At 26.6% G+C, this 72,089-nt stretch overlaps 2 protein-coding genes across 3 annotated transcripts; one reads left to right on the top strand and one right to left on the bottom strand.

The window, feature by feature from the left end:
• Positions 1-29,828: 29,828 nt before the first annotated feature.
• On the top strand, positions 29,829-50,703 carry LOC145842927 (uncharacterized). 2 transcript variants are annotated; one of them, XM_082950410.1, is made up of 19 exons: positions 29,829-30,008; positions 33,542-33,621; positions 33,937-34,056; positions 34,919-35,054; positions 35,627-35,806; positions 36,179-36,285; positions 37,027-37,237; positions 39,284-39,421; positions 40,516-40,610; positions 41,214-41,374; positions 41,881-42,010; positions 42,748-42,854; positions 43,139-43,299; positions 43,638-43,848; positions 44,443-44,606; positions 45,256-45,337; positions 46,066-46,224; positions 49,949-50,055; positions 50,440-50,703. In XM_082950410.1, exons 1-19 carry the CDS (start codon positions 29,847-29,849, stop codon positions 50,503-50,505), a joined length of 2,577 nt encoding a protein of 858 aa, XP_082806536.1. In that variant the 5' UTR covers positions 29,829-29,846; the 3' UTR covers positions 50,506-50,703. The 2 variants fall into 2 exon arrangements, with proteins under 2 accessions (XP_082806536.1, XP_082806532.1); XM_082950406.1 differs by having other exon boundaries at positions 40,513-40,610.
• Positions 50,704-58,324: 7,621 nt separating this feature from the next.
• LOC145841218 (uncharacterized) lies at positions 58,325-59,359 on the bottom strand. Its single transcript, XM_082948589.1, has 2 exons — positions 59,294-59,359; positions 58,325-58,864 (listed from the first exon to the last, which is right to left on the bottom strand). The coding sequence occupies exons 1-2, from the start codon at positions 59,357-59,359 to the stop codon at positions 58,325-58,327; spliced, it is 606 nt and encodes a 201-aa protein (XP_082804715.1).
• Positions 59,360-72,089: the final 12,730 nt, after the last annotated feature.

Below are 72,089 nucleotides of genomic sequence, written 5' to 3'. Positions count from 1 at the left end.
ATCATCCAAAAATATATAATAGGACAAACTATCATAGATAAAAGAAGTATACTTTAATAAGTCAACTTGAATTGATTCCTTTGTTAAATCTGTTCTATGTGATAAAACGGCAGTTGTATACTTGTGATTATTTTAAAGTAACAGCTAGGGTTCTCAACTTGCATCCTAAAAGGGAATTACATATTCTTGATTTAAAAGTGTTTTGATTTATGCATAAGTCCAGTTTAATTTTTAAATAGATTAAGTGTTTGATAACCAAATACAAAAACTTTAATTTCTAATTTGATTTAATATATAATTTATAATGAACCTATTAACAGACTTATTTTTTATAGTGTTAAAAAAAAACTTTTGATTGAGATACAATAAAGTTTAATTCAATACCTAATTTAAAGAATAGAAGGATAAATAATTAACTAAATTTAATTGCTATTATTAAAAGAAAAGCAGTTTGTCGAAAAACAAATAAATATATTGATTTACTGTTTCTAATTTTGTTCGAAAGTAACCCTTTATATTAACTTACCCGTTTTAATTAGATTTAAAAAAAGTAACTAAATAACTTTCCTTACTTATAATTTAAAAACATCATACTTGGTAGCTAACTCGCATTTAGTAGCAAACTAAAATTTTTAAACAGTTGTAACTTTTTAATTATCAAGAATAAATTGAAATAAAAATTTGAAACTGTCCACCAGGGAACGGGTCTTAATTGCACGAAGACAAAATTGCACGAAGACAAAATTGCACGAGGGCACAAAATTACCCGAAGACTATTTTGCACCAAGGGTCAATTTTGCACGAGCTAAATGTTTGCACGAGAATAAATAAAACGAGAAAAAAGAAACAAAAAAAAAACCTAAAAAAATAATAAAAATTACTGACTGAAGTAAAAGTTAAGTAAGGGTAAAGTTTGGGGGTAACAGTGATAGTAAAACTAAAAATATAAGAAAATCTCATTAAATTATCATTAAAAAAAAGAATAAAAAAGTTACCGACCGAGGGTAAGGGTTAAAAGTAACAGGAGTAAATTACAACGAGTAAAATGTTAATTTTTACAAAATAGATAACATAGAAAATTCTTAAATTAACAATTTTAAAATAATTTAAAGTAAAAGTAACCCTAATTGCATTTTTAATGACTAACTGTTTTATATTTACTACCATAGTAAATAACATGATTCTTATTGTTATATTTATAATTATAATTATAATGTATTTATAACTGTTGTTATTAATTAATTCGCACTTCCGTCCGTTATCTACTGTTTAATGTTTTATTTTAAATAGTGGTTATGTATATAACTAGTCTTAAAAATATAATTAACAATTTCTGATAGCTGTTGAAATGTCTAGATAATTTTTCTTTATTTAGACATTGTTACAGATATTTTAGAGCTGCCATAAATTTTATCTACTATACAACCCATTCTTTAAAAAGTTGGATTTATTTATGATATTTATTGCAGCTACATATTGTTCATTCATTGAAAATATAATTACCATAAAGCTTCACGTTATATACTCAAACTTTACGTAGAACTGATATAATTTAATTAAAGTAGATTTTTTTAACGAACTATAGTACGTTAGTTTGGAGTTTTTGCGAGAAAAAAAAAACAAACCGCTTAAGTAAGTTTGTTTCAAAAACGCACATAATTATTTTCAGTAACTACAGACTGATCAGAAAAAAACTGTTCAGGCAAGTTATAAAGTAGCAAAATTAATTACTAAAAAAAGATACCGTTGAGAGTTGAAAACTTATTTGAATAGTTTGTGTTTGCGTTAGTAAAATATTTTTGATTATTTCTTCAATATCAACAAGAAGTCGTGTTTAGGAAATTTCTGAACATTATAAAGCCGCATAAACCAAATTAGGATTTAATTCAATCTATTAAGATGCGAAAACTGATACAACAGATATTGCTAATTTTAGAACTTTTATTACAGGTGGTTTTATTAATTTTGACATCTTAGAAAAATTTCTAGGTTTAGTTCCAATAAAATGCACAACAATAGGTAAAGACTTTTTATAGCAAAGGTGCAATGCACCAATATAAAGTTTTTAAAAGTACAACTTTTTGCTTCTATGTAATTAAGTAAAAGGTAACAAAATGTGTCCTAAATATTATAGAAAATTTTTAAAGATACTGTTAAGATACTTTTAATATTTTTTAAATAAAAATATTTATATGGTTGATTTTTTATGTAAAATTGAAATTTCACTACTTTACATCTTAAAAATATTTAAAGTTCCAGTTTTTTCGATAATTTTCAAATTCAGGGCTTTTTCAGATTTTTCAAGTACAAATTGTCGAATTCCAAGTTTTACCGGGATTTTTTTGGCACCACTAATTGTTCACATTTATATGTATACAATCAGTATAAATAATAATTCAAATTATATCAGCTTAAGACTTAAAATTTGCATATGTTTTAATTAAAACCAACAGTGTGCATTGAACAAAACATACATCATCAATTTAATTTACGAATCTTTAAAGCAAAAAAGTCAGTCCGAGTGACCAAAACTAGCATGATATTTTAGCATACAAAAAGCAAGTTAAAAACTGAAATATTACTAAATTAGCCTGAGATTTGAAGTCTTCAAATAGTCAAAGTCTGAGTGTGTGGCAATTTTTATTTGTTTACTTGATCGAATTTGAACTATTTTGATTAAAAATGTACAAACTTTATAAATTACCATTTCTCAATCTAGTTTGTATTTAATAGGCAGTTCCAAAAAACAGTAACTGTTTATATTAGTATGCAACGCATAAAAATTAACTTATTTTGCCAAAAAACATGGTTTGAAAAACTAAAAAGTATACCTAAGAAAAACTTTTTTAATTTATGCCATATATTTGTGTCTGTACACACTTAGATATTACATGTAGAAATAATAGTATTAGTAAATTATGCATAAACTAAATTTTATCTCGTTAAGTATTAAATAAAAAGTGTTTTAAAATATGAGCATTTTTGTTCATTGGTGTGCATAAGAATTAATTTAAAAAGCAAAGAAAACTTCTAAAAAATCAAAGGTGTCAAAATCAAAATTAAATAAACTTTTTTTTTTTATTATCATTATTTTCATTTTCATTATTATTATCATTATTATTAACATTATTATTATTATTATTTTTATTATGTTATTTTAAATGTTTCTGTGTAAGCTAGAATATAACATTTAAAAATAAAACATCTGTAATAGAAACTTAGGTATAAAAAACGTGTACAAAAAACTAAACTGTAAAGAAATGACTTTTCAGTTAATTACTGTGCATTACTTTTGTTCAAAACGGAAAATATTTGCATTCAGTTTTTTACCAAGTAGGTATTATATTACTATCTTACTAATTCAAAGCACTTTTTACATTCTGCTTCAGAAAATAATTTGCTATTGTAAGATAAAGATTATAATAAAATTGAAAAAAAAACCTGGTAGAATGCTAACCTGTCGTTTTCACATTTTAAGCTAAATCAGTAAAGTCTTTTAATTGTCTTAAAATGTTATACAGGAACTTAAAACTAAATTTATCAAAAAAATTTAACTTACAGTATATATTTGCTCAGCGGGCCAAATTTACATGCTCGCGGGCCGCAAAACTTTCTTTCGCGGGCCGCATTCCATTAAAAATAAAAACGTGCTCGCGGGCCTTAGATTTACCCTTCGCGGGCCGCACTTTGCCGACCCCTGATTTATAACATCTTTCACAAGGTTCGACTGTCACAGGTTCGGCAGTGGTTTATGAGTAAGTGTCATTTACATTTTTGTTTAAACATTTAAAACAAATAAAGACTAACAAATATCTATACGCTTTAATGTGCAGTGAAACAATATAAACAAATTAAAATCGTTTAGCAGGTTTTGAAGACTTCTTGTAGTTCACTCTAAATGTGCTGTAACAGATGGTTGCTCGTACAATTTGATAGTTCAGGACAAAGGTGCAGTTTTGAAAACGTTCGTGTAAGAAAATAAAAATAAAATGAGTTACCTCGACGTATTTAGTACTAAACTTTATTTCACTTTTAGAACTTATTTTTTAGGAACGTACTTAACTGTAGTAAGGAGTAAAAATTAAATTTTGAGAAGATTAAATTGTATACTATTTATAAGTAAAAAAAAATGTCTTCATGTTTAAAAATTATGCTTTCATTTAAAATTTTTTTGAACTAAAATTAGAAACTAAATTTCAAACACGTTTTCTAAAAAAAACAAGTGCGTACGCAATGAAAAGAGCATACGTAAAAGTGTGTACTCCAGAGTAAGATCAATGTACTTAATCGTTAATTAATAATTTACTTATGATGATAAATTGATATTTAAAAAAGTTTTACTTAGCTTTGATAATTTTATTTTTATTGTTCAACTTGTTATTTAGTAACGTAGTTAATTGTAGTTTAAAAAAAAATAAAACTTTTTTAAAACTAAATTGTAAACTACTATATTAAGTAGAAAAATATGATGCCTTCAAAAAATTTATCTACATGTTTAAAAGCTATGTTTGTTTTACAAATAAATATACGAACAAATAGAAAGGCATTGGCAAGCAGTTTACATTTTTATTTTCATAAACAAAACACAATAACAAACAAAAACAAAACAGGTCCCTACCAAATAAGTGCGTACTGAAAAGCAGAAGATGAACTGTTTATTATTCTAACTCAAAAACAATTAAGTAGGCCGGAAATAAATTAGCGAGACTGATAAAAGTTTCGAGGTATTCATGTTCAAACAACCCTTTAACGGCTAAACTTTTTCTGCTATCCTCGACAACTTGAACTTTTTTCATGTCCAAATTATTGTAGTTATTACCGTCTTGAGTGGCAGACACAAACACAAACAGCAACTTTTTTACTGTGCCATCTACCTCAAAATAACTGAAGTCTTCTTTATTGCGATAATTTATATATGTTGCAGCGAAATATAACTTCGCACCTTTTATACCTGCGGATTTCTTGGCTCCTGGATAACCGCTTGTCAAAACGCTTTTTACTTATTCTTTTTCCACTACGTTTAGGTAGAGGTACTTATGTGCCAACCTAACTGATTCGTTTTTGTCAGTAGGGTTGACTCTGTACAGCTGTTTGATTTTAAATGCGTTTGCAGAACTGAATGAACATGAAATAAAGTTGTAATCGTCACTGCTTTTTTGCACAAGTTCTGTACTAAATTTTCTTTTTTCGTCACTATTCAATTCGAAAATGCTGCTAAATTGAAAAGAAAGCTGATTAATGATTAAGCTGGTTTCTTTTTCTAATCGAGAATTTAACCTCTCAATTTTTGCATAATGATTTCTTTCAATTTCTTTTTTCAGCTCTTTTGCTATCATATCAAAAGAAAACTCTGAAACTTCATCTTGAATACTGCTTCTTTTTTGATAAAAATCGCCATTCTTAAAGTATCTGCCCAATTTTAAACCGCCGTTGTAAAACGTTCCATTAACAATTTCAGCCACATGTGTTTTTAGTTCAATCTCGATTAGATAAACGGGAACTACTAAACTGTGATGAGCCAACACTATTTTTTGTTCAGTATTATGAAAACTACCGTGCAAAATTTTTCTATGTCGACTGTCAAACAAGTGCGGTGCAGAATCTTCATTGTTAGTCGAACAGTCAAAAACTCGCACGGATGGATCTGAATTTTGATATTTTTGAAAAGATTTTATGTCTTGAAGAGCTTGTGACCGTTTCTCTGAAACTTCCACAGCGTTAACAAAAAAGTATCTGATTCTTTTGGTCATGTTACTTTCCGTGGCAAAACTCTCGGCGTAGATGCACGCTTCGCTGAAGCCGCCAGTCAGATACACTCCGGGCCCGAAAAGCCCTTTTTCAGAAGGATTGAACCCGGTCTTTAGGATTCCTTCAACGTTCTGTGCTTTCGTCCCATGAAGCAAAAGAGTTTTCGGAGCGCTATCTAAACAACCCGATCCTGTTGAAGCGTTTTCAGCTGTCACTACTCTGTACATCTTCAAACTTTTAGCTTCGTTGTTACTGTTCAGTTCGAAGCCGGAGTTGCCCGAAGCACCCTTGATTTTAATCGAATTTTCAAGGAGCTCATAGTCCGGATCATCGGTCTTCAGCAGGTCGAGTTTGTATTTGAATCCTGGAAGAGCCGATTTTTTTAAATTGGCCACATCGTACCCACACAACTTTAATGACTTTGCAAGCACCTTTCCGTTTTCGAAATCTTCCGTTTCGTTCTTTATTTCGCCTTCTCTCTTTGCAATGAGACCCCGTAAAAAACTGCTGCAGTTAGGATGACTTTGTATAAAAAGTTCCACTTTATCTTTCAACGGTTGCATTGCTTATTTAATACTGTTTATACAATTGACTGAGAAGTTACTTGTGCTAATTTTTCCAAGAAGTTTAGCACACAAAATTTGACTACAGAACTAGTTACAAACTGATAGGTAAGAAATATCACTAATAAATCTAAAAAGTTTATTATTAAAAAAAAAGTTTCATAATGAAATAAGTATTTTTTCTTTTACAATATTTTACAGTTAATTTAAAAAAAAAACATTCTACGGTTTTTAAATTAATTTTAGTAAAATTAAGCGTATTTACTATTTTCTATTGAAAGATATTAACAGTTTTATATTGCACAAAAGCATTTGACTAGTGACTTTTTGTTATTTTACGAAACCTTATATCAATCTTGAACCTATATGAGTTAATTACTTTTTATTTACTTAAAATTAACAAACTAAATCGTTAAACCTCCATCATTAAATGAAAAATTCTTACTTAAAAAGATGTAGAGTATAAGATTTCAATGAGTTAACAAATTTAAAAAGCGTTTTGTTATATAAAGTTAAAAGTTGTTGTACATAAACAAAAAGTTTCAAAAGTAACTTTAATACTGATTAGTAATAAATTAAGTTTTTTAGTTTTAAGCTCAAATGAAATGTACATACCAAAGGCATATTTGTATAACATGAAGTAAAAAAATACTTATAAAAAAATACTTATAAAAAACATATCACTAAACTTAATTGTTTCTTTTTTTACCTAATACAACTCATACTAACTATACACTACATACAAGGTTGTATATATCAGAAATACATATATATATGTTGCTTATATATGTAAAACCTTATTCGAAGTTAAAATATTGGAAATGTGAAATCAATAATTCTATAAAACTTAATTATTTTATTAACATTTTGGTACAGTTTGAACTTTTAAATAAAACTTTAGTTTTAGTTGAAAATATTACTAAAAAAAAATATAAATTGAAAATATTTTTAAAAACAGTGTATATCTTTTTTTTCTGTTTAGTTTTGTTCAAAAAACTAGAGCCTAATTTATTATAGAGCTATCTATGGTTTGCATATAAGCCCAAAAACAATCGTAGCAAAATAAATCACCTAATCGAAACAATTTTAAACAACTACCTAGTAGCATTAAACATTTAGCAAGTCTACTAATATTATTTAGCTGTTTCTAAGCTGATCTCAACTATTTTTGTTTTTTAACTTTAGATTGATAATCACTCTTTTTATTTATAACATCTTTGTACAATAAATTCAAATTTTTCTATATTTTTTATCAAAAAAGAGCTTTGATACTTTTGATGCTCACTGAGCTACTTGCGCATCTTTTTTTATGTGAAATCGACTTTGTCACAGGTTCAGCAGTTTTAAAAGACGCCAGATTGACAGTAGTTTTGGGGCAATCTTGATTTTTAGTTTATCACTCGTTCTGCGACCGTGGTTTATGAGTAAGTGTCATTTACATTTTTGTTTAAACATTTAAAACAAATAAAGACTAACAAATATCTATACGCTTTAATGTGCAGTGAAACAATATAAACAAATTAAAATCGTTTAGCAGGTTTTGAAGACTTCTTGTAGTTCACTCTAAATGTGCTGTAACAGATGGTTGCTCGTACAATTTGATAGTTCAGGACAAAGGTGCAGTTTTGAAAACGTTCGTGTAAGAAAATAAAAATAAAATGAGTTACCTCGACGTATTTAGTACTAAACTTTATTTCACTTTTAGAACTTATTTTTTAGGAACGTACTTAACTGTAGTAAGGAGTAAAAATTAAATTTTGAGAAGATTAAATTGTATACTATTTATAAGTAAAAAAAAATGTCTTCATGTTTAAAAATTATGCTTTCATTTAAAATTTTTTTGAACTAAAATTAGAAACTAAATTTCAAATACGTTTTCTAAAAAAATCAAGTGCGTACTCAATGAAAAGAGCATACGTAAAAGTGTGTACTCCAGAGTAAGATCACTGTACTCAATCGTTTCAATTAATAATTTACTTATGATGATAAGTTGATATTTGAAAAGATTTTTTCTTAGTTTTGTTAATCTTTTTTATTTTTCAACTTGTTATTTAGTAACGTAGTTAATTGTAGTATTAAATAAAACTAAAACTTTTTTTAAATTAAATTGTATACTAATTTTAAGAAGAAAGATATGATGCCTTCAAAAAATTTATCTACATGTTTAAAAGCTATGTTTGTTTTACAAATAAATCTACGCACAATTAGAAATAGAAAGGCATTGGCAAACAGTTTACATTTTTATTGCTAAAAACAAAACACAATAATAAACAAAAACAAAACAGGTCCCTACCAAATAAGTGCGTACTGATAAACGAAAGATGAACTGTTAATTATTCTAACTCAAAAACAATTAAGTAGGCTGGAAATAAATTAGCGAGACTGATAAAAGTTTCGAGGTATTCATGTTCAAAAAACCCTTTAACGGCTAAACTTTTTCTGCTATCCTCGACAACTTGAACTTTTTTCATGTCCAAATTATTGTAGTTATTACCGTCTTGAGTGGCAGACACAAACACAAACAGCAACTTTTTTACTGTGCCATCTACCTCAAAATAACTGAAGTCTTCTTTATTGCGATAATTTATATATGTTGCAGCGAAATATAACTTCGCACCTTTTATACCTGCGGATTTCTTGGCTCCTGGATAACCGCTTGTCAAAACGCTTTTTACTTGATCTTTTTCCACTAAGTTTAGGTAAAGGTACTTACGTGCCAACCTAACTGATTCGTTTTTGTCAGTAGGGTTGACTCTGTACAGCTGTTTGATTTTAAATGCGTTCGCAGAACTGAATGAACATGAAATAAAGTTGTAGTCATCACTGCCTTTTTGCACAAGCTCTGTACTGAATTTTCTTTTTTCGTCACTTTTCAATTCGAAAATGCTGTTAAATTGAAAAGAAAGCTGATTAATGATATTGTTGGTATCTTCTTCTAATCGAGAATTTAACCTGTCAATTTTTGCATAATAATTTCTTTTAACTTCTTTTTCCAGCTCTTTTGCTATCATATCAAAAGAAAACTCTGAAATTTTTTTTTGAATACTGCTTCTTTTTTGATAAAAATCGCCTTCCTTAAAGTATCTGCCCAACTTTAAACCACCGTTGTAAAACGTTCCATTAACAATTTCGGCCACATGTGTTTTTAGTTCAATCTCGATTAGATAAGCGGGAACCACTAAACTGTGATGAGCCAACACTATTTTTTGTTCAGTATTATGAAAACTACCGTGCAAAATTTTTCTATGTTTACTATCAAACAAGTCTGGTGCAGAATCTTCATTGTTGGTCAAACAGTCGAAAACTTGCACGGATGGATCTGAGTTTTGATACTTTTGAAAAGATTTTATGTCTTGAAGAAGAGCTTGTGAACCTTTCTCTGAAACTTCCACAGCGTTGACAAAAAAGTATCTGATTCTTTTGGTCATGTTACTTTCTGTGGCAAAACTCTCGGCGTAGATGCACGCTTCGCTGAAGCTGCCAGTCAGATATACTCCGGGCCCGAAAAGCCCCTTTTCAGAAGGATTGAACCCGGTCTTCAGGATTCCTTCCACGTTTCGTGCTTTCGTCCCGTGAAGCAAAAGAGTTTTCGAAGCGCTATCTGAACCACCCGATCCTGTTGAAGTGTTTTCAGCTGCCACTACTCGGTATATCTTCAAACTTTTAGCTTCGTTGTTACTGTTCGGTTCGAAGCTGGAGTTGCCTGAAGCATCCTTGATTTTAATCGAATTTTCAAGGAGCTCATAGTCTGGATCGTCGGTCTTCAGCAGGTCGAGTTTGTATTTGAATCCTGGAAGAACTGATTTTTTTAAATTGGCCACATCGTACCCACACAACTTTATTGACTTTTCAAGCACCTTTCCGTTTTCGAAATCTTCTGTTTCATTCTATATTTCGCCTTCTCTCTTTTCAATGAGACCACGTAAAAAACTGCTGCAGTTAGGATGACTTTCTATAAAAAGTTCCACTTTATCTTTCAACGGTTGCATTGCTTATTTAATACTGTTTATACAATTCACTGAAAAGTTACTTGTGTTAATTTTTCTAAAACATTTAGCACATAAAGTTTGACTACAGAACTAGTTACAAACTGATAGGTAAGAAACATCACTAATAAATCTAAAAAGTTTATTATCAAAAAAAAAAAGTTTAATGTTGAATTAGTATTTTTTTTCTTTTACAATATTTTGAAGTTAATTAGAAAACAAGTAAAAATTACTGTTACACCGATAAACAAATGATTAGGAAGATAAAATTAACTATTTTTATTAATTTTATAGCAAATTTAATTTTTAACTTAAACACGTTAATTTTAAGTGAGATTGTTGATTGTCAAAGAAAATATAAGAGCTCTTTTTTTTTCTTAATTTTAAAATTAAATTAAAGTGGATCAATGCTGCACATAACTAACGATATTTTTATGAAAATTTATTGTTTTATATATATATATATATTACATATTATTTATAATCATGTTACATAGAAATTTTGTTAATTTTTTGTTGACTTTTAACTCATTTAATATTTTCTTCATATTGTTTTCAGAACAAAAGCTTACTTTGCTTGATTAAAAAAGTAAAGTTTAAGTTGATTACTTATTTGAAAACTAAACAGAAAACTTTATCTTATATTTTCAAAATATTATTTAAACCACGTTTTACTAATTTTATATATGTGCATAATTATGATAACTATGCTTTTAGTATACCAATTTATTTATAACTTTGCTATTATTTTAAAGTGGTAAATAAAAATACTACTAGTAAAACAGATAACATTTATAATTAGGTAAGCACATTATCAAGTAAAAAATATTAAAACGTGGAATTTGAAACTTATGATTTCTTGATCAACCTAAAAAAAAAACTCAAAAAATCTGTTTCTCAACATGTGAACTACTTTTTGACTACTATTTTTTTAAATCATCCTTCAAAAGCTATTTATTTATTTCATTTCAAACTATAATGCAGGACAGGAGAGAGGGTCTAGATTTTTTAACTAGCACATATACTTTACTTACCTAGTAAAGAAGCATAAGCAACTTAAAAAAGCTCTATAAATAAAACGTTTACTTGTAACATTATTGCCGATCTTCAAAGAAAATAATCAGCCAAAATGACCGAAAACTAGCCTTGGTTTATAATAACAATCACAGTAAGTAGCAGTAACCGAATACTAAAAACAAATAGTTGTAATCTATTTTTAATTCTAGTTAAATCAATCATTTTTTTTTACTTGACATGGTCGCCAGTTATAATACTTTTGAATTAAATGGATTTATTTTCGAACAAAATTTTTTTATACGGACGCTTTCAAAGTGAAAAGGATAATGACCCGATTAGCTTCATTTTATTTGAATATTTTGTGTTAAAATATAGTTTTAATTACAAAAACCTTTCTTGTTTAAGGTCTTAATTAGTTCTAATTTATATATGTTTAATACCATTAGGTAAACCAATTAAGATTATAAAATTACTTATCACGTTTAATCAAGGCTGCTATTTTTCAAAGCGAAAGCGGACGGCTTTATTGCTTTTAATTTTTGTTAAATATGTTAAAGAAAAAATATAGTCAATTTTAGTCAAATACTAATAAAAAAGTAAATAACAAAAACAACAAGCTTTTTTTATAAAACAAAATCATAAGTTGTACTAAATGTATGAAATTTACTAAATTTTTATTTAGACGGAATTTTTACTAAAATATCAAATAATCTTGAGTTTAGAAATAGTCTCAAAAGGCATAAACAAGCATGAGTAGGCCTGTAATTACTTTAATCGTTTTTTCTGCGTTTAATTTGAAAAAAAAATATTCTACGGCTTTTTAATTAATTTTAGTAATATTTACGTATTTACTATTTTCTATTGAAAGATATTAACAGTTTTATATTGCACATAAGCGTTTAACTAGTGGCTTTTTGTTATTTTTCGAAACCTTTTATCAATCTTGAACCTATATGAATTAATTATTTTTTGTTTACTTAAATTTAACAAACTAAATCATTAAACTTGTATTATAAAATGAAAAATTCTTACTTTAAAACATGTAAAGTATAAGATTTCAATAAGTTAACAAATTTACAAAGCGGTGTTTTGTAATATGAAGTTAAAGTTGTTGTACATAAACAAAAAGTTTCAAAAGTAACTTTTATACTGATTAGTAAAAGATTAAGTTTTTTAGTATTTTGGCTCAAATGAAATGCACATACCCAAGGCATAAATGTATAATATGAAGTAAAAAATACTTGTAAAAAATACTTATAAATAAACATATCACAGAACTTAATTATTTCTTTTTTTACCTTATACTAACTATACACTACATACAAGGTTGTATATATCATAAATTGTTTTTTTTTTTCTTCTGAAGCATAAATTGTAAAACATTGTTATAATATTTTTCCATATAATTAGTAAAACAAACTTTAGCTTTTAAGGAGTTCGTACCTAAACTAAAAATTATAAAGCAGAACCAAATTTAAATTAAGTTGTAGTAAAACTTCTAAATAGCTAAACGATTAGAATAAATAAACAGCTATTTGAAAAAATGTTATGACTATATATATTTAGTAACTAATCTGATTTTTTTAAATCTTTTCGATACTGTTAAAAAGTTAAATAGTATTTGCTCCATTACTCTTTAATAAAACTTGTTGATGTAGCTGGATTCATTTTTAGATTTTTCTAAATAATATATTAACGTAATTCTTAACGTTAGCTTGATTTAGATATTCACACGATAGCAACATTACAAGTTAATAAACAAACATGTACATACAAACACTGAAACATAGTGCAGTGTTAGTTTATTGATAAAATAAACATTTCACATAACGAACGAAACAAGTAAATAGTGAACAGAAATACCAATAATCACACATCAGAAATTAAACAAACATTCAGTCATCTTCATCAGTGTCCATTCAGATCGAATCATCAGGATTGAAGCAATGGACGCGGAGTTTTGATGGATCGTTCGGACATCTACTCACTTTTCTAATAATCTTACTGTAACGAGTTTTGAACTTGTTTGCTTTTTTTTTAAACTCAATGTTTGCACTACACTGACAAGGTACCTTTTTGTTAGACTGTTCATTTGCATTAGATTTCTTTTGCGAACTTTTTGGGATACCTGGACTGCTTTCAAGCGGAGGAAAGTCACGGAACGAATAATCAAACAACTTATCATCTTCACGAGCAGCCTCAGCGTTGGTAGAGGTTTTCAACTTTAATTCTTTCTTGCTTTCAGATACTTTTGGCAATCCAGGTGCCTCGCTTTGGAGAAGCTCAGACAACTGGTCTACCATCAATGAGTCCCAACTTTGAAGATTAGAATAACGGTTCGTGGGACAAAGTAGAAACTTTGCCAGGCTCTGGTTATTAATGATCACTTTACCGTTGGAGTCAACATCGAAAGACAATGTATTTTGCTTTGCATTTTTGCCTCTTACTTTCAAAAGTCTAGGTACCGGTTTGGAGTTGCTACTCTTACTGGCGTTCTTCTCTTGTTTAGGTAAACCAGCTGGTTTTGTTTGCTTTGAAGAGGCTTTTATCGGTCTATTTTCAGAAGATTTATTCAGCGAGCTACTCTTAATTTTCCAATCTTCCAATGGAGGAAATTCTAGCAAAGACTTTTTCAATTCCGGGCAACCAGCCGCTTGCTTCCTAAAACAACGAGCTGCAGTTGAATTTTCGTTGCCTGAGAATTCACCCGAATCTGCAAATTGCCCTTTCATTTTTGCTGGTTCGATATTCTTCGAAGGGGTATCAAACCGTTTCACTTGCGAAGTCTTGCTTTCAACATCGTTAGATTTTCCAGTATAACGAGAAGAATTTGTTTCAAAATCGCTCACTTTTTCAATCAGGTCGGGAAGAGTCTTGATCAATCCAGAATTCTTTTTGTTGAGAAGCTTAGATGCCTCACGTTGCATCAGTCGGTCCCATTTTCGAAGATTTGCATAACTGTTCATAGGATTAAGTAAGAAATCAATAAGATCCCGTTCATAAATAACCATTAGTCCATCGGAGTCAACACCGAAAGAAAATGTCTTTTGATAAATACCTTCAATTCTCTTTTTTGACGATCCAGGCTCCGGTTCGGCGTTTTTGTTCTTACTGACATTCATTTCTCGATCAGGTGTTGATGTTAAAGTGTTCAAAACCATAGATGTGGAAGCAGTGGGATCTACAATACTTGTGTCAGATAGATCTAAATAGTTCTTAGGACGTTCTTCTGATTTAGAACTAATTGTTTCTTCTTTTAATACATTTTGATCTATTATGGACTCACCTGCAGAATTAATAGTGTCGATAAAACACTCACACTTCTTAATGTTGCTTTTTTGGACAGGGTTATCTGCTTTCAGATATTTTACTTTAGGAATTGTTCTACTTAGCACTTTACCTACAGGGTAATCCATCAAGCCATTAAATTTTTGCAAACCAACTTCTTTCCCAAACTTGAGAATGCACAAATTTTTGAGATCGTTATCTAACTCTTCGCTCTTCATAGCTGGACTTGTCACCTCACTGATACTTGCCAATGTACTGCTTGTCATAGGGTTGTCACTGCACTGCTCAATGCTTTTAGACAATTAAAGAAAACTAACAAACTGTAGAAGGTCAAATTAAACTATAGTTTTTTCGTTATTCTAATTTAAATTTTTGTTTATCTACTTAAAGAAGTTTATTTTAATTTTTTTTTTCAGTAAAAACCTAATTATCTTTTTTTGACACATATAATATCGGTAAACGTGGGCTTTAAATAAAACACAAATGCTGAAATTTTACTGCATTTGAAGCTATTTGAAAAAATGTGTATCTAGTAACCTTAATTTTCTAGTTTTGTATGTGATGTTATTAATACTAAAAGTGAAACATTTTTTATGAAATAATATTTAAGTTCTCATTAATTGTTCGAAAATTAAAAATTAAAATAATAATAATTTAAATACTTAAGTACAATTAACAAATCAGGTATATTACTTGTCATATTTACCACTTATTTTTTAAATTCAATTAAGTATTGAGTACAATTCTGTGTTAATTACAAATTTAAAAAAGTTCAAGTCTTAAGTATAAACATTTTAATAATTTAATTTTGCATTCTTTTATACACAACATAAAAGAAATCACCACTGAAATTTAATTTTAATTGTTAATTGAGAGGCATGTAAACTAAAACATAAAATTATGATACTGAGACTTGAGAGTTTATAAATAAGTTTTGTTCTAATTATCTTTTAATGATTAATTTAGTTTACAATCATAACTACGATAGTTATAAATGTTAATCTTTATTTTATTAGTCTGTAGTTTTGTTAATATGTCATTTGACTATTTATTTTACAAATTTTATTTTACGTTTACGGTTTTTTTAACTAAAATTATATTTTTACTTTTTAAACTAAATTAGATAGTTATAAAACAAATTACTTTACTAAACTAACTTATTATATAAAAAGCAAATCAAGTTTTTTCTAGTGAGACAAAAGTAAAACTTTTTAATAATTCAAGGCTTTACTGTATTTTCATATATTATAATTTGATTTGTTTATTATTTTAATACTAGAAATGATCGAGAAAAATTTATTTCATGTTGTAAAGTGTACTTTGTTATACGAATCTTTTTGTTAACCTGACAAAAACACTATAATATAATACTAATTTATAATTAAAACTTTTAATCTAAAACCAATCGCTTTCAAATAAAAATAAAACTCTTCAAATAGTTTTAAAGCTATTTAAGTTTGTATAATGTTAGTAAATTGTCATTTTAGACTAAAAAAGAATTATTTTTTCCGTAAAGGAAAAAACGTTTGAACTTATTATGCTATAACTTTATTTTTCATAAACATACCTTTTTTTGTAAAATATTTATAAAACTAAATATTTATTAAACCATTACTTAAAATGTTCTTATGATTTTTAATTAATAAGCCGGTTTATAAAAATAACATTGAACGAATATGATTAACTTATATGTGTTATTTAAGAAGTTTTATATAGTTTAAGAAAAAAGTAAATTAAGTCAAACTGAAAACAATAAAATAAGTTAGTTTATTAAACAATGTTAAACTATAGATAAACTTTGCGTTTTTGTAAATATTTAACAATAAAAGCATTGTACTGTTTAATATTTTGCTTAAATATAAATAAGAAACGTTTGTAACTTATTCAGTTTTTAAAATAACTGTAAAGTTATTATTAAGATATACCCCTTGTTACTTGAATATGTTTAATAATGGTCAACTACATATACTGATTTTTTACTTTCATACTACTTTTTTTTCTCCAACTTATTAAAATATAATAAACCAATTAATTTTACTTTGTATAGCTGAATCTAAGTTTATAGATGAAGTCTTATCTATTTTGTTTTATAAACGGTAAAAAAAACGATCAAAAATTTTTGTCTAAAAATGGGATGTACGAAAAAACCTTTTGGTTATTGAGTCGTACACCACTTTTATACAATTTGTACAACTTTTATAGTATTAATTGAGTTTTGAATCAAAATTTAAACCAACCGAGGCGTAGAACGTTTTACGAAAAGTACTGAAAAATTTCCAATCAATAGTTTAACAAAACATTTAAAAAGTTACTACTTAAGTTTTGAAGTTTTAATTTATTATAAAAATACGCAAGTTTTTTACATTTACAAGTTAGCTGCAAATTTTGAAATTTTTTATACACTGTATAATAAAGTTTAAAAAAGCTAAAAAAGAAAACAATAACAAGCTTTAGAATAATTTGCTGACTCAGAAAATATGCAAATCAGACTGATCTTTGAGTATATTGTATAATATACAGTATATACTCAAAGATCAGTCTGATTTGCATATTTTCTGAGTCAGCAAATTATTCTAAAGCTTGTTATTGTTAGTTTTTCATTAAACCTTATTATTAACCTACTTTACCAAAAAATTTTAAATATTAATCAATTAATAAACTTAAAAAATTAAAATAAAAAATATATTGAAATAAATCTTCCTGTTTTGCTGACTCAGTAAATGTCGAATCAGACTGAGTTTTAAGTAAACTGGCCAAGCTTTTGTTACTTTTACAGTTATATAGGTAGTCGGAAATATTTTTTTTTATAGTTTTTATATGTTAATCAAATATATTTACTAACAAATTAATTATTAAACGAAAAAAAATGCGCTCAAAGATTTGGTCCTAGGACCTGGTGCACGAAAAAACCTTTCGGTTATCGAGTCATAGGGTCCGATTGTACATGTTCCGGAATTCCCAGTTTTTTGCTGACTTTCGACTTTCAACTTTAAAACTTTTAACAAATTGTTCTTATTAACAACAAAATAATATAAACAAAAATAAAAAACAAGAAGTATTAACTAGTTATCCTAGTAACAACAGGGTGATATAATGAAAAATTAAAAAATAAACACTAATCAAACATATTTAAATGTGAGATTGACCCTCATACTATTTATCTTCTATACAAGATTATACATTTATATTTTTAAGCTATGATTAAATAGAAAATTTTATCATAGCTTTGTTTATTTTCAGATTTTGTTTAGAATTAAAAATGGCCAACAACTTCATTAAATTTATTATTGAAATTAAAGAAAAGTTTACAGAAGGTATTTCAAATAATGATTTTGAATAATTATTGTTAAAAAAAAAAAGAATCTTTTCTTTTTATTATAAAAATAGTTAAAAATCTTGAAAATACACTTCATTTAGATTTTACTAAAGATTATTAATTTTTCCCTCACCAGGACTGAACAAATATTTTACCTAGTACACATGGTCAGGGTTGCAACTTGGTCAGGGAATCAGGAAAAGTCAGGAAAAATTTTAAAAAATGACAAAAGTCAGGAAAAGTCAGGAAAAAATGGGGGGTTTTAAAAAAAAGTCAGAAATTTGATACAATTTAAAAAAAGTCAGATTTTGTCAGTTTAAATTTACAAAATTCCTTGTTTTCCAAAGCCTTCAAATGGTAAAAAATTAATTAAATATCCTTTAAAGTCAGAAAAAAGTTCCAAAATTTTCCTAAAATTTACAAAAATATTTAATTTTATTTCTAATGCCTTCATCTAGTATAAATTAGTAAAAAATCCTTTATAAAACTGCAAAAATTTTCTATTAACATATTGAACAAGTACCCTACATGAACAAGCAGATTTTGTAAGCTTTTTAGTATTGATGATCTGTAGCAAGGACACTTCCATAGTGAAACTGTGATATATCTAGCATAATTTTAGAATCTAAGTTTTTTTTTTAAGTAAATTATTAAGTTCTTTATAACTAAACAGTTAGTTTAGTATTTTATGTAACAAGTTAATGTGTATACTTTACCTCTTTATAATTTTTTCAAAGGTTTTTAAATTTATAAAATAAGTTATAAGAGAGGTATATGCCAAGATTAAGTTTACTTATTATTTGTATTCTTTGTATAGTAACTGAAGTTTTTAAAGTAAATAAGACTATAATCTTTTGTTACAAATTTTATACTAAATGATAAGAGGAAATATTTTATACAACAGATATTTAGTTTATTTTTTTATGTCTTTTTTTACAGTTACTTAAGTATATTCTTTTTTAGTTGATTTTTAATTTAAGGATTTTATATTAAATAGTTTAAAAGGTTTCAACTGTAAAAATATGTTATTGTTTTAAGATTTTAGTTGTGAAAGTTTGTTATTAATTCAAAGTTTAAATTGTAAAAGTTCCTTATATGTCATTTGTTTATTTAGATACATTTATGCTAGGAAATGATAAAAAATTGTGTCTTTTTTCAGAAAATCTGTGTTTATAAGGTAATGATACAAGTATTTTGTTGATAGAGCTGTTTATTACAAACATCAATCATACACAGAAGGTTTAAGTGATGTACTGGAAGTTTGATGATAGAATTCAGCAAAAAACTGTTGTTTTTAACCTGTATTAAAATTAGATCGAAAGCTTTATATAGTTTATATAATAGACTCATAGAATTAAAAAAATATTATCAAATATTTTATAAATTTTCCAATAAACTAATTTAAGGGCATAGGGGGACTACAATTTTTTTTTCAAATTTTGTCTTTTTTTGTTTATAATCAGATAATATACTTTTTACACTTTACCGCTTGTTGGATTAAAAATAGCTAAGAAGATATAAGGGACCTAAGTGAGATTCAGAGTAGTTTTTTATAAATTTTAAACAACTTGTTAGAAACAGACTTATATATTTTTTTTTAATAATAAATAATATTTTTTTAAATAATTTCTATCATAACATTTTTAATGCTATTTTGTTTTAAACAAAGAAGGTTAAAAATTTAAATTATGAGCTAAAATCACTGATAAAATTTTAAACTAGTAATAGGTTGACTTATTTTATGATTATTAGTGTTTTTTATCTTAATAATATTGTTATTTATATATTTTTACTATTTATTTGTATTTTTCAAAAAGTAAAAAGTTATTTACTATTTTCAGTGTTTATTGTGGTTGTTTACATTATTATTTTGGTATAGTTAAACTCATATATTTATATATTTTTCAAGTTTGTAAAAAAAAGATAAAAATGATATATTTGTTTTATACTATACTTTAGTTTAAGCATTTTTTTATGAAAACAGCTTTATTTTACTTTTTTTTAAGTATTGCAGCTTTATTTTTTATATATTTTTTTTTAATGTTATAGTTTAACTTACTTTTAATTATTTTCGAATAATTTAAAATAAGTTGGTAGTAGAGTCGAAATTCTTAAACACACATAAAAAAATAAAAACATCAAACATTTTTATTTTATTTTTTTTTTTCTTTTTCAGAAAAACATTAAATGTTGGTTGTAAAGTTTAATAATCTCATTTTCATCGAGCTCTTCGTTTTAGAGTTTAAATTTCTTTTTCATTTTTAGCTCATTTTAATTTTTATTAAGTTTGGGTATGCAACTCGATGACCGAGAGGTATTTTTGCTATCCAGGTCATTAAACCAAAAAAATTATTGATCAAATTTTAACCAAGTTTGTTTTAAAATACATTTCATGATATTTTAAATTATATTGCTTTTAAAATGAAGGACGAGATAGGTTTTCAATGAATTTGTTTTATTTATGAGAAAATTGTTCTTAAAATTTTAAATTCCAAAGTTGTATCCGAATTATTTTACAAAAATTGTTATATCTCAAAAGTAATTAGTTATTAGTTTTGTAAAAACTATCTTATAGTATATAACTTAAGCTTTGATATGTAAGGCTTATTTATTTATTTAAAATGTTAGAACCCCTTATGCCCTTAACATTTAAAAAGTTTAATAATTTATATTTGCTAGTTACTTCTTTCAAAATTTATGTTATAAATTTTTCATGTTAATAAAAAACTAGCTTTTGAAAAAAGAAAGACAAAATTTTAATCTTTTACAATGTAAATCGTTCGATAACCATTGATCTTGGTGTCAAAATTCCAAAAAATAACCGGTTAGGACTATTTAAAAATTAAATGCTTTTCTTTCTATCAAGCTGCAAGCTATAAATTAAAAATTTTAATCATTATACAATTATTACGGCCAAAATGAAACCTAAACTTTTCTTTTTATTATTATATTAAAATTAACTTTATATAAAGTTGTTTATTTAAAAAATGTGAAATATAGTTAAAAAGTGTAAACGTTCAGTATATTTCAAGTATTATATTGATTTTAAAAATAATTAAAACAAATTTTACAAATTCTATAAAAAAATACTAAAAACTTGTAGTTTTATGATAATTTATCTGTTCAATAGTTAGCCTGGCTTGTATTTTTATATGCTTAAGTTGACTAGGCTATTTATTTCATAAACTATACAGTTTTAGTTATAGAAAATAAGTAAAATAATAATAAAAGTCTAAGATTTAGTAAATTTTAGACTGTATATTAAATTTTAAGATTTTTGTTTAAATTACTACAAACTTTATTTATTAGCTTTATAATTAAAAATAAATTTAATCTTAAATCTTAAGTTCTTACTATAAAAAAGTTTTTAATGATGAAAATCGATTTTGTAACGTAAATACCAATAATTTTCTTCTAAATTTTGTACTATAACCGAAATTTTAATTTCTAAACGTTAGTTTATATCTTTAATAAAAATTTTAAGTCTATGTTATAACATTTGCTTTAAAAAAATATCGTTGATTTAAAATTTGTTTGTCAATTGCAATTTTACTTTAAAACTAAAATATAATTTTTACTCATCCTTATTATCTGATCAAACTATTAATATATAATTTTGTTTAGTTATATATATATTTTTTTAAATTAAGTTAAACTTATTTTAAAAATTTAACCCTAAAAAAATAGTAATATTTTTGTATCATAGTATTAACTTGATATAGATGAAATATGCAAACTGAGTGTACTATAGGTTTGTATATTTACCCTTTCGAATTTTTTTTTTTCTCGGTCGATAAGCGGTTTTCAGATTAGATTTTGCAATATTATGATAAAAATTGCAATAGATTATAATTATTTTTTGTCTCTGATTGTTCAGTTATAATTTACTATTTAAACATTTGAAGTTTTGTCACTGATTTGAATTTTTTGAGCTTGTTTTGTCCCTGATATTAAATTTTAATCAACTAATGATAGTAGGGGATTTCCGGAATTTCTACAAAATGACTCCGAGTCATACACCAAGATACAGTTTAAAGTCATGTCCGGGGCAAAATTTATATACATTTTAAAAGTCATAATTGTAACTAGGAGTATAGAAGACAAAAATTAAATATTTGTTTTTGACTTCTTTTATCTAGCACCATTACCACTACTATTTTTATCGGTTAAGGACTGTTGTTCAATGTTAAACTTTAATAACATTATGATTGTTGAACTTTGAAGTTTTTTAGATCATCTATCAAATCCCATGAATTTTCTTAGTGAACAAACAACAGTGGAAATTATGTTTATTTATATCTGTTTACTAATTTTTAAGACAATTCTGATTTGTGTAATAGATTTGTCATTGAATATCAAACTATTCATAAGTTTAAAAAATACTTGTTGTATGTTTTTTAAGTTTATCTGGCCTTTATTTTAAAATTTTATGTAATAAAATGTTTACTCAACAACATATACTAAATTAATCAAAATGGTTATGTTGTAGAGTTTTTAGATAAAAGTTTTCATGAAAGTTAAAGAAAATGTAAAGTTTAAAGTTTTTTTTGAAACTAAATTGAATTACATTTTCTTGTTTTAACAAGGAATCTTTATCTCTATCAGATTTTTCAATCAGCTATTTGCTAAAAATCCTAGACACTCACCACTGTTGAAATCACTCACCACTGTTGAAATTTAAGTTCACTTATGGGTTTATGTGAGTATGTATTTGCTGTGTTATATTGAATTGTTTTGTAAAAACAAATTATAAGTATATTGTGCTTTTTTGTTTTATAGGTTTACTAAAAATCTTAACATAAAGTTATTATTCGCTCTTTGGTTATCATTGGTTGTATGTAGTTTTTGTTGTTGCTCTTTTAAAAAAAAAGTTAAAAATAAATTGTTTTTAATATCAAAAACTTAAAGAGAAAATGGTTTACATGCTTTCCATGCTCAATATTGTAGAGTGGAGATAAAAATGTGTTCAATATTTTATAGTTTAAGTTTATAACTTTACTAAATTATAAAAACATTTAAGAATAATCTGTTATTTTCATAAAGTTTTTTATGTTTTTACTGGTTAAAAGTTTTATTTCTTTAGAAATTATTATTTATTTATTTTAAAAGTTTTAATAGCTCAATTGAAACTGTTTTTTTTTTGTTTTTTGACATAAACATTTTATTTATTAATCTTGTTATGGCAAAGTTTTCAAAATTTTGCAAGGAAAATTTTCAAAAGTTAGAGGTTAGTTATTATATCAAAAAACATAGGAGATAGACATTTGGTGAAGTTTTTTTTTTGCTTTTTTAGAGGGCATAGGGAGGGAGAGTGTAATGGCACAATTTACTTTTTGATCTTTTTTAAAAGCTGTTTTACTCTACTAAATATATTGAGGCCAAAGGGGGGTAAAACACTTTTTTTTTTACAGGGTTGCCACACACTCAGGGAACTCAGGGAATTCAGGGAATCTCAGGGAATTTTCAAACTGTAGAAAATCTCAGGGAAACTCAGGGAATCTCAGGGAAACTCAGGGAATTTTGGCATTTTTCTTTTAACTTAGGGAAACTCAGGGAAGTTTTGGTTTTATCTCTAAATTTCAGGGAAGTTTTTGAAAATCTCAGGGAAATTTTTTTCTAGATCTAGGATGAGGTTTTTAATCTAGTTTCAATATTTTGTTCAAGAGTAGTAATTTTTATTATTTAAGTGGTTATTTAGAATTTTTTAGCCTTGCGGCTAGTTCTTCAATATTGTTAGTATTAACATTGTAGTTTTTTTAAGTTTTAAATTTATATTTACTTAAGTAAAATCAAACAGTTTAGAGAAATGAAAGTTGTTGTTAACTATTCATTGAATAGTTCTAAAACTTTTTATTTTTAGTTACTTATGTAGTTTAAAAAACACTATGTTGTACTATTAGTTCTTATTTTTTAAATAATTAAGTTATTTGTTATTTGCATACTTAAATTGCATACTTAAAAAAACAGTATTAAGATTTTTTTTTAGGTAATGTGAAATTGTTTTAAAATCAAAATTATGTTTTCAGTTATTTAAAATAGATTGTGTATGAACATCTAAAAGCCATGAAAAAATTTTAATTTTAGATTATTTTGTATCAGTTGTTAGGTATTAAGTTGTACTTTGATATGAGATATTTCTTTAGCTATTTCTTTAAACTTTCTTTTTGCAGGTTTTTTTACAATAATGTTAAGCTTTTAAGTTTTATTTACTGCATTCAGAACAGTTGCTAGGAAAGACATACAAGTCATAATTAAGTTATTATGTATGCATTTAAGTGAGTTCTTCATGTGAAATTATTATTATAGTATAATTAAATTTTGTCAATTATAATGTCAAACAAATTAAACTTTATTCTTTTATGTAGAAAGTTAACTAACAAGTTTACACAAAGTTGTGCAAAAATTTAGTTTTTAATTTGTAATTGGTTTAAACCTTTTAAGATTGAGTTTTTGAAAACAGTTTTTTTCATAAATTTAATGCAGAAGCATACACATACAACCTTCCTTTTATCATTAAAGAAGAAAAATGAGAATGAAGTATTAATAATTTGTGTTAGAAGAAAAATTTTTTTTTTAAGATTTTAAAAATACTCAGGGAAACTCAGGGAAATTTAAGGTTACTCAGGGAAATTTTTGGTCACTCAGGGAAGATTTTTTGGCTCAAAGAGTGGCAACCCTGTTTTTACAAAAATTAACTTTGGCTTTTATATGAAAGCTTTAAGTACAAACTACAAGCCAGTTTTTATAGAAATCAAAAATATCATTTAACTTTTGAGTTATTTAATTTTTGTGAAAAGTTTCTGATACAAATTTATGAACTGCAAATTTTTTGTGGTCAGTTTTCTCTGAAATTTTAAAATTTGCTAAAAATCTATCTTCTCCTTCATTTTTCAAGCAATCTTCTTCAAATTTTCAGGGAATTTTTCTTATATTAAAAGAAAAAAATGTCACTTATGAATTTAAATTATTAAAAAAAAAATTTATTGCAAAAGTTAAAAAAAACTTTTTTTTTTTCAAAAACAAAAGTTTTTACAAAAATATTCTAAAAGTCCAAAGTAACGTTTTTTTATTATTGTATGAAAATTAGACTGTGAGAGTTTGAAGAAGGTTGCTTTAGTAATGTAGGAGAATATAGATTTTAAATAAAATAGTTTTTTTTTGCTGTTTTAGTTTTACCTTCCTATAGGGAACCTATTATGTCACCCTTCTTTGACTGGTCATATCTCAAAAAATAATTTGAGTTTTTTAAATGATAAAAAGCATCTTTAAGCTTAGAAAAAACTCTTTAAAATAAGATCAACTTATAAAAAACATGGCAACCTTGCTATGGCCTTAATATAAGCTTAATAATCAACTGAGAATATCTAGTATAAGTTTCAAGTTTCGGCCTTATGGCCACCCTTTACTAGTTAAGCACCTTGCTCCTTTAGATCTTGGTCTTTCTTAAATTTTGAATTTTACTAAAATTGGGCCATATTGCAGACTTTGAGAAACCTTGTCCTAGACTTATTATTAATATTTAAGGAACGCTTATACTTGTAAGTTATATTATAATAAATTTTATCTGCTATATGCAAAAATGCATAATATGCAAATTTTATCTGTTATAATGTTTTTTTACACCTATTAGTAAACTGATTCCAATTATTTATTTCAGTTTATTTTGCTTTAATAGTTATGTCATAATAATGAAAACTTAAAAATATGTACATAACAGGTTAAACTTTAGAATTTAATTCAGAAACTTGCTGTTTGTATGCATTTGTTTACATCAGTTTTGTTTTTCAGATTTTAATTTCTTTAGCTGTTTCACTTTTATAATTTAAAGCAGGGTATCCCAAAGTTGTTCTACTGGCCCTCTTCGGGGCTATGACAGATACCCAGGGGTCATAAGCAGCAAAGGGGCTAAAGGGGACAGGGCATAAGCAGTAAAGGAGCCACATGGAGGGCCACAAGGTCAAAATAATTTGAAAGTTACACCAGATATTCTGTATTTATTGATGAAGAGTAAAACAATACTTATGTGTTTTTAATGGTAGTTGAAACTTACACAAGATATTCAGGAGTTGCAGATGAAGACAAAAAAAAGGTCTTTAGTACTTTTATGATAGTTTTTTAAGTAATCTGGTTAAAGGGGCCTGGTTTTTACTTACAGGTTCATTGATTTAAATTTCAAATATGTTGAGTCAGTCAAATTAAAAGATATCATTATATATGTAAAATGAAGGGTGCTCAAGCATTACTTTCATCATTTGACTGAGATCCAGATTATTTTGTAAAAAGAACTATATATCAGTTATTATTGTTTTTTTAGTGTTTAATGGTACATAGTTAGTTCAACAATTTTTATTTCTTTTTAACCTTTAAGTTATAATAAATATATTTATAGTTGAAGTTTTTATAGCGTTTTTCACATCAATTTAAAATAATATCAAGTTTTACTTTTTCTAAGGTTTTAAAATTTATTTATATGTTTTTTAAATATTTATTCTAGAACAGATACATTTCACTTGTCTTGTCTGGTTAAATAAAGTACAGGGTTTGTGCGCGTCAGACTAAATCAGTTTTTTTGAAAAAAGTTGAAAAACGTCAGGCTAAATAATTTTTTATTTTAAAATTTGAGAATCACAGTTTTTCTCGGTTCAAATGCTTGAATATTTTTGATAAAAAAAAAGAGAAATCTTTTTAATATCAAATTGAGATGTGAATTTATTTCTTAATAAAGATGTAGTTATTAAAGACAAACTCAGTCAGTATTTGTAAAAATAAATTCTTAAAACCTGTTGTTGAATCTCTAAAAAATTTTAAGAATCTTTATTATTTGTTTTAAGTAGATTATGTACGTCATAATTATGAAAATTCATTAAAAAAATACAGTTTAAACATTACAGTTTAGTTCATCAACTTAGCTGTTTGTTTGAATTTTTTATTCTCGGTAAGCGTTTTATTTTAAATTTTAATAAAACACGACAATGCACTTCATTTTATAATAAATCTTTTGGTTATAATGTTTTTACTTATTACTCAATTAAATTAAACAATGGTGTTTAGTAATATACATTAAATTTTTACATTAGAAATCTATTAGATGTAATACTTATTTTAAAACTTATCACAGAATTTGTTATGTTAAGGGCATAGGGGGTAATCAGCTTTTTCACAATTTAGTCTAATTTTATTGATTTGTAACTAAGCTATAAGTTGCTTTTTGCAGATTTTTAAAGCTCAAAACATTTTTAAGATAAAGCTGGTTGAATTCAGAGATTACAATAGTACTAATGAAGACCCCCCAATACCTAAAATGACTTCTAAAGGGGATTTTCTTTACTTTGAAAAAAATGTCAGGCTAAATTGGTCTTAGTCAGGCTAAATAAAAAAATTTTCGCGCACAAACCCTGAAAGTAGCATATAGTTTATGTATATAAATAATTAGATTAGTTAATATTTAATTATTACTAGTAGCAGGGTTGTCACACACTCAGGTTCTACATTTTAAAGTTTTTAAAAATATCAGGATAGCTCAGATATTATGAATTTAAAAAACTCAGGCTGAATCAGGATAGTTTTGTTATTTTATAAGAAACTCAGGAAAGTTTTAAAATTAAAAAAAAATCTCAGGACGGATTTAGTTAATGCTATTTTAGTAGTTAATTTATATAACCAGTTTTGTTGAAAAACCTTTTTTTTTGATTTTGAAATGCTTATTTTAATATTTTTAGCCTTTTGGTTAGCTTTTAATTACATTAACAAACAACATAGTGTTTGGCAAAAGGCAAAAATGTTTTTTAAGGATTAAAAGAATCTCAGAATAATTTAAGGACAAATAAAACAGTTTTTTGACTCAAAGACTGGCAATCCTGTAGTAGTAGCAATAAATTTAATAATCCCAAAACTGTGTGGTTACACTCATCAGTTTATTATTTATTTTACTGTTTATGAAATATTATTTATTTTGATTTAATTTTCTGTTAGGGCAGTATCATAATATTTTGAATTTTTTTTCACTTCATTGTTATAGATAAAAAAGTATTGTTACTAATTTTATGCATATAACCTTTATGAAATTGTATTTTAGTATATTTTTGAGTTATTAGTAAGTAGTTATTATCTACTTTTCGTTATAAGATAAATAGTGTTATATTATTTAGTAGATTTTACTTTACTGTTGAATTAAAAAAAAAAACTATAATTAAAAATAATAATTTTTTCAAATTGATAACTTTAATAAAGGTTTTAATATGATTCTGGGAGATCACATGCTAACAATTTATGATGTAGGTATTGATAATTTTAGCACTTGTTGTACGGCTAAGATCAAAAATGATAAAAAACTGCAATCAGAAAAGATAGAAAACTGCGTTCATGTATACTCATAAGCCCTCATTTTACACTGGACCAAAGCATTTGGTAAAGAATATGTTCAATCTAATTCCAATGTTATGCAAAACTTGTTAAAAGTACTAAATTATTACTATAATAGAGTTTATGTATACCAGTTTCAAACAAAATATAATAATAAAGTTGTAAAGGTTTCTCTTAGTTAAATAGAGTTTGAGGCAGCTCAACAAAGAATGGAGAAAACGTACTACAATTTAGGGTAGACATAAGACAAGTACTCTACATGTTGACAAGTTTTTTGGTATGGCAAAAATATGAAATCTTTTACTGGCATAATGCATGTTTTTATACTGATAAATTAAGCTCATGTTGTGGTTGTACAAGCAAAAATCATGATTTATGACCAAATAAATGTGGTGCACTCCTTGCCCCTACTTGGTTGCTTGCCATTTTAAATAGTATATACAGTTATTTAACCAAAAATAGTACTGTTTAATAAAGCTGTTTAATTTTCAAAACATACTTCGATTGTGCACATCAATGTTTATATTTTTTTTAAGCTAAATTTTTAAGGGAATATTGGAAAGTAATTTTCTAAATAAAGTATTTTATTTTCTTTATTTGTAACCGAGCTATAAGTTATATTCTGCCTTTTTATAAATTCAAGTTAGATTATTAGATATCTAAGTTAAATAGTTCAATAGGTTTCTTGTAGATTGCTTAATTTAAGTTGGCAAGAAAAGTTCATTAGAGAAATATCTTCTTAGAAAAAGTTTTCAATTTGAAGATTTTTTATTATAATAAGAATTTCTTTGTAGTTTATGTAGCAATATTGCAGGGAATTGTAAAAATTCTATAAAAATACAAATAGCTTTTGCCTTCCAAAATAAGCCTATTGAACTTTAAAAATCGTGGTTGCTATAAGGTCTATAAATTCTGAAAGTTAAAAAGTAGTTTGTTTTCAAAATTGTTTGCAAAATTAGATATATTAATAAAAGGGTCAGAATCGTTTTTTCATTAGTGTAAAAAATAGAAAGAGATATTTTTTTTTCAAAATCTTGAAAACACTGCAAAAAAATATTTTAAGTGAATTTTTTATTTTTTGTATTTGATTGATAAAAATACAACATTTCATTTTTGTGTATGTGAAAATATTATAATTAGAAATACTTGGACATTTTCTTTTACCAATTATCTAGAAATTGTTTCAAATTGATGTTGTTAAGCTTACGTTTTTTTCTGTCACCCAAATATTTAAAACATAATTTTGTCTTCTACTGCTAATATTTTAAATTGATTTATTTTTGTACTAAAAAACTAAATCTAATATAAAGTGTAGTTGTTTTTAATTTAAAACCTTTACACATATCTTATGGCTACAATTTAAGGAATATAGTGATAAAATATATATATTTTTTGTTTTCATTTATAACAAAAGTAAATAACTTCATTTGGAAATGATTCAGAAGTATTGAAGTAATTTATACCTACTAACTGTTTTCATATTTTTATTAAACATAACATAATTTAGCTTTTAAAAAGTCTAATTGTTTTATTTTGTAGAATCTTAATAAACTCGAATTTAATAAAATGGGAAAAACAAGCAGAAAAACAAAGGCAAAGAAGGGCGACTTCAACAAGGTGAAGCTGAAAGCAGGAAAGAAGAAGCCGCTTGCGGACAACATCACGAGAACAAACTTCAAATCACAACAAGTGTTTGTCACCACCCAGTTCAGAAATGATGAAAATCAGGTGGGTAAATTAAATTTTGTTTGAGTAGATATAACTACAATATTTTTTTTTTAATCAGTAAAGAAAATTTAACATGAATTGTGTTTATTTCACTAAGCAGGTTTTAGACTAAGTAATATTTGTTAGCTTTGAACAAAAGTATTTAGTTTTTTAAAATAACCTTATTTATAAAAAAATAAGCTGAAAATTCGGAGATGATGAAAATCAGCTTGAGCCTGCTGATCATGTTTTATAGAGTTAAATCACAATTTTTTTTATATTAAGTAGTCTTTTTAAGAAATAAAATAAGTAAACTTGTAGTCTGGTGTAAAATAACTTAACAGTAAATTTTAATAATAAATTTCATATCTAAGAAAACAAACCTTTTATTACTTTGTTATATAGTGACATTTTTACAATATCTAAATGTAGGTTATAGAAGTTTGAATCTAACAAAGTATTATAAGATAAAATAAAAGCTCAAGATAAGCAGACAAAATGCTTGGAAAACAATTACAAAAGCTATTATCTAATAAGTTGATAGTTGTAAGTTTTTGCTGTAGTCAACAATAAATAGCATGAGCTTACTTTTTAGTTTTTAGTTTAAATGAAAAACAGTGGTCATAGATGGGTCAATACATTTATGTTACAAAAATATGCATAGGCTCTTAAATGAAGTCTCAAAATATAAACTTTTTTCTAGAGTTTTGATATAACCAGCATTGTAAAAGTTTCCTCCACTACTTAATAAATATATCTTTGTACTATTGAAACTTGTTTATTGAAAGTTTTAAATCAAGCAAAAATAGTATCTCCTATTTCTGTTTTATTAGACCTTAATTTTTATACCAACTACCATTAAATAGTTTAAAGTGTTTTTTAACATTTAAAAATTTTAGCAACTGAATAAAAGTTTATGATACAATAATATTAAACAGGGTTGCCACAATTTCAGGAAAAACAGACAAAAGTCAGGAAAGTTGATAAAAACATGGTCTTTGTAAGAAATCTTATCACCACTAAAATTTTATTTTGTTAATGTTTTTTTCTTAAAAAAATTATCTTTTCAATTCATCTTTTTCCAGGGTTTAAATGAAGTTTTGGAATAAAATAAAACATTTCAAGTCTTTGTTTATGTATTTTATAGTTGTTTTTAATTAAGAATTTGATTTAGAAACATCAGGTATTATTTTAAGCTCGATCTGTGGTAGCCCTGTGATTCAAAAACAGTGGTTTTTTGATGAAAAATATTTTTTTCTAACAAAAAATATTTCATATTATAATTTGAAATACTGTTAATCTTCAACTAAATGTTGAAACACTTAATTCACAATTTGATCTTATTTATATAGTTTTTACTAAGCTACAAGATGCTTGTTACACATTTAAAAAATTCAAAATATTTTTTAAGATATAGCCGTCAAAGTCGGAGGCAACAATAAATTCCTTAAAGGAGACTCAAACTAAAACAACAAAAATAGACTATTTTAATAAACATTTATCTTTTCCTACGTTTTTTAAAATAGCTACCTCAAAATTTCAGAAAGTGTTCCTTAATATATTTAGAAAGTTCTGTTGGAAATAATTTTAGAAAATAAAAAAATAAAAAAATTATATAAAATATAAACAAAAAAAAAAAACAGATATTTTTAGCTTTAAAAAATAACAATCAATGCTTTACCACAAAATTTCTAATATATTTTCACTGCAACTCTTCAGAAACTTACTGCATGAAATTGAAATAGAACAATAGCTTTTTAAGTAAAAACAATAACTTTAAAAAAACTACTTAAGTATTTAGATTGCTGTAAAAATCCAATCAACAAAATCAATTAATGTAAAATAGTAATTAACGCAAAAAAACTAACATTTTAAATTACAAAACGAAACAAAATGTTTAACACAAAAAAATACTTTTAAGTAATTAAAATAACCAAAGAAACTTTAAAATAAGTTAACCAAAGAAATCTAAGTTTTTTTTTGTTATAAAATTTATATTTGAAAATTTTTAAAAATTTTGTTCCAAAAGAATTGTATTTTTATTGCAAGGAAAATTTCCTAAAAATTTAAGGTAGTTATCTCAAAAAACGTAGGAGAAAAAATATTTTAAGCAACTTTTAGTTATTCATTGTTTTAGTTTGCGCTTCCCATAAGGAGCCTTTTGTTGCCTCTGACTTTGACGGGCTATATCTTAAAAGTTAATTTGAACTTTTAAAATGCGTTAAAAGCATCTGGTAGCTCAGTAAAAACTATATAAAATTAGATCAAATAAAAAAAGTGTATTATCTCCCTATGCCCTTAACTTAATAACCTTGCAATAATAATAAAAAATAGTTTAAATTTTGTTTTCATCTTTTAATTAAAAAAAAATTTAAGACAAAAATTTCTTATGTCAGATTTTCTAAATATTACATAGAACACTTCCTAGAATTTTAAAGTTTTCAGCTCCAAAAACATAGGAAAGAAAGTTTTCAATAGTTTATATTTGTTTACTACTTATTTATCTCCTCCCACAAGGAACCTAATGTATTCTCTGACTTTAATTAGCTACATTTTAAAAATAAGTTTAATATTTAAAGTATTTGAAAAACAATATACAGATTAGTCATCATAACTTTGCAAAATAAAACAAAGCTGTCAAAAGTGTTTTACCCCTATAGCAAGGGTCGGCAGCCTTTATTAATTTAGGGCCAATTTTGTCAGAAAAAAATGCTCGGGGGCCGCACTATATAGAAAAAAGTTATTGCGGGCCACAGTTTTTATAGAATAATTGCAATAATCAATACAAAATACTTCTTTAAAACAAAAATGTGATAAAATAAGCTTTAGAAAAGCACTAGTAATGAGTTATAGCTTACATAAAAGCCTTATAGTTAGTTTTTACTGCAAAAACTTTTTTTATCTGTTGCTTTATAAAGTATGTTTTTAGGTGAAAAATATCTTGCGGGCCACAAATGTTGGCTTAGATAGCCGCATTTCGCCCGCGGTCCGTAGTTTGCCGACACCTACCCTATAGCCTTAATATTTTTTGTTTTAATTGTTTAGAAAATGAGCTATAGTTATTCTTTGTTTCTTGTGAAATTTATATTGGAATAAATAATTTCATATACACTTTTGGGAGTATATTCATCTTTTAATAGTTGAACATTGTTACACATAGTAGTGGTAACAAACAAGTTATTTTTTTCTGTCTAGCTTATTTTAAAAACATTCACAACTTACATATTTTTTTTCCTTTAAAACTTTTAAGGCTATATGTTTAGTTTTTTTTTTGTTTTGCATTATTTGACACTTATATATTAAAACAGATTGGAGTCTAATAAATATTTTGTTTTAGAACAATTAAACATTTTTCAGAATAGAGTACAAACAAGAAATTTATTTATTAATACTTTTAAAGTCTTTTTTTTTAGTTTACTTAAATAACTGTACACCACGACAGACGGGTAAGAAGTCAGGAAAAAGTCAGGAAAATTCAGGAAGTTTTTCTCAGCTTGATCAGTGGCAACCATGCTTTTTTTTTTGCTTACGTTAATAATTGTGCATCATGACAGACGGGTGTGGTAACAAACAAGAACTTTGTGTCAATTGACGAGCTCATTTCAAAGACGAAGCACCACGCTCCAACACACAGGTGAGGAGAAACTCATAAAAATGGTTTATTACCAATGAAAAATCTGAATAATAAGTAAAAATATAAACACACATGTCTAATACTTTTATTTATGAAATGAGCTACAGTTAAATCAAGTGCCAAGGTACAGCACATACAAGCAAAAAAAATAAAAACAAGAAAAAATTTTGAACAAAGTTGCTTAAAAACCAGAAAACTTAAACTATTTTCACATGTAATGTAACGAAAATTTACACTATTTTTTCAATTTACTTGAAAAGAATTTACAGCATTTTGTCAATGTTGAAATATTTTTTAAGACAGTATTTTCAACAGGTACAACTCGTACAAGCAGTTAAGGGATTACGTTCACACCACTGACAGGAGTTTACTAACACTGTATCCCATCTTGCAGCGAGCCAACAGAGGTATCTCCGATGAAGACGACGAAGTCAGGTGGGTAACCTATATAATAATCACATGATTAGTAGTATTGTTGTTGTCTTTTATGAACTTTGATTTTTTAATAACTTCGGTATTCAATTTTATTTTTTTTGATAACGTTTTATTGTTATAACATGATGATTTAAGGTAAAATGTTATTAATAGTGATCTTTTTGTTATAAATTATTTGCTAACTGTTTTTATGCCAACACTCTTCACTATGTAAAAACTCTTTATTATTTAATTTAAACAAAGTTTATGAAGTAATAATTTGTAATATTGTTGTTTTTGTTGTGTTGTAGTTTTTAAGCGTACAAAGCTAACATGAAATGTTATTGAAAATAAACGTCTTTGGTATGATAAGTATTAAAATAAATTTTTTTAGCAAAATCTATAAAAATTAATTTAATCTATTTGCAATTGTATTTAAAATGATACTGTACTAAGTATGTTATTGTGTCCTTATTTATATTTTATACCTTATATTTTTTGTTTATTTACTCAACAGCTAAATATATTTTTGTTAAACAAATATTTTTGAAATTTATGTTATTCTACTTTAGTTTGTGTAACACTGTCATTTTTTAGTATAAAAAGGTTCAAAAATATTTTTTTAGCTTGTTTCAAAATAAGCAAGAATGTTTGTTAACCTGTTTACACTAGTAATATAAGGTAATTTAAATAGTTACTCTATATTAACTTTAAGTACCTATTGTTTTTATTTTTGTAAAAAAAATTGACTCATTATTAAACATCTTAAGAAAAACAAGCTTATTTTAAAAACATAAATTACTTGAAAAATTCGATAAATAAAAGATCTTGAATTTCAAGATTACATGGTCAAAATTTAAAAGCTTAATTTTACTATGAACAGAAAGATCAGTCTTTCTCTTTTGGAAGAAGTTTTCAAAAAACTACCTTCTAGGGAAATGGAAATAAAATTCAATGAGACTCTCACTTACCTTAACATTTCAATGTGCTCTCCCAGGTGCAAAAAAGACTCTCTGAAAGTTTGTTTATGTTGTAAATAGTCTTACTCCATGTTTAAAAGTGTTTACTAGTGTGCCTACTACACTTAGACTGCTTAAGCTGCTTGAAACTGTATAACTTTATTTCTTCAGCTAGAGACTTCAAACATTTAGCAAGTTGTTTAGTAATTAACCATAGAAAAATGCTCCTAAAAAAAGTATTGAATTTAATCATCATTTAGTACTTATTTGAAACAACATGCATTAGAATTGGTGCTGGCTTACTGCACAACATCAGTATTTTGTACTCACACTTAAAGTAGAATTAGAATTTTTCTATTTGAAACATAATTAATTATTGTGGCGTTGGGCTAGCTGTTTTTGAACTGAAAATTTTGAACAAACAAATCATTGTATTAGAAACAACAGGCGTTAGATTTGGTGCTGGCCATTTTTATCATTCTTTGCATCAAAGCGAACATTTTAACGCTTTTTTGTCTCAAAATAGTTAAAACCAGACATTCATAAAAAATTTATATAATTTAATTGATTTAGTGTTTTTTTATTTTAGTTAAACTTTCCAACAATCAATAAAACATTACTCGAAACAACAGGCATTGGACCTGGTGCTTTCCCACTACACCTCATTAATGGACGAAACTTCGTGCTTCAAAATACTGGAGGAGTTTATCGGCACTATTGAGGACCAGCACAAGTACAGTAGTAAGGCGGGCAGCGATAAAAAAGATGTCATGCTTGACAAGTATCTCACCATGTTCGAAAGGTGTCACAAGGTAAGTGTTTGAAATTATTTATAATAAAATGAATATAGAGAGATGTATTATATTTCTTAGCTGTTAATTCTCAATAATGTTTGTCTTTTAAATTCAAAAAGTCTAAGGACATCATGCTAGACTAACTAATGTTAACTTTTTTTTTATTTTACTGCATTTTTTATCTAGAAATTTAGTATGTAATTTGAAAAAAAAGGAAACTCTTTTTAATGTGCTTTCAACAACTCTTAACAATTTTAATACTAAGTGATTGTTTTTTTTTTATAAATGGCTTTTGACAAACAAGTTTTTACACTGATGCACTTAATGAACTTCACTGTTTTACTTAGCAAGTTTTATTACTTTTATCATATTTCTAAATATTTTCTTCAGGTTCTAGTGGCTTGCACAAAAGGTAGGGAAGATGAAAAAGAAAAACAAGAAAAGTTGATGTTGCATTTCAGAAACCCTTACAGAATTCACCCTAGGCACGAAGTGCAGTTAGTCAATGAAAATAATAATAGTGTATTTAAAATTTCGTGAAGCTTAAGTTTAAGAACAGGACAAGTTGTTCAAATAATTTTAGTTTTAGTTAAGTATGTTATCTGAAGTTAATGAATCGTTTTTAATTTCTGAGAAGTAAATTAATTTGTAAAATAAAAGCTCTAAGACTGCAGTACAAGTATTTAATATAGTAGTTTTACCCAATAAAAACCCATAAAATGTTTCTTTATAGGAAGTGCCTTGACTATCTCAAAAATTTATTTTACAAAACTTAATTCCGCTAATACAAAAGACATTGTTCTAAAATTAGTACATTGTTTGATAAATTTATATTTATAACAACTGTAAATTTTGGTAACAAAACGCTTCATTTATTTTACAAAACTTAATTCCGCTAATACAAAAGACAGTGTTCTAAAATTAGTACATTGTTTGATAAATTTATATTTATAACAACTGTAAATTTTGGTAACAAAACGCTTCATTTATTTTACAAAACTTAATTCCGCTAATACAAAAGACAGTGTTCTAAAATTAGTACATTGTTTGATAAATTTATATTTATAACAACTGTAAATTTTGGTAACAAAACGCTTCAACTGTCAATTTCATGGAAAATTATGTTATTGAATCAAAATTAGTGTTATTCACAAAAAGTGAATGCTCAATTCTGTCTTACTAAACGCATCTAAATGATTAAATAAACAGACATATAAGTAGTATTTAATTTATAACAGACAGATGAACCACAGCAAGTTTGTTGATGACGAGGAGAAGCGTCATATGTGCACCAAATTGTACAAACTACTATTAACAGCGTGGCGGGAAGTAGTGCTGTCGGACCAGCAGCTGTCAGGAAGGTTCACCAGCTCCATAATGCTTCAGTGCGTCAAGATAACCCTGCAGATGGTGCGGGTGCTCACCTTTGACAATCAGGGATACGAAACGGTTTGTTGTGTGTTTGTTTGATAGATGGTTAGTATTTTAAAACTGGCGCTGTTTGATTTTAATTTTTAAATTTTGTTCAAACATAAGTAGTTTGTTTCAGAAGTTTTACATTAATTTTCTTCAAATAAAAGTAAGTATTCACGTTTGACAATCAGGGATACAAAACAGTTCGTTGTGTCTTTGTTTAAAAAATATATTTTTGTCCCTTTTAAGTTTCATTTGAGCAAAATTCATTTTAATGCAAGAACTTTGCACTAGTTAGTTTTATGAAAAGTAGATGCCTTTTTAGATGAATTAAAACAAATTATGTTGGTAATTTTTTTTAAGATTTTTATTTGCCCACGTTTAATAATCAGTTCAGTCATTTGGCGCTGGCTTTCTAAGTTTAAACTGATTAAAGTTTGTACTGTTGCAAAAATACAAAACTAAATACATTAAATTTATTGAAAACCAGGGATTAGACCTGGTTCGTTGTCCCTTTTGTTTGTTTACTCAATAGTTAGTAATTTTCGCAATTGAAAATTTGTTTGTCTGCTTAAGTAAAATCTTGTTAGATAAACACTTGCACTATTTTTCTATATTTTTTTCTTAATGTGAATAGTTTATTGCAGGCACTTGGTTTGGTACGTTTCTGCAAATCTACAGTAACGTATACTTATGTGCAAAAAAACTTTGTTTTATTTCAGCTTAAAAAGACTGTGCTTTCTTAGCTTTAAGTATTCAGTTAAACTTAGTTATGCACTCATGAGAGATAATTTCGACATATATATACTCTCTAGAATTTTTAGTGTCGTAAAGATTAAACGAATTAAATACATCCAAATTGTAACATTTAGGGCGTTAAAGCTTTATTTTGTCAAAAAGCTGCAATGCAAATTTGATTCTAAGAAAACTGTAGCTTCAAAAATCAAAATCATACAATTTTATGTTACAAAAGTTTGCATAACTTGTTGTTACTATTGACTACGTTAAATGTTTGATTTTGAATACAATATAAATGTTTTTAAGATAAATTGTGATTTTTTTATACTTTTTTTAATGAATGTTTTCTGGGTTTACACAAGAGGCAACACATAAAGAGTCATAGGGGATGTGAAGCAAAATAAATTGCCTTGTATACAGTTATCACTCATACTTCAACATTCCATTTTTGATGTATTAAAATAACTGCATATTTTCAAATTAAATTCAATAACATTAGAGGTAGTTTAAGTTGCTGTGTTCCCGCTAGGTCGTTATCACGCGTCATTTTAGATGTTTTAATTTTTGTAGATTCGTAACTTTTTTGAGCTAGCTACGTCTCTGGTTTATTGCAAGAATTTATCACTGAAATTTTTGTATATAAAGAACATTTTATCATAATTTACAATCTGATAATGTTTTTTTGTCTATTTATTTGTTTGACGAAAAGTTAACAACATTAAGAATTGGCATTGTTTGTTTTTGCTTTCTTTGGTTTTAACTCAATGCAATTTAAATTGAGTCAAAAGTTTGAAACCAAAGTTATTGTCTGAATTTATGTTTTCTTTTTTAGATTAATTTTACAGTATGTATACTTTTTTTGTTCGTTTAGACTTATAGTTCGGTAAAATTAAAATTAAGCTTGTTGAACCTATTTAAGCCAAAAATAAAAACAAAAGAAACATTAAAATTAACCTATATGAAAACAAACAGGTTCCTTTTTCCTTAGCAAAGCAACACATAGAATATTTTTATTATGATATATTTGCTCTTTTTTGTTCGTTTAAGAATTCGAAACAAAGCTTGCTGAACACGTTTCAAATTAACGCAGAAACAAATATAGCGTAAGGTTTTATTAACAGATGCATTTATATTGAAGTTTGTCTATGTAATCATAAGTAAGACATAGAGTTTTCAAAGTTATGTTTTTTAAGTTTATTGACAAAAAGAGTAACACTCTTGAAAACGTTTTGAACTTGAATGTGCTTTAAAATTTTGTAAAATTTTTTCAAAGCATCATTCAATTATTCATCTAAGTAATTTTTTGTTATACAAACTAGTAAACAAGTAATTTTTCCTTAACAGATGCACCACATACACACGACTTTTGTTGAGAGTTTTGCCAAAAACTTCTACCAGGACTTCCCGTACAAACCGTTTAGTAATGGCGGGTCGGAAATTCCCAACAAGCGCAGAAGGAAAGACAAGAGCAGCAAAAACGAAGTTTGTGATTTTTATAAAACAATTAAAAAGTTATCACTATTGTAAAGTTTATTACTAATTTTGAATTTAGACCATATTTATCAATTAAGAATAATTTTGAGGTTCTCAATAGATTTTGAATTCTATTAGTTTTATGTGTTGTCTTTATAAAATATATTTGAAAAATAATTTACTAACCATAAATTACTTTTTTAAATTAAAAGAATGATTTAATTCTTTTAGATTTAAAACTGTTTTAAACTAAAAATACATTAGCTTCTTTTGTATACCAGTAAAATTATTTCTTTGTTATGAATTTATATATACATGTAGGATGATTTTTTATTCTTAAATCTAACTAACAAGATTATACTAGAATAGTTATAAAGTTTTCATCAATACAGTTGTGTTAATATAAAACTTTATACAAAACCTTAATATTAAAACTTGCAAAAGTATACATCATCACTATATTTCTGTATATCAACTATTTCTGATTTAAATCAAAGTATTAAAAAAAGTGATTTTTTCATTTTTGATTTATTTATTTAGCTTAATATATAAAGACAAGCTCAAATATTTCTAGAAAGCAAAAACTAAGTCATACTTTTGTTTTTGTACATAAGTATCCATAGTTTTATAACAAGTAACAAGTTTTATAAAACTGACATAATCCAAAATATCATTATTTTTACAAAACTTATTTTAAGCCTTCATCATTGATAGCAAGTAGCTAAACGTAAATATGACTAAACAAATAAATAGTCCCCTAAAATCATTTTGACATAATTTTAGCATTATTGGCCGTTTAAATGTTTTTTAAATTTTCGTAAAATCATTACCGTTGACAATAAATAACAAGCAACAAAAAGCAAATACGATTAAACATAGTAATTTTATAATCTAATCTGTCCCACAAAAGTTTTTTATAAAGGAGTCAAAATAATTTTTTCTACGAAATTTCAGCATTATAGGCCTACGCCTTAAACTTCTACACAATTTTGTAATAGTCATAACCATTTGTAGTAAGTAGCATACATGAAAATATTTTTAATGGATACATGTGCTGCAAATTATTTATTTAAAGTTTATTTTTAACAACAAAAATTCAGCAGTCGGTGGACTTCAAGAGGAAACTGGTGGAGTGCAACTTGGAAATATGCAAACTGTACTTCAAACTCACACAGCACCAAAGCATGCAAACTTACAGGTTAACGAATAATTAAGGTGTAAGATAAACATCAGAGAGAGTTTTAGTGTGTATTTAGAATTAACAAAATGTAACAAGCACGCATGATTTTGTAGTTAAGCCCAGCCAGTTGGATGTCTGTTTTAAAATAGATAAACTTTGAAAACTGCTCGATTTCATACGTTGATCAAACAACTGAACATAAACTTTTAAACATTTAAATTAAAAGTTGCTACTAGAGCTCGAAACAAAGCTGTCAAATTCAACAACAAACCATATTGAAATTTGATCTGCATTTAACAGTTTGTTTGAAAACTTTGAAACAGGCAAAATAACTTGTAGTAAGACGGTGGAAATGTGCGAGTGCATTGTTGTTTTTTTTAAACTAACAAAAAGTGTAAAACATGAACTTTTATTTTGTGGGTCAGTGCTTAGGCAGTCGGTTGTCTGTTGTACTTCTAAAACAGAAAGACTTTTAAAAACTGCTCGATTTCGTACTTCGATAAAAACCGAACCTAAACATTTAAGCGCTTCAGTTTGAAATTGCTACTAGATCTCAAATCAAAGCTGTCTGATGAAACAACAATCAAATAAAATTTTATATTAAAAAATTTTTGAATACAGGCACAACAACATGAGCAAGATGTTGGATATGTGCGATTACGTTGTCGACATCGTGACAAAGAGACCGATGGCGCAACTGGTAAGCAAGGGCGAAGACGGAAGGAGTTTGCTGAACGAGTGTTTGGAGTGCTTGGACCAACTGGTCAGGCTGAAAGATCCAGGTACTTATTATTTTGATGAGTTTGTTTTTCTATTTATTTGTCTGTAGCCTTTTTCAAAACTATTTATTTATTGATGAACTTGTTAGTGGCTCAAGTATTTTTTTTTTTTAATTATCGTAAAATATGTTGGAGTGCTTGGGCCAACTGGCCAGACTCAAGGACCCAGGTACAGTTTATTTGTATTAAAAAAGAGGATTTATGGATGATTGAAGGTTACCGAACTCTTTGAAACTAGCTTACTTTATTTAAAACTGCTAGTTGTATATTCAAATTTAGTAGTGTATAATTTAGAAGCTTATAGAATAAAAGGACTTAAAAAATAAAGTTTTGTGCATAAATCTCAATAATGCTAAGTTGTAGGAGCAGGTTTTGAATTTTTTCATACATAAGTATTATAAAATGATAGTTGTTAAAAATTTTAAAAGGCTTAGAGTTAAAAAAATCAGGCCTATATGTATCAATCAAAATTACTCGTTTAACTGTTTATTGAAAATCACCCATAACAGAAACATCAAATGAGATTGGTCAGTCGATGATGCGGATGTACAGGAGACACTGCAACAACGAAAACGGTTTGCATTTCATCGAGTTCGTCAAAAACGCCTACGAAAACGAATACATTTCCACCAAATATGGGTTTGTTTTAATGTGATTTTATTAAACTAAATAATATATATATATATATATATATAATTTATTCAAATGGCGATTTTAAAAATTCTGGAACATATGTTTCACAAAGCTTTAATTTTTCATAAAGCTTTGATCATCAGCCAGTTAAATTCAAAATACAAAGCACTGTACTAAACAAGGATACAAAAGTTATGCAAAAAAACAAAAAACAGTATGACGTAATACTGTTTTGTTTTTTTGCATAACTTTTGTATCCTTGTTTAGTACAGTGCTTTGTATTTTGAATTTAACTGGCTGATGATCAAAGCTTTATGAAAAATTAAAGCTTTGTGAAACATATGTTCCAGAATTTTTAAAATCGCCATTTGAATAAATTATTTAAAAGCCCTTCAAGTGGGCTCAGTTGAAAGTGTTTACGTTTAAACATTAACCTTATTTTATATATATATATATATATATGTGCATATAAAAACACATTTTAGATTTTTAAATTTATTCTGTACCGTGTTTAAAAATCGATCATTTACATTTATTCTTTCTATGTCAAAGATGCTAAATAATTTTTTCTAATGGAAGCTATCATGAACTTGAACTTAAGTTTTTTATTCTCAACTCATTAGTTACATACATGGTTGTACTCGAAAATAATTCTCAACCCTTAATCATAAGAAAATCATCTGTTTTGTACGACACAGATCAAATACACTTAATAAAATGTTGAAATAGTATTATTTTTTCAGCGATGATTGTGAAATAAAGAGGTTTTTGGGAAATGTCTTGCAAGATCTGATCGACGACATAAGGACCATGAAAGAAGTCAACTGCGAAGGCTGCATCTTCAAAAAATGTTAGTTTTCACTCAGATTCATTTGAATAAAGTTAAGATGATTTGTAGATGAAAAAATGAATCTGTTTACTATTTCTTTATTCTTTTTATTGATTAATACAATTAATTGTTCATTTAACATAACTGAAAAATCTAAAAAACTCAAAACACATAAAGTGCAATTTGTAGATAAAGAAATATTTTAATTCAGTTAAACTACATTTGTGTTTTTAAAATTATATAATTGATAAGTTATCTGTTTTTGTTAAAAAATGTATAGAAACTAAAAATTAATTCTAAAACAGTGGAAAACCACAGCTTCTACAAGAAGTTCCAGTGCAAACTGGCCATACTGAAGAAAGCGCACGTGACCAGAGAAAAAGCTTATGACGTCACAATAGGCGGTAAAATGGAAAACCTGGTCGGAATGCTGTCGTCCGGGTTTCGCTGCCCTCAGATGTTTTTGGTTGGTTGACTCTAATGACAATTCGAATAGTTATAATCTGTTGAATACATCTTAGTTTCTAATTTAAATAATATCTAAATGTGTTAAGAAACTTTTGCTACTTATTTTAAGCTTTGTAAGCAATACTCAAAAGTAAAATTGTATGCTTTATTCTAACCATTTAAATATTTTACTTTTTAAATACATTTTTAAGGCATCTAATATAAAAGTTTATTTACAAAGAATAGTTTCTGTTTTAAAAGCACTCTATATCTTTCATGTTTAATAAAAATTTCACCCTAAATGTTAAAGCTAACTGAAATTACAAAAAAAATTACGTATAAAATTGATATTTTCAGTGGGAGTTACTGGAGTGCACGTTATCCCACCTGCACGAGCTGCCATTCTCGCTGGCAGCCAAGTTGTACGAGTACTCCCCCTCTCACAAGCACGGGTTCCACATAAAAGACACGATCATCGACATACTGAAGAGGAACGTGCTGAACAATGCGAACGCGTCGGTTGAAAGCAAGCACAACGTCGTGTTGTACATACTCATGGTTGTACACGGTTTGTTTTGTTTATGAGTTTTTTTTTATTATTTAGATTTGTTTTTTTATTTTATTGTTATTTATATTTTTTGTATTTGTATTGTTTGATTCTAATTCGGTTTGTACATCTATAATCTATATGGTTGAAATGTTATACAATAATAAATTACATGGTTTACAAATAGTTTCTTTAAATAATTTATGTTTTCAAAGCACAACGTTGTATTGTACATACTCATGGTCATACATGTGTTTGTTTATAACTTTTGTAATATTTAGATTAATTTTGGTATGCAATCTGTCTTGGTAACAAGAACATTTATGTTTAAAACTTTACAATTAGATATTTATAGATTTTTTTTCAAATGGCAACTCATAGTTTTTCATAGTTATTTTTTACTATTAATTCCTTGAAGAAAATCAAAAAACTAAAGTTTACAATGAAGTCATGCGAAAATGTTTAATTTGAGCCATGCATTTATTTCAAATTTTTTTAACTAAACTTGTAGTTTAAACACAGCCACCAACGTAGATTCGTACGAGATATAGTAAATACCTTGATTACAGCAAATAAAGTTTGCAAAAGTTACAAATAACTTTATATTATTTACAGCCGGCAACTTGGATTCATACAAGAACAAGTCGACGTTCACCAACGACGAACTGTTGTTAGTTGATGAAAATTGCAGTAACGCGCTCACACTGTGGAGTCAGATTGAAGATGGCCAGCTGAGTGAAAGATTCCAGCTTCATCTGGATCAGTTCTACCTGCTCCTTGTTAGTTTGTTTGTTAAATTATGGATTTCTAAAAAATGTAAATTACTACAAAATGACTATGTAGATACCATTCATTACCTATATTAATTTCTAATATACGATAAACTTCTTTAAGTAGTAATTTGTGCATTGGTTAAAATTTTTATTTGTTTATGTATTTCTTAAAATTAGTTTAAAAAATAAAGTATGTAAACATCATTCATAACCAATAACAATTACTGAAGTAGGATCAATTATTTTAAAGTTGTTTGTTTGTGAACTAAAAAAGTTTTTTCCAACTAAAAAAAATAATGTACTTCTACTTGTAACAAGAAATTATAACTTAAGTTTTACAAAACTAATGTTTTACTTATGCATAATTTTAATTTAAATAAGAAGTGGTCAAACTGTTTATTAAACTAAAATTTACAGTTTTGTTCAAAGTTTTTTTAAATTAAGTAATATATTACTATCAAAAAATTAAAGTATTAGTTTTAATAAAATATAACTCTGTAATTATTTAGCTAACATTAGTTGGAATGCTATATATTTGCTTTTTATAATAAATAAAAAAACATTCACAACATTTAATAATGTCACATTAGGACCATTAGTACAATAGTTAAAATATCTTAATAATTTTATTTTGATGAATTATTCTATCATTCAGGAAAAATTCAACTTTCCAATATCTTCATGGATCGGATATTTTAGAATTTATGAATTTGCTAACAAAAACGGAATTAATATAAGTAAGTTCGTTATAATGGTGATTGTAAGTAAATAAAAGGAAATACTTTATTCGCATTAAGTAGTTTTAATTGAGAATAATATTATGTATGTCAGGATGTAGACAACTGATTAAATTTTTATTTTCTTCAAAACTGAAAAAACGGAAAATATTAATAAAACTCCGACCAAAGTATAGATATTGAATAAATAAAACATAAAGAAGTACATATAAAATAAGAAATAGTGTATGAAAACAATATTATTCAATTTAATTGTAGCTTTGAACATTAATATGATCTTCTCTAATTGCATATGAAAGTCGAGGCTTTGGCTCTGATTACTTATGACTACTTTTTACTTTGTTGAATAAAGAAATATTAATTTAAAAGTTATTGATTTATATTGTTATAATAAAATTATTTTTACTTTATGAGTACTCGAATTTTACTATAAAGCTTAAAATTCCTAATGTAAACTTATTCAAAATAAAAAATGCTTTCATTTGATAAATTGAGTTTTCACTAAGATGACATAAAATCTTTTACTTGCTAAAAAGTTTCTATATAAACTAAGAATTGTAGGTTGCACTCAAGTATTTATATAAATATTTTACCATTATAGTTCGAACGTACTGAAGCTTATTGGTGATAAAATTCAATAACTCGCTTTTCGCAAATAGTTTGGTTAAATTCATAATGTTACAAAAAATCATTATTATCAGTAGTTTTGAAATTTGAAATAAACACAGAAACGCCAGAACTGAACGGAAACGTGGGCATGTTAGTGGCGCGAGCGACAAGGAAAAGTTTCGAAGACAAGCTGGAGTCGAGCTTGCTGCTTGTATGCGGGGACGTGTTTCGCATAAGAGAAGTGAAGAAAGCGTGTCTGCAGTACCTCGTTGATAATGGTTGGTTACAAATAGTTTGTTGGTAGTACTTTTGTTGCAGTTTATGAAAGTATCTAAGATTTTGTAGCAGTACCTGGTTGATAATGGTCGGTTTTCACAAATAGTTTGTTGGTAGTACTTTTGTTGCAGTTTATGAAAGTATCTAAGATTTTGTAGCAGTTCCTGGTTGATAATGGTCGGTTTTTACAAATAGTTTGTTGGTTGTACTTTTGTTGCAGTTTATGAAAGTATCTAAGATTTTGTAGCAGTACCTGGTTTATAATGGTCGGTTTTTACAAATAGTTTGTTGGTAGTACTTTTGTTGCAGTTTATGAAAATGTCTAAGATTTTGTAGCAGTACCTGGTTTATAATGGTCGGTTTTTACAAATAGTTTGTTGGTAGTACTTTTGTTGCAGTTTATGAAAGTATCTAAGATTTTGTAGCAGTACCTGGTTGATAATGGTCGGTTTTTACAAATAGTATGTTGGTAGTACTTTTGTTGCAGTTTATGAAAGTATCTAAGATTTTGTAGCAGTACCTGGTTGATAATGGTCAGTTTTTACAAATAGTTTGTTGGTAGTACTTTTGCTGCAGTTTATGAAAGTATCTAAGATTTTGTAGCAGTACCTGGTTGATAATGGTCGGTTTTTACAAATAATTTGTTGGTAGTACTTTTGTTGCATTTTATGAAAGTATCTAAGATTTTGTAGCAGTACCTGGTTGATAATGGTCGGTTTTTACAAATAATTTGTTGGTAGTACTTTTGTTGCAGTTTATGAAAGTATCTAAGATTTTGTAGCAGTATCTGGTTGATAATGGTCGGTTTTTACAAATAGTTTGTTGGTAGTACTTTTGTTGCAGTTTATCTAAGATTTTGTAGCAGTACCTGGTTGATAATGGTCGGTTTTTACAAATAGTTTGTTGGTAGTACTTTTGTTGCAGTTTATGAAAGTATCTAAGATTTTGTAGCAGTACCTGGTTGATAATGGTCAGTTTTTACAAATAGTTTGTTGGTAGTACTTTTGTTGCAGTTTATGAAAGTATCTAAGATTTTGTAGCAGTACCTGGTTGATAATGGTCGGTTTTTACAAATAGTTTGTTGGTAGTACTTTTGTTGCAGTTTATGAAAGTATCTAAGATTTTGTAGCAGTACCTGGTTGATAATGGTCGGTTTTTACAAATAGTTTGTTGGTAGTACTTTTGTTGCAGTTTATGAAAGTATCTAAGATTTTGTAGCAGTACCTGGTTGATAATGGTCGGTTTTCACAAATAGTTTGTTGGTAGTACTTTTGTTGCAGTTTATGAAAGTATCTAAGATTTTGTAGCAGTACCTGGTTGATAATGGTCGGTTTTTACAAATAATTTGTTGGTAGTACTTTTGTTGCATTTTATGAAAGTATCTAAGATTTTGTAGCAGTACCTGGTTGATAATGGTCGGTTTTTACAAATAATTTGTTGGTAGTACTTTTGTTGCAGTTTATGAAAGTATCTAAGATTTTGTAGCAGTATCTGGTTGATAATGGTCGGTTTTTACAAATAGTTTGTTGGTAGTACTTTTGTTGCAGTTTATCTAAGATTTTGTAGCAGTACCTGGTTGATAATGGTCGGTTTTTACAAATAGTTTGTTGGTAGTACTTTTGTTGCAGTTTATGAAAGTATCTAAGATTTTGTAGCAGTACCTGGTTGATAATGGTCAGTTTTTACAAATAGTTTGTTGGTAGTACTTTTGTTGCAGTTTATGAAAGTATCTAAGATTTTGTAGCAGTACCTGGTTGATAATGGTCGGTTTTTACAAATAGTTTGTTGGTAGTACTTTTGCTGCAGTTTATGAAAGTATCTAAGATTTTGTAGCAGTACCTGATTGATAATGGTCGGTTTTTACAAATAATTTGTTGGTAGTACTTTTGTTGCAGTTTATGAAAGTATCTAAGATTTTGTAGCAGTACCTGGTCAATAATGGTCGGTTTTTACAAATAGTTTATTGGTTGTACTTTTGTTGCAGTTTATCTAAGATTTTGTAGCAGTACCTGGTTGATAATGGTCGGTTTTTACAAATAGTTTGTTGGTAGTACTTTTGTTGCAGTTTATGAAAGTATCTAAGATTTTGTAGCAGTACCTGGTTGATAATGGTTGGTTTTTACAAATAGTTTGTTGGTAGTACTTTTGTTGCAGTTTATGAAAGTATCTAAGATTTTGTAGCAGTACCTGATTGATAATGGTCGGTTTTTACAAATAATTTGTTGGTAGTACTTTTGTTGCAGTTTATGAAAGTATCTAAGATTTTGTAGCAGTACCTGGTCAATAATGGTCGGTTTTTACAAATAGTTTATTGGTTGTACTTTTGTTGCAGTTTATCTAAGATTTTGTAGCAGTACCTGGTTGATAATGGTCGGTTTTTACAAATAGTTTGTTGGTAGTACTTTTGTTGCAGTTTATGAAAGTATCTAAGATTTTGTAGCAGTACCTGGTTGATAATGGTCAGTTTTTACAAATAGTTTGTTGGTAGTACTTTTGTTGCAGTTTATGAAAGTATCTAAGATTTTGTAGCAGTACCTGGTTGATAATGGTCGGTTTTTACAAATAGTTTGTTGGTAGTACTTTTGTTGCAGTTTATGAAAGTATCTAAGATTTTGTAGCAGTACCTGGTTGATAATGGTCGGTTTTTACAAATAGTTTGTTGGTAGTACTTTTGTTGCATTTTATGAAAGTATCTAAGATTTTGTAGCAGTACCTGGTTGATAATGGTCGGTTTTTACAAATAGTTTGTTGGTAGTACTTTTGTTGCAGTTTATGAAAATGTCTAAGATTTTGTAGCAGTACCTGGTTGATAATGGTCAGTTTTTACAAATAGTTTGTTGGTAGTACTTTTGTTGCAGTTTATGAAAGTATCTAAGATTTTGTAGCAGTACCTGGTTGATAATGGTCGGTTTTTACAAATAGTTTGTTGGTAGTACTTTTGTTGCAGTTTATGAAAGTATCTAAGATTTTGTAGCAGTACCTGGTTGATAATGGTCGGTTTTTACAAATAGTTTGTTGGTAGTACTTTTGTTGCAGTTTATGAAAGTATCTAAGATTTTGTAGCAGTACCTGGTTGATAATGGTCGGTTTTTACAAATGCTTTGTTGGTACTTAAGAGTTTTTGTTGCAGCATATGATAATATTTTAAATTATAATGGTTTTTAATTAAGAGAGTCACTCCGAATCTTAGTTTTACGATACAGATTCGAGAAACATTTTAAAGCTATTCAGATGTTTGGCTGATACTAAATGTATAAACGTGATAAGTCTCTTATATTAGATATTCCGCGACTTGATATTGTTATAAATATTTATGAAAAGAATATTTTATTTGTTTAAAACTTAAGATGTTTTAACAAACTCAAATAGTAATTGTCATCAAAAAAAATAAATTAATGGCATCTATTTCATAATAGATCTCAGCACAAACCTTGAAATACTGCAAAAGTTTTATCAAGTTTAGACTAAAAGTATACTTAACCAAGTCCGATATTTCCCTAAAATTTTCTGAGTCAGCAAGTATTTTATAACATTTTTTTATCATCCTTATCCCTGATCCACCTTACCCGAACGGGTTCAAAATAAATCAAAAAATAAATTTCTATTAAATGAAATTAAAATGAAAATAGTTTTAATTTTTGCTGACTCATCAAATGTTAGGGGAAACAACTTAAAGTTTCAAAAAAGACTCTTAACCAACAATATACCAACATTGTTTATTTTCAGGTGACTACCTACCAACGCTTGTTGATATGTGGAAGAGCGAACTGTTTTGTGGTCATCTCAGCAAGACTGCTGACTCTCTGTTGGCAAGATTGAACAAGAGGCTACACGTTAGTTGCTGTTTTTTGTTTAATTTATACGGTATTGAACGTAATAACTAAGTGCTTGAATGATTTTTATATTGTTTCTAATTTATTATTTTTTCAATAAGTTCTTTTTTTTTGCTATAGTTGTTTATAAGCTTTTTAATACTTTTTTTAAGTACTTAACTTTAGAAGGATTTTAATTTTAAAACGACTTTGCCGTTAAACTATGATTTCTGTTATAGTGTTGTTAGTTTTTTTGATTTAAATTATTCTATTGTTTCTAAAATGTTAGCTGAATAAATGAATAAAAATTGAACTGGCCTAATTCAAAAACTACGAACATAATTTAATCCAAGTTGAGTTTGTTCATTAATATTGAAAATTTATTAAACTATATATTAATTCCAGGAAAATGAAAATAGCATGAGTCGAAAGAAGTACACAGAAATATTGAGAGCTCTGATCAAACAGTGAATTTTGTAATAATAAGCATATTAAACTTTTGTTAATATTACAACTTGTATATTTCTAGCTAATTTTTTGTTTTATTTCAAATGTTTTAGGTATTTTAACTATGTTTTTAAATTAATGCTTTTAACTTTCACTTAAAAATGTTATCGATTTTAAAGGATTATTGTGTTAGTAGAACAGTTCTAACTAGGATGTTATTATATAGGATATTTTTAGACAATTTTTTTTTTGTTGTGAGTATTAAAATGTACACAATTGCATTTTTTATTAAAATATTCTTTATGTTTGATTTGCTGTTTTGTCTATGCTAATTATCTTACAAATCTTATTGTAAAGTTTACAAATAAGATTTTTTATTATTTTTTAATAAATGATGAATTTAAAAAAATAGAACAAATATTTATATATTTTGTTGTGTTAAAAATTTTGAGAATTTTTTCGCGAGTTACCTTTCATTTTTTAAACGAAAACATATCAATTAATAGTGTAACACCTATTTAAAAATTTCGTTAAATAAAAATCTCCAATATATTGCTGTTGCTAGTTTAATAAAATAATTTTCAATTTTCTTTACAATTTATGGTGAGTTTTTTTGGAAACATTTTTTGTTTCTAAACATTTGTCACATAAACCTTCGAAGTTGAAATTCCCCTAAATCATTTAATTAAGTCATATTTAAAAGAAGTGTAATACTTTATATAGGGTTAAGTAGTTTTTCTTTAAATAGATAATAAATAGTACTGTGTTAAACTTAAATCTCTATTTTATAACTATTTTAACAGAAAAATATTTAATTTGCATAACCAGTTTTCCTTTTAAAATTAAATGTTTATAATCTTTTCACTGTAACTTTTCTCCTATACAATATTAAGCTTATTTCAAATTATATCTGGAAAATAACTAATAAGATCTGTTATTACAGTAAAAATTTTTACACTAACTGTATCTTAACTTTTAACAAAATTTTTGATTGAATTTTTATAGTATTAAGTTGATATTTGTTAAAAAATTAAAGGAATAGCGAAATCCTGTGCATTAAATAAATATTGTTTGGTTAGTTTAAACTTTAGTTAACTTTTGTTTAAGTATATTTTTTTCTAAACTAGCTATGTTAAAGTTTGGGCTCATATTATTTAAGGTTCGAGTTAGGTTTTTATAGTTATAATTCAAAGATTTAACACTTTAAATAAAAGCATAGTTTTAATGTCTTTTTTTTTTGTACCATAAGCCTAAATAAGTATATACCATTCTCAGAAAAATTCCAATTTTGCTCGATTTTCGTTTTTTAGATATACAGCTTTTTATGCAAAAAAAAAATTCTAATAGTTTTTGTTTTTAAAAGACTTGTATAATTCTGTTTAATGATGTTGTGATATATTTTTTCCAGTTTATTATTGTTTTTAAAATGTATGTCCCGTACAAGTTTTACCTAAATTTTTAGCAAAGCTACTAGAGGGATTTCTTGCTTAAGTGCTAGAGTTTAGGTAAAACTTGTATGAGTCATATATTTTAAAAACAATAATAAACGGGGAAAAATATCACAACATCATAAAAAATAACTACACAAGTCTGTTAAAAATAAAACTTATTGTAAATTTTTTATTTTTGCATAAAAGCTGTATATCTATAAAACGAAACTCGTACAAAATTTGAATTTTTCTGAAAAATTTATTCAGGTTATGGTATAAAAAAATTAAAAAAAAAAAAAACTAAATCATCATTAAAATTATTTAAATAAATGAGTTTTGAAAAATACTAAAAAAAAAAATTTTTTGGAGAAAAGCTTGTATAAATAAAAAAAAAGAAAATAAATCAAAACTTTTAAAGGGGCCCCACTCAAAATGTCAAACCCTAATCCGATGGACTTTGTTTTAAATTAAAGACAAAGGACCGTTCTCTAGATTAAAACAAAGTTTTTAACTAGCTTTTAAGTTAAGGAAAATAAATATGTCTAAAGTTTGGAAATTTTTATAAAATTCCTAAAAACGCTGTCAAGTTCACGCTCGTCAAGTGCGAGAATTTATAAATTTTGATGCATGATCTAAAAAAATACAAAATTCAACCATCATAATGTTAAATAAACAAAACGTTGAACAAACCCTTTAAGCGAGAGTTTCATATTTCCACTGTTATTTATAATCTATTCAAAACGCTAAAATAATAAAAAACTCTTAAAAAACAAAAAAAAAATGAAAATATTAAAACAGGGCAAAAAAAAATTACACGAATAAAACAAAAGAGACAATGAACTTTTAAAAAAGTATATCAACTTTTTTTTCTATTTTGTTACATATTGTTTAGAGCTTAGCAGCAGTTGTCGTTAAGTTGGTCTTATTCCAGCTTCTAGTTGGCTAAACAGATGGTTGACTCTGATTAGATTAAAAGTTAGGAGTGGAAATCTGAAGTTACCCCTTTTTAAGTGATAGAAATAGTCTAAAGATGCTATAAAAAGAAATCAAAAACAAAATCTTTAGTTTTTATCTTCAAAACCTTTGTTATAAGTAGCCCTTCGAAGAGTATACATATATAGTTGATTATAAAAATTAATAAAAAATGAGTTTTTATTTCCGGCTGGTACAAATAACAGCCTTTATAATAAAGATAATAAGACTTTGAAATTACTATCAATTTTGGAAAACTATTATCGATACTCGAGTCTTGACATCATTTACATTGGTGCAAGTGCTTAAAAGTAGCACTGTGTTTATCTTATACTTTGTGATCAGCAACCCTTCTAAACATTTGACGCAAGGTCTCTTCAGTATAGAAGATGCTCTTATCTACAGAGCAGGTATGATAAATGATTGTAGATGACATTCGCGTCAAATATTTCAGAACTCTTGCTGTAAATGTTTAAGTATTCAGAAACTTTGTTGCTAGTATTATTTTTGTACCTTGTTTTTCTAAACAGATTTTATTCGTTTTTGAAATCATAACGAGCGGTTTTCTGAATAACTAATACATTTTTTTATCAATGTTTAAAAATGTTTTACAATTCCTTTTTTTTTCTAAAGAACAAAATAGATTAGAAAGGTTTTAATTTTTAAAAGTTATTGAAAATGAAAAATTTATTCTTGTTAAGTTGCAAGTGGTATTTTAGTATATACAAAAACTCAAAAACTTAAACAAGAACTTTTTAAGTCGTGTTTTGTTAACATGTTGATAAAAAAAAGCTTGGTATTTATTGCAGAGTCTTTCAAGTTTTGGTGTGTTTTAATTTTAATTCAGAACTCAATTAATTATATAAAAGTTATAAGTAATATTTTATTTATTAATTTAATTTCAGTTATACAAAGAAAACATAGTTGTTATAAAACAATTAAATAATTATAAAAAAATTAAAATGAATCAATGAATAAAAATTTATATATGTAGTATAGTAAAACAAAACATATTTATTCAAATAGAGATGTATGATATACTATATATCTTAGTGATAACTTGTAATAACAACTTGTAATAATAATAACAGTCATTAAGAGTCTAAAATAACATAACTTTTTTTATTTATGTTTAAACAAACTGTAAAACTATAAATACTTATGATGCTAAATTTTAAAGTAAAACATGCAGATTATCTATAACTTTACAATGTTTGATAATTTATAACTATTTTATTTGTTTCAACTTAAACTTAATGTACTTTTTTTTAAATAATTTAAAACTTGTTAACTTATAAATATAAATACTACAAACAATATTTGTTCTATCAAATGTTTTTCTTATAGCTTATTAATTAACGAATTATGGTAAAGTTTGCAGTATGGATTGAATGAATATTTAGTTTTAAAAATCTTTTCTGAAAAGCACGTGTTTATAGAAGTACAAACGACTATTAATAAAATAAACTAAGCTAGAGCATAATTTAAAAAAATTTTTTCTTCCTGTAACTGTTAAGAAAATATTTAAGTCTAAAAAAACTAAGATGATACTTAGATAGTTTCAAAACTATTAGAATTATCATATTTTTTTCCGAAAGCAAGTAAAGTTAAGTATAAAACTGAATCAATCTATTGTATTTTGTCAAGTTAACTGAAAGATTCGTCTAAAGAAGTACATTTCACAACATAAAATAATAACTTTTCTGAATCATTTTTAGTATTTAGTTTAAAAAAAAATCAAATTATAATGTACGAAAATACAGTAAAGCCATAAATTGGTAATGAGTTTTACTTTTATATCGTTCATTATTATAATATGCTTGTTTGGATTTTTATAAGACAAATTTTTTTAATACAATATTCTTAGCAGATAAAAACAGTATTTTAAACAACTTTTGTAAATTATTTAACTTACTTTAAGAAAGAAAAATATAGTTTTTAATAAAAAACCGCAGATGTAAAATCAAACTTCTAAAATAAATAGTTAAATAGTATTTCGACAAAGCTACAGACTAAAAAATAAGGTTTTCATTAATAACTATCGTAGTAATAATTGTAAACTAGAGTAATCATGAACAACTTAAATAGGTTTGGAACTTATTTAAAAACTCTTAGTATCATAATTAGATGTTTTAATTCACATGTTCTACAACTAAATATTAAACATAAGCTTCAGTAGTGATTTCAATTTAGATGTGATAAACTAATGTAATAGAAGTTAATATAAATTTTAATATGTTAGAATCAATATTATATAAAGCTACTTATCTCTGAAATATATTTAAATATTTAAATGGATTTTAAAAATAAGTTATATTTGAAAAGTGACCTTACTTTAAGTACATTTTTTTCTACTTTATTCATTTTTCTTTTTGATTGTTCAGATTAAAACATCTATTTCATAAAGAATGTTTCACTTTTACTGAAATCACAGTATAGATAACTTCACACACTAAACTAGAAATATAACAGTTGTTAGTAAAAACTTATTTTATTAACAACTTCAAATACAGTTAGACTTCAGCAGTTGTGTGACATTAAAGTTTACGTTATTCGATAACATATATGTCAAAAAAAATTAGCATATGTTAAAAAACTACTTGAAAAAATAAAAATATTAAAATAAATCTTAAAGTGTATTTCTTAAAAGTATATGAGTAAAATTAAAGTTCGAATAACGATAAAACTATAATTTAATTTACCTTTTACAGTTTCGCTATTTTTTTTAAACCGTCCAAAGGCATTGAGCAGTGCAGTGGTTATCTTATGAAAAGCAATTCAAAGAAGAGTGAGTAATTAGATAAATGTCTCAAAAACTTGTGCATTCTCAAGTTCGGAAAAGAAGTTGGTTTGCAAAAGTTTAATGATTTGATGGATTACCCTGTAGGTAAAGTTCTAGGTAGAACAATTCCTAAAGTAAAATATCTAAAAGCAGATAACCTTGTCCAACAAAGCAACATTAAGAACAATAATGCTAAACCGGAGCCTAAATCGTCAAAAAAGAATATTGAAGGCATTAATCAAAAGTTATTTACTTTCGGTGTTGACTCTGATGGAGTTATGATTAATTATGAACGGGATATTGTTGATTTCTTACTTAATCCTATGAACAGTTATGCAAATCTTCGAAAGTGGGACCGACTGATGCAACGTGAGGTATCTAAGCTTCTCAACAAAAAGAATTCTGGGTTGACCAAGACTCTTACCGACCTAATTGAAAAAGTGAGCGATTGTGAAACAAATTCTTCTCGTTATACTGAAAAATCGAACGATGTTGAAAGCAAGACTTCGCAAGTAAAACGGTTTGATGCCCCTTCGAAGAATATCGAACCAGCAAATATAAAAATACAATTTTCAGCCTCAGGTGAATTCTCAGGCAACGAAAATTTTACTGCAGCTCGTGGTTTTAAGAAGCAAGCGGCTGGTTGCCCGGAATTGAAAAAGTCTTTGCTAGAATTTCCTCCATTGGAAGATTGGAAAATAAATTAATAAATCTTCTGAAAATAGACCGATAAGAGCCTCTTCAAAGCAAACGAAAACTAAAGGTTTACCTGAATAAGAGAAGAATTCCAGTAAAGTTAACAATACCAAACCGGAACCTAGACTGCTAAAAGTAAGAGGCAAAAATGCAAAACAAAATACATTGTCTTTCGATGTTGACTCTGATGGTAAAGTGATCATAAATAATCAGAGCCTGGCAAAGTTCCTACTAAGTCCCACGAACGGTTATGCTAATCTTGAAAGTTGTGACTCATTGATGCTAGACCAGCTATCTGAGCTAGCCCAAAGCAAGGCACCTGGGTCGCCTGAAGCAATTGAAAGCAAGAAAGAATTAAAGTTAAAAACCTCTACCGACGTTGATGCTGCTCGTGAAGATGATCAGTTGTTCAATTATTGGTTTCGTGACTTTCCTCCGCTTGAAAGCTGTCCTGTCATCCCAATAATTTCGCAAAAGAAATCTGATGAAAATGAACATAATAAGAAGTTAAGCTTGCTCAACGTACCTTGCCAGTGGGGTGCAAACATTGAGTTTAAAAAAAAAGCAAACAAGTTCAAAACTCGTTACAGTAAGGTTGTTAGAAAAGTGAGCAGGTGTCCGAACGATCCATCAAAACTCCGCGTCCATTGCTTCAATTCTGATGAGTCGATTTGGATGGATACTGATGAAGTTAACTGAATATATCTTTGATTTCTGATGTGTAATTATTGGTATTTCTGTTCACTATTTACTTGTTTCGTTCGTTATGTCAAATGTGTTTTTTATCAATAAACTAGTACTATGTTATAGTGTTTATTTGTACATGTTTGCTTTATTAACATGTAAGGTTGCTATCGTGTGAATATCTAAATCTAGCCGGCGTAAACGAAGTTAGATTAACATAACTACAAGGTATTTTATTGAAGAGAAATGGAGCAATTTAATTTTTAAACAATATCAAAGATGATAAGAAAACTTATAAATTAAAATGGTATTACTTTCTCTAGTACTTTTAATTTTTTGAATTAATAGTTTTTTAGATATGTTTAAACAAAGCTCATGTAGCATTTAAAAATATTTATAATTCAGAATGTGTTTTTATTTAACCTCTCTTTTCATCCAGATGTTTAAAAGTATTAAAATGCTAAAAACTAATTCAAATTATTACCTTCTACTTTAGAAATTTTGATTTTAATAGAAGATGTTATTATAATTTTAGATATTCAGCTTTTTTTCTATTTAAAACTTATTTGAAGCTTTATATTTCTATCAATTTCGTTTATACTAAATTTTAAGTTATTATTGTTTTTTTATTATAAAATATTTTATACAACTGAAATTTCAAAACTACAAGTGTAAGCTCTACTTTTTATGAAAAAGTTGTTAAGAAAAAATCTTAAATCTATTTGATTAATCTTTTTAATTTCAAAGTAGATCAACCGATGTTTTTTGATCTTCTTTTAATTGATTTTTTTAATTTATACCAAAAATAATGACACTAGTTGCATTCATTAGCAAACTTTTCCCACTCAAAAGAGCTAACAACTCAAGCTCTTTAGGTCTCGCACTTGCAAACATTTTTTTATAATTTAAACAAACAGTAAACACATAACTTATAGTTTAGTTATAAGTCTACACATTAAGATCAAGCTATTTTATTTTTATTAAGTATCAATTAAACTTCGATTCAACCGAAGCAGTTTTCAAGAAGTAGTACTAAAATTAACCAAAAGTAAAATTATAGTTCTTTTAATCAGAAACTATTATATACAAACAACATTTTTTTCTTTTCGATTATATTATACAACACAACATATAAAAGTTAAAGCAAAATGTTTCATACAATAAAAAATCAAAAAATTATAAAGATCAGTTACTACCAGTGGCTTTATGTAATAATCGTAGCAATTCTATGTACTGTTTTACCCATCAAAATAAATTAGAAAATTAATAAAGAATGTCTTTACGCGAAAAAGTATATACAAACAGGACAGGTTCTGTGGTTTTCAAACCAACCATACACGCAGTTCTTACAAAAGTTGTGTTTACCGTTACAACTTAATTGGATCATTAACATGTCGACTTCAACATTATCTAAACAGACCGGGCATATTTCGCCTATCATTGAGTTATCCGCTCTAAAGTGAACAAATTCACGAATTCGTGAGGCGGTCAACCCCGGAAGTACTCTTTTTTTAACGTTCATTTTTTCTCCGTCAATAGTTTTGAACGTTAACAGATCGTTCAGCAGCTGTATAATACGGTGTAACCGAAAGAGAGTCAAGTGATTAAGGGAGATAAAGGCTTCCCACATATCAATCAGGATTTTGTTCAGGAGTTGATGATTTTTGGCTGTTCTCTCTTCAAAATCGTCCATTTGACGCGCTGAGGTTACTCTTTGTAGATCGTAGAGCCAAAAGTGATAACGGTTCCAGCGGAGTGGTGGGTATGGGATTTTCGGACACGTGATGAAACTCTGGATACACTGAAGTTCGTCCACCAGCTGAAATATTTTTTTTTCATTAGTTAATTACAATAAAAAGTTATAAAAGAATTTTTAGTACAATAGGAAAATTTAAGTTTCGCTAATATTCAGAATCTGTATTTTTTGTTTTAAAAAGTTTAATGATTAAAAAGAGTTCAAAATTATGTTTTATCTTAATATTTGCGAAACTCAGCTTCAAAGTACAATATATTTCTAGTGGTTATAAAATTAAAAAGTTACATTTATTACTTTATTTATATTGTGTTTAAATTATACAAATACTGTTTGTTTTTTTTCAATAAAATAATTAAAACATATTTGAATATAATACTTAATACAAAAAGTCTAAATGACCTTTTTAATGGTTTTTATAGGTCTATTTACTATAAAAAAAAACTTTATTCTTGTTAATTTTAAAATGCAGGAAAATTAAATATAATCACTAACCTTGTCAAAGGATCTTGTAAACTCTTCATAGCTGTCTGCAAGCGTGAGTGGGCCTATAAAACTCATAATTTTTACGTCAAACAATAATCAATAACCTGTATAGTTATGTTAAAAATAAATGAATTTATAAAACCTTTTTACTCCCCATTGTTTTGTTCCCAGATAAAAACAAAAAAACTGTGGTATAAGGTAAAAATAAAAATAAATAATATTAATATAAAATTTCAATAAAATGAAAAGTTTTATATCTTAAAATAAACTTTTAAATAATGAATATTAAAATTCATTAATAAAACCTAGTCTAATATTTCAAACAAAAATATTAAATTTCTCACTTATTTGTAAGTAGTTTGCGAAGTTTTACTAATATCATATGAGTAAATAGCAATACAGGTTTATTCTTATAATTTATCCATGAATAAATTTAGTTACTAAAACTAAATTACTAATGGTATTTATTTAGAATGTTTAATAAAATTAAATTTTTTTACTACAAACTTATAAATAAAAATAAACTCTATACCTAAGATATGAAATAAAAGAATAAAATTATAAAAAGTATTAACAAGCAAAACTAAACAAAGCTGTTTATTAACTTAAAACACTTTCGAAGTTTATAACTAATTAAACTAATGTTAAGAACTCGGAAATATGTTTTTTATTTCAAAGGTTCTTAATAAAAAAGTATTTTAGTTAATGTTTTGTTACTTGTTGTGAAATTAAAAAACAGCATCCGAAAAAACATAGTTTATTATAGGTTTTCAAAACAAAACAATTATACAATCATTTATGGATTCTAAATTATAACATTGCTAAATAAAATCTTAAAAATAAATAAGTTTGTTTAAAAATATAACTTAAAGAAAACTGCTTTGACAATTCGATTTAAAACAATGAACAACTACTTTAAATCTAATTTATTTTTTTTTCATTTAAAACTTAAAGATATAAGTAGGTTAAAAACACTGTTTAAAAAACTTAACAAAACAATTAGCTAAACGTTTATTAGCTTAATACAAGTTCAGCGCAATATAACTTAACGTGGAAATAAACTTAATGGTTTGATAAGAAACTTTTGTCTCAAATATATTTAACTAATTTTTTAACTGATTTCTTGTTTTAAGTAAACAGTATTTAGTTTATCATAAGACAAAGTCTAAAGTGCAGCTACTCTTTTTTTAGTTAAAAATATATATTTTACATGCGCAGTGCAGTGGTGTAGCGGGGTATTTTGGTCAGGGGGTGCAAAATTTTTTTTCTCAAAAAATCTCCTAATTTAAAACTTTTGTACTTAGCTATATAAAGACTTTTTATAAGTAATATAATTAAAATAAATTCATTAAGTAAAATAAGTTCGAAGTAACTGTATATTACAAAAAACGTGTAAAAAACTTGTATATTACAAAATTAAACAATCAAAAAAATATAAATTTCATTAGAATTACTTATACTTGCACAAATGTAAACTTACTAGATAAAAATTGATTTTACTTCTTACAGTTAATTTTATATCTTTAAAAATTAATATATTTAGTAAAACGAAAGTGTCTAATTTATTTACGAAAAACATATCAATCTCTTTATTATACAATACAACAGTGATAACAACACCTCATTGCACATAATTCTAATAAAGTTACACAGAAGTTAAAATGGACCAACTTTATAACTGTTATTACAATTTATTACAAGTTTGTAAAATAATTAAAGTATACTTTTTTAATTTAATTCACCTGATTTTATTTGTTTAAATAAAAATCACAAACAAAGTTTATTTCTCATAGGTCGACACGCTATTTTTTGTATGTTTACAAAAAAAGATCAGAAAACTAGCAGTAGTCTTAACATTTAATGTAGTGTAAAAAAAAACCGTAAAGTTGTTTAATCTTTCTTTGTGCGTTTAATCTTTTGTAGAAAAGTCTGTCATAAGAATAGTTGCCAGAATTATTAATCTATTTTTACCCTCATTCAACTTTTATAGGAAAATTGACATATTTAAACGTTTAGCCGTTAAGTATCACCTAAGAGCTAAGTTTGACTTTCTTTGAATATTAGTAAATGGTTTGGTCTACAAATAAAATAGTATACTATAGAGAAGGGTTTCCCAAATTCGTTTACTAAATCGCCCCCCACAATTTTAAAAATTAATTTTTCTGTTGAATACGTACTTTTGAGCCAAAAAAGTTGTGTTTGAAATGTAATCTAGTCTGGTACTTATTATGCACGCACTTTTGGGCTTTGTTCAATGTAAATTACAGGACTTTAGGAAATAATTTACAGTTATTTTCTTATAAGCCCAGTAAAAGTGTACAAAATACTTAATTATTAAAAATCCTTGTGTAATCTTTAATCAATTCTGTTTAAATATAAACTCTTTTGAAACTGATATATTTTTGGGTTAGTGGTGGACATTAACTTTTGTAGTCAGTAAGTCATATTTACTAATAAATTCTTTTTAGTGTCGACTTGTTAAAAAAATGTACATGCGGGCTGCATAATTTAAAAAACTAACATATAAGAAAATCAAAAAACTCGAGCAAAATTACGAAAAACTGGTTTAGTGTTATTGTGGTTTAGGAAGTACTATTGTGAACTAAAAACAAAATTGAAAGCGTATTTCAAAATATTAAGTATTATAAAACTAAATACTATTTGTTTTGCACAAGTAATTTTCTAGTTATTTAGCGGGCAAAACTTTGACTGGATCTAGACCAGGGTTTCCCAAAGTTGGCCAAGTGGCCCCCTAAGGGGCCATGACAGATACTCAGGGGGCTATGAGTAGCAAAGGGGGAAGAGGGGGGCCATGAGGCCATAACTTGAAACTTACACTAGATATTCTTGAGTTACAGATGAAAGACAAAAAAAAAAAGTATTATGTGTATTTTATCGTAGTTTATGAGTAATCTTGTTGAAGGGGCCGGCCATTGCTTTTTCAAATTCTTTAAAGGGGGCTATTTGCAAAAAAGTTTGGGAAACCCTGATCTAGACCGTACGTTACCCATCTAAAATCTTAACTGAAACCTGACATTATAATAATCTCTCATTTAACGAACTTCGGACTATATATGAATAAAGCAACACAAATTTTAATATAGACATCAAACCATTTCTTAACTGTATACAAATGCTTAAGTATAAATTAAATTTGCTAATAAGGATAGAATATAAATGTTTTGTATCGAATTAGTCAAATTTAAATAAAGATAAACATAGAATCTACTAATAATTAAAATTATTAAAAAAAATCGAGTATTATTATTTAAAATTAAATCTTATTTTTAATAGTAAGTATAAATTAAATTTGCTAATAAGGATAGAATATAAATGTTTTGTATCGAATAAGTCAAATTTAAATAAAGATAAAAATAGAATCTAATAGTAATTAAAATTATTAAAAAAAAACCAAGTATTATTATTTTAAATTAAATCTTATTTTTAATAGTATATAAATAAGTGTACTTTTAATTAGATGCAATATCAAAAAACAGCCAGAATAGTAAGTTTATTTGGTACCTCTCGTATCTTTACGATCTCTCATGTCTTTACGCATTTTTTCTGTGGACACAATGTGTGTAAATAAGCGAGAGGTTACTGTACTCACATAAACCCATGAATGAACCTTAATTTCAAACAATTTTAGCTAGGACTAGGTGACTAGCTAGGATTTTTAGCAAATAAGCTGATTGAAAAACCTGATAAAAATAAAGTTCCCTTGTTAAAAACAAGAAATGTGTAATTCAATTTAGTTTTCAAAAAAGTTACTTTAAGTTACAAAAAAACTTTAATTTAAAAACTCCAAAATATAACCATTTTGACTAATTAATAAATGTTGTTAAATAATCATTTTATTACCTATAGTTTAAAAAAAAAGGCCAGATAAACTTTAAAAATATACATCAAGCCTTTTTTAAACATATGAATAGTTTGAAATTCAATGAAGAATCTATTATACAAATCAGAATTAAATTGAAGATAAGTAAAAAGACATATATAAACATGATATCCACTGTTAATTGTTTACTAAAGAAAACTCATGAATTTTGATACATGATCTTTAAAACTACAAAATTCAACAATCATAATGTTAATTAATTTTACTATTTAACAACGGTCTTTAACTGATAAAATTAGTAGTAGTAACGGTGCTAGATAAAAGAAATCAAAAACAAAGTATTTAATTTTTAACTCCTATATTCTTAGTTACAAGTATGGCATTTAAATTGTACTGTATTTCATTAACATAAAAAATTAATTTTTATTTCTGACTACCTTTACAAATGTAAAAGTGACAAAAGCTTGGCTAGTATACTTATAGGGCAGTCTGATTTGCACATTTACTGAGTCATCAAAAAATAAAAAAATTTCTCATGATATATTTAACTTTAATTTTTTTAATTTTATTTATTGATTAGTGTTGATAAATGTTTGAGTGAAGTGGATTAATAATAAAGGACTAATATAAAAATAACTTTAACAAGCTTTAAAATAGTTTGCTGACTCAGCAACTAAGCAAATCAGACTGATCTCTAAGTAAACTGTATAATATGTTTTAAATAAGCGGTTAGTTTGCAAATGTAAAAACTTGCATGTTTTTATAACTAATTAAAATTTAAAAACTTAAGTAGGAACTTTTTTAATTTTTTGTTAAACTTTTGGTTAAAATTTTCAGTGCTTTTCGTAAAAGGATCTACGCCTCGGTCTGTTTTAATTTTGTTTCAGAATTCAATTAATATTATAAAATTTGTACAAGTTGTAGAAAAGTGGAGTACGACTCGATAACCAAAAAGTTTTTTTGTATATCAAATCCTTAGACCAAATCTTTTGAGCGTTTTTCTTTACCGTTGAAAAAACAAAATATACAATACTTTATCGATAAACTTAAATTCAGCAATGCAAAGAGAGCTTAATTGGTAAACAATAATTTATTAAGTTGAGAAAAAATGTTGTAGCAAATCAGTATATGTAATTTTATATATGTAGTTTACTATTACAAACCATATTTATGTAACAAGAGTTATATTATAATAATAACTTTACAACCATTCGGAAGACTAAAAAATACAAACTTTTCTTATTTATATTTAAGCAAACTATCAAACTGTACAATGCTTCAATTGTTAAACTTTTAACAAAAACGCAGAGATTGTCTATAACTTAACAATATTTTACTAAAAATAACTCTCAATTTTGTTTTTAGTTTGACTTGATGTAATTTTTTCTTAAACTATAAAAAACCTTTGAAATAACACATATAAGTACAGTTAATCATATTCGTTCTATCTTATTTTTTATAAACCGGCTTATTAATTAAAAAGTTAATGAACATGTTAAATACTGATTTAATGAACATTTAGTTTAAGAAATATTTTCTGAAGAAGCGCCTGTTTATAAAATTATAAAGAATTTTATTAGAAAAGCAATGTTGTAGCACAATTGGCTAAAAAAAATTTCGTGTAAATGGAAAATGTTTTTTTTTTAGTCTTTAACGACAATTTACTAACATTATACTTACTTAAATAGTTTTAAAACTATTTGAACAGTTTTTTTTTTTTTTTGAAAGCCATTGGTTTTGAATTAAAACTTTTAAGTATAAATTAGAAACTATACTATAGTATATTTGTCAAGTTAACAAAAAGATTCGTATAACAAAGTACACTTTACATTTGCAACATGAAATAATTTTTTCTTCATCATTTTTAGTATTAAAATAATAAACATATCAAATTATAATATATGAAAATACAGTGAAGCCTTGAATTGTTAAAAAGTTTTACTTTTGTCTCATTAGAAAAACTTGATTTGCTTTTTATATAATAAGTTAGTTTAGTACAATATTTTGTTTTATAACTATCTAATTTAATTTAAAAAGTAGAAATATAATTTTAGTTAAAAAAAACCGAAGACGTAAAATAAAATTTGTAAATTAAATAGTCAAATGACATATTAACAAAACTATAGACTAATAAAATAAAGGTTAACATTTATAACTATCGTAGTTATGATTGTAAATTAAAGTAATCATTAAAAAGTTAATTAGAACAAAACTTATTTATAAACTCTCAATTCTCAGTAACCTAATTTTATGTATTAGTTTACATGCCTCTCAAATAACCATTAAATATAAATTTCAGTAGTTATTTCTTTTCTGTTGTGATAAAAATTAATGCAATATAAAATTATATAAATGTTTATATTTTAAACTCAAGCCTTTTAAAATAATAATTAACTTAGACTTGTATTAAATACTTAATTTAATTTTAAAAATAAGTTTTAAATATGACAAGTGATATACCTGATTTGTAAAATGTACTTAAGTATTTAAAGTTTTTTTTTTTTTAATATATGAACAATTAATGAGAACTAAAATTCTATTTTATAAAAATGTTTCACTTTTTATAAACTTAAAGTATTGATAACATCACATACAAAACTATAAATTAAAGGTTACTAGATACAATTTTTTTCAAATAGCTTCAAATGCAGAAAAATTTCAGCATTTTTGTTACGTTTAAAGCCCACGTTGACCGATATTATATGTTTCAAAAAAATATAGTTAGCTCTTTCACTTGAAAAAAAATTTAAATAAATCAAGTATGTTTCTTTAAGTAGATATATAAAAATTAAAATCAAATTAACAAAAAAACTATAATTTAATTTTACCTTCTACAGTTTTGTTAGTTTTCTTTAATCGTCTAAAAGCATTGAGCAGTGCAGTGACGATTTTATGAAAAGCAGTACATTGGCAAATAACAGTGAGGTGACAAGTCCAGCTATGAAGAGCGAAGAGTTAGATAACGATCTCAAATTTGTGCATTCTCAAGTTTGGAAAAGAAGTTGGTTTGCAAAAATTTAATGGCTTGATGGATTTACTCTGTAGGTAAAGTGCTACGTAGAACAATTCCTAAAGTAAAATATCTGAAAGCAGATAACCTTGTCCAACAAAGCAACATTAAGAAATGTGAAAGTTTTATCGACTCTATTGATTCTGCAGGTGAGCCCATAATAGATCAAAATGTGTTAAAAGAAGAAACATTTAGTTCTAAATCAGAAGAACGTCCTAAGAACTATTTAGATCTATCTGACACAAGTATTGTAGATCCCACTGCTTCCACATCTATGGTTTTGAACACTTTAACATCAACACCTGATCGAGAAATGAATGTCAGTAAGAACAAAAACGCCGAACCGGAGCCTGGATCGTCAAAAAAGAGAATTGAAGGTATTTATCAAAAGTCATTTTCTTTCGGTGTTGACTCCGATGGACTAATGGTTAGTTATGAACGGGATCTTATTGATTTCTTACTTAATCCTATGAACAGTTATGCAAATCTTCGAAAATGGGACCGACTGATGCAACGTGAGGCATCTAAGCTTCTCAACAAAAAGAATTCTGGGTTGATCAAGACTCTTCCCCACCTGATTGAAAAAGTGAGCGATTCTTCTCGTTATACTGGAAAATCTAACGATGTTGAAAGCAAGACTTCGCAAGTAAAACGGTTTGATACCCCTTCGAAGAATATCGAACCAGCAAATATGAAAAGGCAATTTGCAGATTCGGGTGAATTTACAGGCAACGAAAATTCAACTGCAGCACGTGGTTTTAAGAAGCAAGCGGCTGGTTGCCCGGAATTCAAAAAGTCTTTGCTAGAATTTCCTCCATTGGAAGATTGGAAAATTAAGAGTAGCTCGCTGAATAAATCTTCTGAAAATAGACCGATAAAAGCCTCTTCAAAGCAAACGAAAACTAAAGATTTACCTGAACAAGAGATGAATTCCAGTAAAATTAAAAACTCCAAACCGGAACCTAGACTGCTAAAAGTAAGAAGCAAAAATGCGAAACAAAATACATTGTCTTTTGATGTTGACTCTGGTGGTAAAGTGATCATAAACAACCAGAGCCTGGCAAAGTTCTTACTATGTCCCATGAACGGTTATGCTAATCTTCAAAGTTGGGACTCATTGATGGTAGACCAGTTGTCTGAGCTTCTCCAAAGCGAGGCACCTGGATTTCCAAAAGTATCTGAAAGTAAGAAAGAATTAAAGTTGAAAACCTCTACCAACGCTGAGGCTGCTCGTGAAGATGATCAGTTGTTTGATTATTCGTTACGTGACTTTCCTCCGCTTGAAAGCAGTCCAGGCACCACTAAAAATTCGCAAAAGAAATCTAATGCAAATGAACAGTCTACAAGTGCAAACATTGAGTTTAAAAAAAAAGCAAACAAGTTCAAAACTCGTTACAGTAAGGTTGTTAGAAAAGTGAGTAGGTGTCCGAACGATTCCTCAAAACTCCGCGTCCATTGCTTCAACCCTGGTGATTCGATCTGGATGGATACTAATGATGATGACTGAATGTTAGTTTAATTTCTGATGTGTGGTTATTGGTATTTCTGTTCACTATTTACATGTTTTGTTCGTTATGTGGAATGTGTTTTACCAGCAAACAATACAACAGATAGTTTTCGTTATTTACTGTTAACGATTTCTTTCAAATAATATAACTAAGTAACAGTTATTATCAAAATAAAAATAAGTCAAAACAATGCTCGAGCTCAAAAAATATGTTTTTTTTTTTCAGTTCATATCTAACTTTTTTAATCAAACGTAAAACAATACAATTAGTGTTTCATATATTTTTAAAATCTTTACTTTGATAAGCATTCGATAGTACTAAGTTTTACGTGTCTAACTTTTATTAATTAAAACTTCCTTTAGCAAGCTTTAAGCTTTTCTTAATTTACTTCGATACTATCGTGCTTTAGCTTGACAAACAAAGTAAACAAACTTGAAAGTTAGAATTTAAAAAAAAACTAGTAGATGGCTTTGACAACACTTTAACTCACAAAAGTACAAACAAATAACAAAACGATTATCAGCACAGTTACATAAGTAAGCGTACAATCAACGACATTAACCCAGTTTTATACATTATTATAGTTACAACGCCCACTATGAATTTCTTAACAAGCCCGGCACACGAAAAATTTTTTAAGCAAACTGGGCTTGTCGACTAGAAAAAATGTCTAAAAGCCATGTAATGTAAAAAATTAGTAGTTTTTTAATAGTACACCAGTAAAAATTATTGACTGGTTTAACCTTTTGTCGAACAACGATTAAAAATAATTGGTATTGTTCATACTACTTTTCGATCAAGCACTTTGTTCTCTTTTTCTGTTTAATGTATAAAACGTTTTTATTCAATTTGTTTTCAATTTTTGTTCTGAGAAAATTAAATAAAAGACTAACTAGTTATTTTTTGTTGTTGTACATAACTATCTTTCAATGTTTCCTGAAATAAATTACAACTTGTTTTTGTTAAAATAGATACTAAATTTTATAGTTTATTACTACCAACGTTTTAAATTTAAGCTACTTGTACTCAAGTGAAGCTAAAACACATAATATAAAACTCTAAGAAAAAATTTTAAAGTTTATTTTGACTACTATCTAAAAGAATAATTCTTTTTACGAATTCAATTTACAAAACATGTATAGCGAATCGATTGCTAATGAAAATAATTTTTAATTGATGAAACGAGTTTTTAATGTTTAAATTATAAACTTGCATATTGTATTGAATTGACGTAGATATAAGAAATATTTGTTTTATTCGATAAACAATTTCGGTAGATAAACTTACTTAACGCTGTTCATTAAATTTTAGTTTTAAAATTAAAACTAATTTAAGAAAGAGCTCGACAACTTACACAAATAAACGATGTAAAGTTGGTATTGAGTGCTTGAAAATTTTTCAGCAACTAAAAATTCACAAACTGTTTTATTTTTAAGTATTTGTTTAAAGTATTTATAAACAAATATACTGCCATCATTAGTTTTTTGTATTAGTTTACAAATAGTTTTCGATAATTTTAAACATATAAAGTTTATTTATTTATTTTTGATTTAAACATTAATGAGTCGCAAAAAACTTTTTTCAGTCTATTTATTATATTTATATCCTGTTATTTTAAACTAAACTAACTGTTAAACTTAAGCTTTTTACTTTTATAAAGTTTGTATTAATCTACAAATATTGTTATACATATATAAAAGCATTAAGAGTCTATTTACAAAATGAATAATTTCCTTGCACTTAAAAAGAAAACTGTTTTATCTTTAATGAGGTTTAACTGTTAAACGTCATTATGTATTTATGTATTCTTTTTGTTATTTCTAAAAGCTTTCGGGTTTCTTATTTACATCACAAACTTTATTTTATGTACCATAAAAAAGTTTTAATATACTTTGTATATAAAGAAACAATAGTACAATTGTTGACAAAATATTTAGTTTTAATTTTCTAATCTTTAAGGATGTATTAGTTGTATATAAAAAGTATATTATAATTATAAAGTTTCTATTGCGCTTTACTTTATATAAAAGAAAAAAATTTGAAAATACTTTACACAATTTAAGTACTTTTTTTTACTGAAAATACGAATTGAATTGATACTTTGTATGTGATAAGAAAACTTTATTAATCAGAGTAATTATCCTAGTAAGCTTATTGCACTTTTTCGTTAACTTCTGTTGCTTAATGAAATGCTTAGCCGTTTTTGAGTAAAGTAACGTTATTTTAAAAGTAAAGTAATTTATATATCTACTATTCTTTCAGCATGATACACAATAAAGTTTATCACAATAAAGATTTTTAATACAATGTAACTCTTAAAGAATGTAACAATTTCTAGAAAATTCAAACTTTATGTTTGTTCGTAAACAATTCATCTAGCTACTCAGAAAATTAACTACGTTTATATAACCCCTGTTATATATTTTTTGTATGTGAGTTTGTTAAATCGGAAAGGTATAATAGTTTTATAAAGTCAAACTTTTTTTAAATACCAATAACTTTTGCTTTTTGAGTATATGTTTATTGCTTAATGGAATTACTTTTGAAAGCTAGCATAGTATTTAAATTAACAAATTATTTTAAAAACTTAAAAAACTTAATTTTTAGTCTAGAAAACTTATACAAGTACACACAGTTGTTTTTTTTTCTCTTTACTTTTCAAACAAAGAAGGTTCTAAAAATTTTACAGAAAAAATCAAGCTGCAAAAAATAGCTATTTTTTCACCGACGATTAAGCATTTAAGATAATCAAATTGTTTCGTTCTTTGTCAAAAACAGAAACTTTCTTTTTTCACAGCTAAAACTTACTAAAGGGCTAAAGTAATTTTTAATAAATAAAGCGTTTTTTGTTAGTATAAAGCTAAATGGGTTTTCAAGTTGATAAAGCTTGTTAGATAGTTAAAATGCTGATGAAAAATAAGTGTTTTCTAATAACAAAGACTACTTTATTAACAAAAACTTATTTTATATCAACTGTGGATCAACAAGTAATTATGTTTTACTAGTGTTATGAACAAAATAAGCTTTATAGCAATATTTTTTACTTATAAACTGGATTTAATCTTTTTTTTGTCTTTTAAGTATTTTTTAAAGTTTAGTTATGATAGTAATAAAGACTCTAGCATACCATCCTCCAAAATTAAGTTTTAGGAATTAGTTTTATTATAATAGCACTTAAATTAACCTAAACAAAAAACTAAACTATCTAAATATTTTATGCTTAACTGCAAGATATTTAAAATTTTTTGAAATTTTAAGTTTAGCTTTGGACTCTAAGCTGTTTTACTTACAGCGTTTTTGTATTCTATAACTGTTTTGTAGTTCAAGTAATAGGTCACTGTTTAAGAATTATAATTTATCTAAGACAAGTACAAAAGTGTTCCTTTGTCTTTTACTGATAACTGCATCAAGCTACACATTGCATTTTGTAAACAGAATGACTTACCTACAGTCTTTAAAATATTAAACTAAATATATTTACTAATCTAACTTGACAAATTTTAACAGCTAAAAATTTTCAAACTTGCGGATAGTTGTATAACAGTTTATTAACACAAAATTTTCGCTAATATTATTAAATAGTTCTACTAGTTTTCGTTCTTAACATCATCCCCGTTCAAATTTTTAAAGTTCGCGAAACTCGGCAGGTTCGATTGAGGAGCGTTTCGACTCTGGTCCGCTATCCGGTGGTAGCACTGGCGTATCAGGTTCTGATTGTGCTGCCGCTTGCAAAACTCGAACCAGTCAAAGTAGCTCTTCATCAGCATTTTGTTGAGCTGGTCCACCAACAGCGGGTTGAACGTCGGCGGCGGCAACAAGTTTGGACCTGAATTTTTGTATCAGTTGCAATAAAAGTTTGAAAAAATCACCAAATAGGTCTTATAAACATGATTATGACCGTAAAAATATGTTTTTATATACATTTAAAAGACAAGGTAAGCCAAATTATCAAATTTATAAAAATATTATAATTCACTTTGCATAAATCAAGTTTTCATTTTTATACTACTTTTTTTTTTTTTGACATTTAAAAATAAAAGTTAAAAACGTTTAAAGTAACTACCACATTTTGATGTAGAACTTACTGCTAATCGAACAATGGAATCAAAATTTGATGTATGATATTTTTATAAAAAATCATAATTTATTTAAACAAACTGTATGTTTTAGATAAAACAGTGGAAGCCTTATTTGAATTTTCATGCAAGCCTTACTTGGAATGTTCGAGGTGAAGGTGGGCGGTCGCATGAAACTCCCACCTGGGATGTCGAAGCGCGGCACTTTCGGCGGGAGCCTCGAACCTGCGCAGTTTTGGTTGTTCAAGTTCAAGGCGGCTCGGAAGTGGTTCTCGTCGATGATTGGTGGAGAACTGGCACTTGCGAGGTTGTTCGTGTTGAAATGACTTGTGAGTTGGTTGCTCGCCATGTTGAAACGCGGCGCCATGCT

This window comes from Thalia democratica, chromosome 1 (genome assembly GCF_965202585.1).
Source record: "Thalia democratica chromosome 1, ktThaDemo2.hap1.1, whole genome shotgun sequence".
Lineage (NCBI taxonomy): Eukaryota > Metazoa > Chordata > Thaliacea > Salpida > Salpidae > Thalia > Thalia democratica.
The sequence above is the reverse complement of the archived record's forward strand: the minus strand, read 5'-3'. Positions and strand labels throughout refer to the sequence as shown.

Coding starts and splice junctions, on each gene's coding strand:
- LOC145841218 (XM_082948589.1), bottom strand. CDS start 59,359: ATGAGTTTTATAGGCCCACTCACGCTTGCAGACAGCTATGAAGAGTTT. Junction 58,865..59,293: donor TTACAAGATCCTTTGACAAG/GTTAGTGATTAT, acceptor AAAATATTTCAG/CTGGTGGACGAACTTCAGTG.
- LOC145842927 (XM_082950406.1), top strand. CDS start 29,847: ATGGGAAAAACAAGCAGAAAAACAAAGGCAAAGAAGGGCGACTTCAAC. Junction 43,300..43,637: donor GCTGCCCTCAGATGTTTTTG/GTTGGTTGACTC, acceptor TGATATTTTCAG/TGGGAGTTACTGGAGTGCAC. Junction 46,225..49,948: donor GCAGTACCTCGTTGATAATG/GTTGGTTACAAA, acceptor GTTTATTTTCAG/GTGACTACCTACCAACGCTT.